At 41.9% G+C, this 71,331-nt stretch overlaps 5 protein-coding genes and 1 pseudogene across 6 annotated transcripts in view; 2 read left to right on the forward strand and 4 right to left on the reverse strand.

The window, feature by feature from the left end:
- Positions 1 to 5,787: 5,787 nt before the first annotated feature.
- SLC39A2 (solute carrier family 39 member 2) lies at positions 5,788 to 14,732 on the forward strand. 2 transcript variants are annotated; one of them, XM_033169635.1, is made up of 4 exons: positions 5,788 to 6,955; positions 7,588 to 7,715; positions 8,931 to 8,987; positions 13,577 to 14,732. In XM_033169635.1, exons 1-4 carry the CDS (start codon positions 6,841 to 6,843, stop codon positions 14,171 to 14,173), a joined length of 897 nt encoding a protein of 298 aa, XP_033025526.1. In that variant the 5' UTR covers positions 5,788 to 6,840; the 3' UTR covers positions 14,174 to 14,732. The 2 variants fall into 2 exon arrangements, with proteins under 2 accessions (XP_033025526.1, XP_033025527.1); XM_033169636.1 differs by having other exon boundaries at positions 8,934 to 8,987.
- A 3,405-nt stretch (positions 14,733 to 18,137) lies between these two features.
- LOC117057483 (vomeronasal type-2 receptor 26-like) lies at positions 18,138 to 19,364 on the reverse strand. The gene is made up of 2 exons (XM_033168332.1): positions 19,346 to 19,364; positions 18,138 to 19,042 (listed from the first exon to the last, which is right to left on the reverse strand). Exons 1-2 carry the CDS (start codon positions 19,362 to 19,364, stop codon positions 18,138 to 18,140), a joined length of 924 nt encoding a protein of 307 aa, XP_033024223.1.
- A 9,565-nt stretch (positions 19,365 to 28,929) lies between these two features.
- LOC117057484 (vomeronasal type-2 receptor 26-like) lies at positions 28,930 to 37,170 on the reverse strand. Its single transcript, XM_033168333.1, has 4 exons — positions 36,925 to 37,170; positions 32,901 to 33,128; positions 30,378 to 30,504; positions 28,930 to 29,840 (listed from the first exon to the last, which is right to left on the reverse strand). The coding sequence occupies exons 1-4, from the start codon at positions 37,168 to 37,170 to the stop codon at positions 28,930 to 28,932; spliced, it is 1,512 nt and encodes a 503-aa protein (XP_033024224.1).
- Positions 37,171 to 41,111: 3,941 nt separating this feature from the next.
- LOC117057485 (vomeronasal type-2 receptor 26-like) lies at positions 41,112 to 47,873 on the reverse strand. The gene is made up of 4 exons (XM_033168334.1): positions 47,730 to 47,873; positions 43,823 to 44,056; positions 43,160 to 43,286; positions 41,112 to 42,022 (listed from the first exon to the last, which is right to left on the reverse strand). Exons 1-4 carry the CDS (start codon positions 47,871 to 47,873, stop codon positions 41,112 to 41,114), a joined length of 1,416 nt encoding a protein of 471 aa, XP_033024225.1.
- A 3,681-nt stretch (positions 47,874 to 51,554) lies between these two features.
- LOC117057486 lies at positions 51,555 to 57,361 on the reverse strand (annotated as a pseudogene).
- Positions 57,362 to 64,017: 6,656 nt separating this feature from the next.
- The window catches only part of LOC117057488 (vomeronasal type-2 receptor 26-like), a 9,093-nt gene continuing 1,779 nt past the window's right edge, over positions 64,018 to 71,331 (forward strand). The window contains exons 1-2 of the mRNA XM_033168335.1: positions 64,018 to 64,263; positions 70,689 to 70,815. Of these exons, the coding sequence (XP_033024226.1) occupies positions 64,018 to 64,263; positions 70,689 to 70,815 (373 nt within the window). The remainder of the gene's footprint in view (positions 64,264 to 70,688; positions 70,816 to 71,331) is intronic.

Genomic DNA, 71,331 nt, shown 5'->3' on the forward strand with positions numbered 1-71,331 from the left:
CCCATGCCATATATACACACACACACACACACACACACATATATATGTGTGTGTGTGTGTGTGTGTGTGTGTGTGTATGTGTATTGCAAGGGACTGAATAAGCCTGTTGGTGCAGTTACTCTCATATGAACCCAGTAGGAGGCTTAATGTAGCTGGACTGCATGGGAAACCTTGCCTATGCCTGGGGAGATTGGACTCTTCCATCAGCCTCTCATGGTCAGGGATGGTGGGAGTGGTTGTCCAGCACTATCTGGACCACCCTAGACAAGCCACCTTTAGGCTGGGAGGAGCTGCCTCTGGGGCTTAGTGCAGATGAATTTCTCCTTTAGAATGTGGACAGTCATGTTGGATAAAGAATGTCAAAGGAGCAGAGATCCTTTCCCTTTCTTTCAAGGCAGGCTCATGGGTGGAAGAATGATTCTAAATGGAATTTGTGGGGGTGAGCCTGAAACAAGGAGCTGGTAGATCTTTAGTTTTGGTCCTGGGCTGAAGGGTGTGATCTTGACTCTTGGTTTCATTCTCAACTCTGGAAATAAATTAGAGGTTTAAAATAGGGCTAGGAGGTATCCTTGTTTTGGAATTGGGGCAGAGAGTGGAGAAGAGCCAAGTGTGTGGGAGCTGGGATTCCTGAGGTGTGCAAACAACTCTAGGATGAGTGATGGAATTATTGTATTTATTTAAAAAAAATAAATCCTGTTTTCTATGGTGTTCACACTCCCAAAGTGGCTTAGCCACTTTAGATAAGAAAATATAATAAAGTTTATATAGAGCAACAACATTAAAGTAAGAGCAGCAGGCTGCACGGATATTACTGGCCCAGAGATGGAAAGAAGACAAAGTTCCCACCAGAGAAGAGTGGCAGATGGAAGTTAATGGACTATGCTGAAATGGCTAAAATGACTGGAAGAGTCAGAAATCAGGAAGACCAAAACTTTAACAAAGAATGGGGGAAAATTTATAACTTTCCACAAGGACCATTGTAAACAATTAAAATTGTTAGTGGGATTGGAATATCACTTGTAGTTTAAGGTTGAATTCTGGACATAATGGAAGAGGTTTTGGATTATAAAAAGTGGCAGGAAAGGATTAATAATAGGGCCCATAAAGAGGAGGATGGAACTCCTTGGAATCTTGTTTTTATGATATATTTCTGTAAGATTTTAATTTGAAAAACCAAATAAATTTTATAATAAATAAATAAAGTAAGAGCAGCAGATGTAGTGTGATAAAATTAAAAGGATACAGGCACAGTGCCATAAAATTATTACAAACCAAACTAGAATTGAACTCAGTTTTTAAGGCTCTTGTAAAGTCAGGAAATAGGTTTCCATTTTTATCTCCCTCAGGTGGAGTGTGTGTGTGTGTGTGTGAACACAGTGAAGTCCCTGTCCATGGTACTTAATGGCATTAAAGGTTTCAGCAGTAGACCAGAGAAGAGCGCCAGGGTTAAGGTTCATGCAGGTACAGATGATTGTGGGTGGTCCTTCAGGTGGATGAACTTGGTTCTTTGCTCAAGGTTCACAGCCCATGTGTCTGAGTTTCTTCAGGAAGCATCCCGAGACTCTGCAATGTGCAAGTGGCCCCACTGACTCAGGTTGCAGTCCTGGGCATCCTTTATAAAACCTGCTAACTCTCATCACTAGGGCATACTGTTGAGTTCCAATCTTCTGAGCCAAGCAGATGGAATAGTCCTTCCTGGCAGCTATGCTTCAATGCGCCACCAGGGGGAAGTCTGATCCGCTTCTGAATTCTATCAGAAGAGCTTGGCTACAAGGCCAGGCTCATATTTTAAGGCCCATTAAAATAAGGGTTCATTCTCATTGCGGAGTGAGTGGTCTGAGAAAAAGGTGCATGGACCAGAGAGCTTCATTCAGCTGCCGTTGCGGAGTGCAGAACAGTTTGCAATACCTGTACCGGGCCCTGCCAGGTGGTAGGATCCCAACTGCTAAGGCAGCCTGGAATTGCATTGTGAGAAAATGACACCCACCCAGCATCACTGGTCCCTGGTGCGCCAGGATGAAGGGAGGCCTCTGGATCTTGTGACTGGCTCTTGGCCAGAGTGAGCGAATGTAGCTCAGCAGTCATGCATGTGCTTTGCATGCAAATCTCTAGTTCACCTGCATTTAGAGCTGGGAATGCACATTTCAAAAACCCTGCAGAGCCCCTGCCAACCATTGTAAACCCCAAATCATTACATTTTATATCCCATCTTTCTTATATGGAGTTGCCACACAAAGGATTTCTTGCTGGTCTCTTCTCTGGGTACCAACTAGTCTCAAACCTACTTGGCATCACTGAGACTTTGGCATCCTGTGTTCTGCTTCATGTAGACCACAGATGTGTTACAAAAGAAGGGACAACTCAGAATACATCTGCTTGCAAATTCTATAATGTGAACAGAGTTCCAGAGCGCCCCCTACATCCCATCCAGACTTCCCTGGTTCAGCTCATGATTTGAGCATGGAAAAAGAATCCACTACCCACTGCCATTTCCCACTCTGGAACACAGGTAGATTCCTCATACTAAACCAAGGGGGGGGGGGGTCAATCTAGCTCAGTACTTGAGTATAGTTATCTCCCGCTTGGACTACTGCAATGCACTCTATGTGGGGCTACCTTTGAAGGTGACCCTACAACTAATCCAGAAGGCAGCAGCTAGACTGGTGACAGGGAGTGGCAGCCGAGACCATGTAACACAGGTCCTGAAAGACCTACATTGGCTCCCAGTATGTTTCAGAGCACAATTGAAAGTGTTAATGTTGACCTTTAAAGCCCTAAACAGGCTCGGCCCAGTATACCTGAAGAAGCATCTCCACCTCCATCATTCAGCCCAGACACTGAGGTCCAGCTCCGAGGTTCCTTCACTGCAAGAAGTGATGTTATAGGGAACTAGGCAGAGGACCTTCTTGGTGGTGGCGCCCGCCCTGTGGAATACCCATCAGATGTCAAAGAAATAAACAACTATCTGACTTTTAGAAGACATCTGAAGGCAGCCCTGTTTAGGGAAGTTTTTAATAATTACTACTACTACTCTATTGGGAGCTGCCCAGAGTGCCTGGGGAAATGAGAGGCCTCCCTCCATCTGGCACACCAAGGACCAGTGATGATGGCAGGGTGTAATTTCTTCCATGGATGTTGACCTTCCACTTTACCAAACAGGTTTACTGGGTCTATATATTTGAAATGCCATTTTCTGGAATTTAGAACGATGCCCAGAAGTAGCAATTTTGATCACAAAAAAACCCTTACATGTTTTTGTTTCATCACCACTTCAGTTCACTTCCTTGTCTTTAGAATGTCTTTTCCGGCTATTGCAAAGTTGTGCAATAGCAGGAAAATTTGTTTCCCCAAAACCCATGCATTGTTATGCTACTCCTTGTTGTTGTGCAGTTTGCAGAATAGGAAGAATTTTTGAAAAACTGAAAATCCTGGGGGCGGGGAAGACAGAACGGTGACTTAATACAAGGGTGGAGGAAACCTTCAGTCCTCCAGATGTTGCATAACAACTCCCATCATCCCTGACCTTTTGCAGTGGTGTCTGGAGCTGATGGGAGTTGGTAGCCCAGTAAGATCAGGAAGCCCAGTGGTTTGTTTTCTTTCTTTCTCTCTCTCTCTCTCTCTCTCTCTCTCCCTCACGTCAAAGGAAATCACTACTTTTCAAGTGCAATGTTAAAATAGGCAAAGGGTGCCCCTATTTCAAGTCCTGAAACCAATAATTGTGTATTTTAAAAAATAATAATATACCGGTAAATAAATCTTAATTCCAGATACAATTGCTTTTCTGCTATAAGGCTTTTAGAGGGGCAATATTAGCTTTAAGCAGATGGCTCGTGGCTATGTTTTATTTTGTGCTAGGTCAGTGCACATGCCTGCAGTCCGTTCTGACATTCACAGTTCCTGCCCAAAGAAAAATAGAGCAGTGCTTGCAGAACCCCGTTTATCTCTCCTACTCTCAAGCATGTCTCATTCCAGCCTTAATCTCACCTGCTGGTGCTGTTGTGAGCCAAAGGACTTGGGTGCAAAACCGTGAGCCTCTGGTCTCCACTTGAAAGTCCTTTTGTAGATTTGTTTCCTTGGCTTCAGACAGTGGAGGAAAAGGTCCTGTGTTTTTCTTAGCTGTGGTGGAGTAATGAGGAAGCTAATGTAGCAATCCAAACTTGTTGGTTTGCTCTCAATGAAACCAAGTTTGAAAAGCGAAGGCTCTTGGGTGCGGCTCCAGCCAGCCTGTCAAACCAGTCTTGGAGTTGGCAGGCGAAATGAAGGCAGGTGGGATAGCCTAGTTAGCTCCAGTCAGAATTAGTACGAAGGGTCTTTATCTTGAACTGTGTCAGTATCTTGAATAGCTCAGGCTCCTTAACTAAAGTTGCCTCATTTGGTTGATGATTGCATAACCTCAACAAAATAGATCTTACCGATTTAGTACAAGGGTGAGGGTTCTGTAGCCCAACTGTTGCTTGACTCCCGGCTCCCAGCAGCCCCAACATGCATGTTCCACATTTACAGAGCCACCAAAAGGCAGGGTAGAAGAAGGGGGAAATCCAAGATGGGCCAGATACCAAATTCACAGCCCTGCCAGTCTTACACCATTCTTGCAGAAGAGGGATACACCGTCCATTTCTGTCCTGTGGGTCCTTAGGGGAAGAACATTTCCTATATTGGCTCCAGGACAGGTGTAGTTAGTCTCCGGTTTCTTCTCAGAGAGGGAGTTTTGTAAGCCTCCCTCAGTACATGCCAAGGTTTGCCCCTTTCTTCCTCTCCTTTGTGCCATCAGAGCAGAGGGGGAGGAGAAGGGGTGGTCTTGGAGCCATAATAAGGGGGCCTCTGAGGGTGGGTCTCTTTGAGTGGGCAGAAGTGGGCCCTTGCTTGTTTCTACCCCCTGCCCCCAGTGCAAGTGCTCAACACCATAGGAGACAGGTGCCCAGCAGCGGCGGAGGATCATAAAACCAAGGGCCCAGAACTTACCCCCCTACTGATCAGTATTCAGAAGGGCCCAAGAGCATCTGTCCAGCACAATCTACATGAGTAAAGCTGATCAAAAGTCCAGAGGTGGCATTATTATCAATTTACGATGGGGTGGAAGGTTCGCAGGCTATGAAGGACTTGCTCACAAATTTATTGACACCAGCACGAATTATTATAGCTAGGAAGGGGCAAGCAGAATACAAAACGGAAGAATGGTATAAAGGGGTGTGGGATATAGCTATTAATGATAAATTAACATGTGCCATTGGGACGCGGGTGGTGCTGTGGGTTAAACCACAGAGCCTAGGGCTTGCTGATCAGAAGGTCGGTGGTTCGAATCCCCGCGACGGGGTGAGCTCCCGTTGCCCGGTCCCAGCTCCTGCCCACCTAGCAGTTCGAAAGCACGTCAAAGTGCAAGTAGATAAATAGGTACCGCTCCAGTGGGAAGGTAAACGGCATTTCCGTATGCTGCTCTGGTTCACCAGAAGCGGCTTAGTCATGCTGGCCACATGACCCGGAATCTGTACGCCGGCTCCCTCTGCCAGTAACACGAGATGAGCGCCGCAACCCCAGAGTCGGACACGACTGGACCTAATGGTCAGGGGTCCCTTTACCTTTACCTTTAACATGTCCCATTAAGGTAAGATGGGGAGTATGCAGGAGAAATGATTTTGAGGAGATATGGAGGGTGTTTGTAGACTTTGTACTGTTAAAACGGAAAGGGGCCGTTTTAAAACGAAAATTTTGGAAGGGTTGATAGTGAACAATGGAATGGTCTCGGTGGTGAGGTGCACATTTTTATTCTTATTTATTTATGATTATTACTTTGTCAAAATAAAATAATAAATAAAAATAAAAATAAACAACCTACATGAGTTCATTGGCAGAGGCAGATGGTGAAGTGTCTTGCTTAGCAGAGAGGGAGATCTGCTGTATCCTGTGGCCCCTGGGCTACCCTGCCAAGGCTCATTAGATTGTGCCTTGAGGTTTTTTGCAATGTTCTGTACTTGTTCCCCCCCCCTTTCCCCCTTATCCACATTTGAAGCAAAACGTGAAAGGTGCAGCTATTGAGACCCGCACGCTTGTTAGCCTTGACCTGCCAGCTGCAAAGCAATCTTCAGCTAGATCAATAGACTCCCGTTTTTTAATGAGCATTTCTTATCGAGAATTCGAGGTGGAGCCCTCGACTGTGGCTGCTATGGCCCAGTGACCATAAAATTAATGACGAAACGATCGCTTGTAGACTGTTTATTGTAAATGAAATTACGCGTTTGCATAATGAAGGGGAGGGAATGGGATGGGACAACACCAAAGTGGGCGGGCGGCTTTCTGGAGAGTATCGGGGTGATTACTCACTCCCTAGAAGGTGGTTAGGATTAGTCCGAGGTTGGAGAAGCAGGAATCTGATGAGGGAGGTAGAAAAGAGAAGGAAGGAAGGTGGAATGGAAGAGAGAACATCTGCAGGACAGGAGGCCAGAAGGCTAGATCAATGAAGGAAATAGCAGAGGGTAAGGAACAAGGTGGGGAGTAGAAGGCTCCATGAAATATATCTAGAAGGCAGAGGTTGAAGACAGCACCATACACCCAACTGCTGCTGGAACATCTAGTTGCTTTTGATCTTGCTATATATGGATGCTCAGTTCATGAAGACTCCATAGCGTGAGGCCCTCTTCCTTCTCTTTCCCTCACTCATACTTCCAAAGGGAGAGCTTTATTGCACCAGAAGAGTGAAGAGAGGTGGACTTCTCTGTTTGGGACTAGTTACTAACGCTCATAAAACGTTTTGGAATCAGACTGGCCCGAAAAGTGTCCAGAGATACAACGGAAAAGCCTTTGCCTCTCCTCCCGGTGTGATTTTCCCTACCCTACGCTGCAGAGATGGATCAATTGTTGGAGGTCAAGATCGGCTGCCTGGCAGGTCTGCTGGTGGTCACACTCATTTGTGGCCTCATCCCAGCACAGGTTAGATGGTTCCAGAGCAACATGGCCAGAGGTGAGCAGTTGATGGAAGGGATTGGGGTGGGTATGGCCTGATCTTCAGAGGGGCTTGATGCAATGTGACTATCAGAACTTGTGCAGGAGTGCAGATACTGTGCTGTGCAACACCAGGAAGTCTTGAGACCTCAGCTTTGTTGTTAACTCTCTAGGTGGCCATATATTGAGGTGGGTCCCTCTTTACCACTCTTGATCTTTCTGGTGAATCAATGCTCACATGTTCCTTTTACAGATTAGCATTCCTTTTACTTCCACACCCAGAATAAGTAAACAGGGCTTAAGCAAGCTGAACAAGCAAATTGGCTCTGTTAAAAAACACTACATTTCATTGGGCAAAAAAGCTCTATCCATGGTGCTGGAACTGAAAGGGTGCTTTATACCTCCAGATTATCTCTTGATGTGGTGGACCTTGAACTCTTGAGCATGCACTGAATTCTCAGCATGCAGGTGTTACTCTCCTTTATTAGTGGTATTCGTATTGATTAGTATCCTGACTTTCAGGAACCAAATCTATGCAAGGTGGCTTACATTAAGATATATTTTTTAAGACATGGATTGGCAGCCTCGTCTCTGTTTGACAGACTGTACATCTGACATAATCCTCCATATTCCATCCTGCATCTCTTCTAGGGAAGCATCGGCGCATCCTCAGTTTCATAGGCTGTTTTGCCGCCGGAGTGTTCCTTGGGGCCTGCATTATGCACATGGTGGCCGACGCACTGGGAGACATCCAGGAGGAACTAAGAAAGAGACGGCAGGTGAGCGCCATCGCAGCAGTCTCTTAAATCTGAATTTCACTGCAATTAATTTGGATGGGCCACAGCTTGGTGCAACAACGTCTGCTTTATATGCTGAAAGTCTGAGCTTCAGTCCATAGCATCTTCAGTTAAAACAAGACCATGGGAGGTACCACTGTCTGAGACCCTGGAGGGTCACTGCCAGTCAGAGCAGACCAGTGTTCTTCAACCTTGATTCCCTATATGTTGTTGGGGGAGACAATAATAGACAAGCTTAAAGCAGTATCTTGGCTCTGACCTTGGCTGAATTGTACAACCGGACTTCTTTAGTAAATAAATGTTTGGACCAATGTAACCCACTGTACATGGGGCAGTCTTTGAAGATGGTATGGAAATGTTGGCCCAGAACAAGGTACCAAAAATCTGAATGGAACTGGCCATTATAAACATACAGGTATTGCACAGGTTTTGTTTGGGTTGGGTTTTTTTGCTTTCACCGCTTCATCTGACTTGTCCAATTCAAAATACTGGGTTTTTCCTAACCTATAAAGCTGGCTTAAGACCTAAAAGATCACGTCTTCCTAGATGTACCTCCTTTTATCATAAGGTCATGAATAGAGTCCCTTCTTCTAAAAGTGCCTGCACACTATGAAGTGAACTACTGTCCGTGAACGCTTATGCCAGGGGTTCCTAAACTGTGATCCAAGGACCACGAGCTTCATTCAGGTGCTCCATGGTGTATTTGTAAAAATGCAATCAGAAATCATTCAGCATCTATCACAGCACACCGTAACTGCTACAACAGGCAGAAAAATCAGTAAGTAGTCCATCAAGACCACCAGCAATTTTCAAGTGGTCCAAGGAGGGGAAAGTTTGAGAACCATGAGCTTATGCCAGAATAAATTTAAGACTCACTCATTTTGCTACAAGAGATTAACACAGCCAGCCCTTTGGAAATTGCTCTAATAATTAGGGGTACTGTTGCACTGGGATTGGGAAAGCAACAAGAAGAGGCGAAAGAAAGAAAGAAAGAAAGAAAGAAAGAAAGAAAGAAAGAAAGATTGTGATATGCAAAAGAAGTTCATGGTTCCAAAATTTGACAGATCTTCAAGATCTGAGCTCCCACTTCTTGAATAGGGAGGAAACTTGATTCCACCACCATGATAGCCAATGACTGTGAACCATTCTTATCCCCAAAATGTTTCCAACTCAGCTGTTTGTTTCTTTCTTTTCCCCCAGGGAGCTTCTATGCATAAGCAGAACAGCACCTCTGAAGGTGATGATGATTCTGAGGTATGTTTCCCCTTGTTTGAACACTGTTCTCCTACCTTTGAGATTGCTGATCAGGTTAGGCACGAAATGCCATTGTGATCATAGAATCATAGAATCATAGAGTTGGAAGAGACCCCAAGGGCCATCCAGTCCAACCCCCTGCCAAGCAGGAAACACCATCAAAGCATTCCTGACAGGTGGCTGTCAAGCCTCTGCTTAAAGACCTCCAAAGAAGGAGACTCCACCACACTCCTTGGTAGCAAATTCCACTGTCGGACAGCTCTTACTGTCAGGAAGTTCTTCCTTATGTTTAGTTGGAATCTTCTTTCTTGTAGTTTGAATCCATTGCCCCATGTCCGCTTCTCTGGAGCAGCAGAAAACAACCTTTTATGGATTGTTTGTTTTGGTACCTTGGGTATTGGCAGGGGAGTTGAAAAAGCTTTTTATCCATCTTCTGACTCTCCTCCAGGGAATGGGGCTGTGAATTTGGATGCAGGATCCAACCAGTCAAGGATTTTGTTTTCTAGTCAGCTGCAAAAGGCTCTCAAATTTTGCAAGAGTGTATGGGGGTGAGATGGTTGATTAAGATCTCAAGCTTGGCCTCTGCATATTTCACAATCTTTTAATGACTGTTCTAATCTTGTTTGGCTCAAGTCTTGGTTTTGGTTACTTATTTAAGGATCTGTGGACAGAACCATAACAAACCTTTTAAAACACCTACCTTGAGTTGTACACTCTCTTGTAAAATTTTGTTATGGTTGTAGTTGTGTTTGCATTTTTGAAATTAATTGCTTCCTGCTGTGAGGAGTTTCTTAAAGCTGGAGAGCAAGATACAAAGGCATATCTGTCTGTCTGTCAATCCATCTATGAAGAAAATAGACTGGGGATGCAGGTGGCGCTGTGGTCTAAACCGCGGAGCATCTTGGGCTTGCTGATCAGAAGGTCGGCGGTTCGAATCCATGCGATGGGATGAACTCCCATCACTCTGTCCCAGCTCCTGCCAACCTAGCAGTTCGGAAGCACGCCAGTGCAAGTAGATAAATAGGTACCGCTGCAGTGGGAAGGTAAATGGCGTTTCCATGCGCTCTGGTTTTTGTCATGGTATTCCTTTGCACCAGAAGCCACTTAGTCATGCTGGCCACATGGCCAGGAAAGCTGTGTGTGGACAAATGCTGGCTCCCTCAGCCTAAAAGTGAGATGAGCGGCGTAGACCCATAGTCGCTTTTGACCGGACTTAACCATCCTGGGGTCCTTTACCTTTACCTTACACTTGCTAGGCACAGGTCTGAGCCATTTTCCTTTTGCCTCACTTCTTTCCCAGGGAAAACCTACTTTTTGTTTTGCTCCAGTTGAGTGCAAAGGAAGGGTTTCACCCCGGGGAAAGCAGCAGAACAGCAGCGGGACAAGAAGAAGTGTGGAAAATCACTTTGTCACTCTAATGTCATACTCAACTAGCTCCTTCTTACTAAGGAGGGGGATATAGAGTCAACGGAATAAAATATTTCCCGTCTTGCAGATACAGTTACGAACTTAATTCGTTCTGGAGGTCCATTCTTAACCTGAAACTGTTCTTAACGTTCTTAACCTGAAACTGTTCCCTCGGTCTGAAAGTGAGTTGAGCACCACACCCCATAGTCACCTTTGCCTGGACTTAACCGTCCAGGGGTCATTTACCTTTTTTTTAAAGACCTGCCAGCTTACTGGGCAAGTCACTAGCTCTCAGTCCAGCCTGACTCACAGGGTTGTTGCATGTGTGTGTGTGTGTGTAATTTGTATATCACCCTTCATTCATTCATCCAAAGATCACAAGGTGGTTCACAACATATTATTAGGGTGATATGGAAAGGGGGAAGAGCCATGTATGCTACCTTGAGCTCTTTGAGGGAAGGAATGGATACAAATGTGAAAAACAAATTTAAAAAGAGGGGTGCCGTTGTGTACCTGATGGTGGGAACACAGCCAGTTCCGATACATTACCAAATGGTGAGCTGAAACGCATTGTATTGTATTGTATTGTATTTTACTTTACTATTTATTTATATTTTTATTGCATTTATATCCCACTTTTCTTCCAAAGAGTGGTGGTGGTGTACGTAATTTTCTCTCCCCACCCCACAGCTCTCCATTTTATCTTTGTAAGAACTCTGTGAAGGTTGGTTAGGCTGAAAGACTGTGACTAGACTTTTTGCCTGAGTCTCCCAGGTCCCAAACCCTGCACCGCCCTGCTTCTATTTCCCACACCCCTCTTTCCAAACCCAAGTTTTGTGAGCACCCCTTTTCCTCCCTTCAGGGAGGTGGTGTTGTAATCTAAGACTAAGAAGCCTGCCAAGACAACCTCCTTCCAGTCGAGAAATCCTACGGTGGCCCTTGATTGCCACCTGGTGGTGCAACTTTAATTAAAAACAAACAAACCCAGGAACCACGGATAGCTCTTTGAAGACTTGAGCACCTCTTAGGTTTAGATAAAGTCCCTGGGTAAATGAATACAAGACCAACCCCCCCCCCAACACCTGGTTTTATAAAACACACATGTGCAGAAACTGCACCATAAATGGAATACGTAGCTTCCAATACTATTTGCCCTGGGGTATGTAAGGATGCTGTTTGAGAAAGAACATGTTCAAAACCTCACTGAGTTTGCAAAGCTATTTGTGCAGTTTGCTGAATTGTAGCAGGAGAGCAATAGGTGGGGTGAAGAGTATTTTCATCTACTGGGCTCCAGCCAAAAGAGGGTGGAAAGAGAACATTGATGCAACACTAGCCCTTCAATACTGAAATTTGCTATTTTGTATACAATTCATTTTTTGTGGATTTAATTATTTTATTTGTGTACTTACGTGCATTTTTGAGATTTATTGTTGCTTATGTTACTTAAAACATGGCTTTTAAAGTATTAGCAGTTGCAGCAATGTTTTTATACTGATTTTTGGGGGGGAGGGGGGTATGTGAGTCACTTTAAGATCTCTGTTGAAATAAAAAGCTGTAAGCAATATAAATATGCAAGCAAGCAGACCTGGGCCCCATCTGCACTACGCATATAAAGCGCTATCGGGAGTTCCCTGGAAATGTGTTTGATTGTTAAACCCAGGGTTTGGTCACTTGTGAGGTGAGATGAGGCAGTTGTCTTGGGCTGTGGAAGCCCAAAAGAAGGCACCCCCACCCCCCAGGGGTCCCACCAACCCGGCCACCTCTTCTTGCCAAAATATTGTAAGATCTTGCTGAAATTGCATGAGAACCCATCGGAATCTCACAAGATCTTGCCAGAACTTGCCAACCACACAACAGCAGGTAAAGGAAGCAAAGTTGTGGTGGCGCAGTGGTTCAGCACATTCCCATTTTGCCTCAGGCAGTGAAACAGTGGCATGCCCTCTGGTTCATACCACTCTGGGAATTTTTATTTTATATTTTATTTTATTTTATTTTATTTTATTTTATTTTATTTTATTTTATTTTATTTTATTTTATTTTATTTTATTTTATTTTATTTTATTTTATTTTATTTTATTTTATTTTATTTTATTTTATTTTATTTTATTTTATTTTATTTTATTTTATTTTATTTTATTTTATTTTATTTTATTTTATTTTATTTTATTTTATTTTATTTTATTTTATTTTATTTTATTTTATTTTATTTTATTTTATTTTATTCATACCGCCCTATACACGGGAGTCTCAGGGCAGTTTACGGAATAAAAGCAAGATATAGAACCACAAAATACATAATAAAAATAAAAACAACAACCCAATAGCACCCCCCCCAAAAAAAACCCATTTTAAAAGGGCATAGGAGGCCAATCAGATCAGCCGAAGGCCTGGTTAAAAAGGAATGTATTTGCCTGGTGCCTAAAGGTGTATAATGAAGATGGGAAGAGGTTTTTACACCATATCTCATCTGGTCCATCCAGTGAAGCTGAATGTTGGAAGATGCAGAATAGGCAAAAAAAAAAAAAAAAAGTATTCACATAGTATTTATTTGATTTCATTTATTCATATATTGAATTTATATACCGCCCTATACCCAGGGGTCTCACGGCAGTTCACAGAATAAAATCAAGATATAAAACCACAAAATACATAATGAAAATAAAAAAACCCAATAGCCCTCCCCTCCCCCGCCACAGAAACACACACACATTTTAAAAGGTCTTAGGATGTAAATCAGATCAGCCAAAGGCCTGCTTTAAAAGGAACATTTTTGCCTGGTGCCTAAAGGTGTATAATGAAGGCGCCAGGCCAACTTCCCTGGAGAGAGCATTCCACAGATGGGGAGCCACTTCAGAAAAGGCCTGTCCCTGTGTTTCCACCCTCCGGACCTCTCGAGGAGGAGGCACACGAAGGAGGGCCTCAGAAGGTGATCTCAGGGTCCATGTAGGTTCATATGGAAAGAGGCTGTCCTTGAGGTATTGCAGTACTGAGCCGTTTACTGTAGCTCTGTGGCAGCAGGGAATGGGGGTCTCCTAACAACTCTCAGCACCCATAGTAAACTACACTTCCTAGGATTATTTGAGGGAAGCCATGGTTATTTAAAGTGGTATGATACTGCTTGAAATGGACATTGCAGATGGGGCCTTGACTCACGTCCAACTCTTTCTCTCCTCCCATGGCAGATGTACCCATTTGGGGAGCTCGTCATCTCAGCTGGCTTCTTCCTGGTGTTCCTCATTGAGAGCGTGGTGCTCCATTGTTGCCCCAGGGCTGTGCACTCCCACGGCGACCACAACACCGAAGAGGATAACAAGGACCCGCCGGAATCCCACAGCTCTTTCCGGGCGTTCGTGCTCTTCCTGTCGCTCTCCTTCCACTCGGTCTTTGAGGGCCTCGCCATTGGTGTCCAAAAGCAGGAGACGGCCGCCATTCAGCTTTGCCTGGCGGTGCTGATCCACAAGGCCATTGTGGTCTTCAGCCTGGCTTTGAAGTTGGTGCAGAGCGGCACGCCGGCCCGGTGGAGGTTGCTGTACTTGGTGGTGTTTGCTCTGATGTCTCCCGCTGGCATCGGCGTGGGCATCGGTGTCTCCCTTTACAACAGTGATGGGACCAGCTTGGCTCAGGCTTTGTTGGAAGGGGTGGCAGCAGGGACCTTTCTCTATGTCACCTTCCTGGAGATCCTCCCCTACGAGCTGCGCTCACACGAAAGCCCCCTCACCAAGTTCTTCTTCATTGGACTGGGCTTCTCCATCATGGCCATCATTGCCATTTGGGCATGAAAAGAGTGGCTCTTCTATGTTCTCCATGAAAGCCCTTCACAACTCCTCTCTTTCCAGAACCTCCTCTTATCAGCCATGTGGTCCGTCACCTCGGGTGGTGCTATATATACACATATGTCCTAAGTGAAGGGAAATATCCAGCAACCCACATGGACAAAAATGCAAGATACAGGTATATGAAGCAATGGAGCTTGAGCGACATATACATCTTTTTTAGCTTTGCTCCCTGAACTATTGGAAATCCACAACCATCAGCACAATATCCTAGCAGCAGTGATAATTAACGCAGCCAAGAGACCTAACACAAGCAATGGCATCGCTTCTTTCAATCGTTGTGAAAGACTAAATGTACAATATGTACGGTCATCCTGCAAGGAACTCCGGAACAAGTAGGATATTGGCTAAGGGGTAAATGGGACATGTTAAAAGAGGTTGTTGGGTTTTGTGTATGTGGATGGAAATATACACTCAGATTTTGTTTTGTTTTGTTTTGTTTTGTTACCCTTTTGTCTGTCTTTGGGGAAGGTATGTGTGCGAAGGATGTTCCTACATGTGTGTGAGGAAGGGGTTGTGTGTGAGAGAGAGAGTGAGGGGGGGAAGTATCCCATGTGGTGTGTGTGTGTGTGTGTGTGTGTGTGTGTGTGTGTTTTATGGTGTCCTGGCTCTCACTGCTAGATGAAGAACTCACACTTCCAGCTTAGTTTCTACCAAAGTCTTAAATGTTTAGATCAGAATGTTATGTAGGTCAGTTTTCGAGTCATAGAAACCAGTGGTAGAAATAAGAGGTAGAAATAATGGCTAAGCACAAGTGATATGCCCTCTGTGCTCTACTTTTGAAGGTGCTGTTGGTGTGGCAGTTGTCCCAAATCTTGGAAATTGGCTTTCAAATGAGCGCTCATCCAAGTGATTATGCAAGGCATGCTTTTGAGATGGGGGTGGACTCAGGAGTCTGCTTGGCATCCAACTTATTCCCAGAAGGGAATTTAAACTTGGCTTTAAAGGCTTTAAACTTGGGATAGCCAATGTTTTTGGGGGGCAGGATGCTCTTCTAACAGCCTGACAGCCCCCTACCCCACCTGCCTATGAGGCGCAGTAAGGCAGTCAGCTGGGAAGGGTACTGCCACTGCAGCACACACACCCATCCCCTACCGCCTGCTCCTCTCCAGCCTCCTTTTGCTCCCCGTGCAGCCTCCAAGCAGCGGGTGTAGAGGAGGTGATGTGTGTGTCGCATTTTCAATTTTGCCTGGAGTGGCAAAATGTCCTGGGCCAGCTCTGGCCAGGCCCTTCCACAGAATCCAGGTCTCCATCTTCCAGCCCACTGCATCTCTCTTCTGGATCAGACTCCTCTTGGTGTCCTGATTTCAACTGTTCCAGCTTCCTAGCAGCTTCCATGGGATCATCCAACTCTTCACTAATTCCTCCTCAGCACCCAACTGCCCTCTCCATGTCTCATGACAGACAGGGTATCCCCATGTGTGTGTGTGTATGTGAAAGAAAGATGGAGAGAAAACCCAGAAGGAAACCAGTGTCTATTTCTTCCTTACTTCCTTCAAATCACTACACCACTCTAAAGTAGATAAGGCCCTTAACTGGGTAGTGAGCTATATGCAGGATAGATCCAGGCCCTGTGCTGTTGAGGGTGGGGGTGAGGCAAAAGCAACAGACAGAAGGTCTTCTAATTGCTCATGCCAGTCAGCGATGTAGCTCAGCAATTGTATACTTTGGCCTTAATGATCTACCAGGGGCACCCTTCTTAAGATTGTCATGTGCATTATTTGAAAGAGCAGGGGGATGGACTAGGCATTTGTGGTTCCTCCCAGTGATACAATCCCACTTGAAAATGTCTTAATCCAGCCCTGCAGTGATTGGGGGCTCTCCTGCTCATTCTGCTGAGTGAACTTTTAAAAGTTGTGAGGCAAGAAATCTGTTGATCTACAGCAGGAGTGGCCGACTCCCGAGAGACTGCAATCTACTTTCAGAATTAAAATCTGGCAATGATCTACCCCCCTTAATATCACTTTGAATGAAAACAGCCACAGAGAGAAAGATCCCTCTTCCCTTCCACTGATCACACAACAATGCAGGGCGGGCCGAGGGGGCAGGGCAGGAATCAGTTTCAATGACGCTGAGGAAAGGGAGCCAGAGATCGACCCACGGTCTACCAAAACCGCATGGGGATCTACCAGTAGATCCCCACTGACCTGTTGGACATCCATGATCTACAACAGACCATTAATAGAGCTACCAGTGGATCCCAACCTACTTCTACTGTAGGCAATGTGAAGATGTTGTCATACCACAATGTAAAAGTACGCAAAGCCAAGTCAGAGTGAGGGCAGGAAATATTTCCTTCACTGAAAAGAAAGAGTTCCCAGACAGCACCAAGCAAATGATCTGATTTGGTTACGTGGAAGTTTGGATGCCCCACTTTTACATATTCAAAGAATGCATGAGAGGGTGGTGAGGGGTTAGCGCAGGCTAGCGCTTGCTTTGATTTGCATTAACTTGCTGTAACCTGCCCAGTGATGTGTTAGTGAAGTTAGTTAGGTAGTAATAGCAAGAATGATGACAATGAAGAAAAAGAAGATGCTTATCAATACAGCTTAATCAAGAAAATAAATGGCTTAAGAATAAAACCTCTGATCATTGACTTGCAAAGCCCTAAATGGCCTTGGCCCTGTATACCTGAAGGAGTGTCTCCACCCGCATCATTCATCCCAGACCCTGAGATCCAGCACTGAGAACCTTCTGGCGGTTCCCTCACTGCAAGAAGTGAAGCTACAGGGAACCAGGCAGAGGGTCTTCTCGGTAGTGGTGCCCGCCCTGTGGAACACCCTCCCACCAGCTGCCAAGGAGATGAGTAGCTATATAAACTTTAGATTACATCTGAAGGCAGCCCTTATTAGCCTTGTAAGATTTATATCACACATCCTGCATAGGTGCCTACCAGGAGAAACATTCAGGCTGGTGGGCATTCATAACAGGGTCTTCTAAATTGTAGCTTTGCAGCTATAGAACTCAATTCTGAAAGCTATACAACTCAATTCTGGAAAGGCTCCACCTCTCATGTCAATTAAGCAGAACTTTTACAATTTCAAAAGCACAGCTCTCTGGCTTGTAATAGCTAATATAAACTGGGGTTATAAAGGGGGCTTTTATACTGAGGTCTGGTTGACTGATAGTTAATTATGTGCTGATACTTAGACATTAGTATTATTATGGGTACTTTGGCCAGCTCATGAGAAGAGAAGACTCCCTAGAAAAGACCCTGATGTTGGGAAAAATGGAGGGCACAAGGAGAAGGGGACGACAGAGGATGAGATGGTTGGACAGTGTTCTCGAAGCTACTAACATGAGTTTGGCCAAACTGCGGGAGGCAGTGAAAGATAGCCGTGCCTGGCGTGCTCTCTGGTCCATGGGGTCACGAAGAGTCGGACACGACTGAACAACTGAAGAACAACATTATTATGGGTACATGTGACAGAGCCTTTAGTGTTATCATCCCAAACTTGTGAAAAGCTCTGGTGATTCATATCCAGCAGGCACCTTCTGTTTCAACCTTCAAATGCCTGCTGAGAACTTTTTATGCCACTAGGCTCATGCATGCAATTAAGAAAATATATTTCCATAATGATTAGTTGATCATCTCAGATCTTAAATTTGTACATAGTTTTATTGCATTGTTGTTGTAAGCAACCTAGCTATTTATTTATGACACAGTGGAATATAAATAATTTTATAAATAAATAAGCACATTTTCAAAAAGTGGCTTATAAGCAAACTACTAGATGAGAAAACTGAGTAAAAGCCAAACTGGCTGGGATTTTACATCATCGGAAGTATTTTCCCAATATAATAGAAGGCATTGCATGTATTTTGGTTAAGGTTGTTTTAAAAAGACAAAAGAACTAGAAAAGTGAGTGGGAAAGAAGCTACAGAAAGCAAGGAGGAAACCTATCAGATTTCACAATTCTTTTTTTCTCACAAGCTGATCCCTGGTGTTCAGCTCAGGCCTCAGAACAATAATATAGAATTTGGGGAGGAAGATGCAACCCAGCAACCCAGCGCTAGAAGTCAAGATAGAGAAGATCTCCACAGCCACCATGTATTTTCCTTTGGTGCTCAGGTAGGTGGGGACAAAGGACAGCCAAACACTGCAGAAGACCAGCATGCTGAAGGTGATGAGCTTGGCTTCATTGAAAGTATCAGGCAGCTTCCTGGCCAAGAAAGCCACAGTGAAGCTGATGATGGCCAGAAGCCCCATGTAGCCCAGGACAGTATAAAACATGGGGGCTGATCCTTCATTGCACTGCACAATGATTTGGGTAGTCTGTGAATGCATGTCAAACTCTGGGAAGGGAGGAGAGGTTGCCAACCACAGTGCACAGATGCCAGTTTGAATAAGAGTGCAAAGGATGATGACAGACACTGCCAGTCTCTTTCCCACCCATTTCCTCATCCTGTTTCCTGGCTTGGTGGCCATGAAGGCCAGAACCACAGTGATGGTTTTTGCCAACACGCAAGAAACAGCCAGGGAGAAGACAATCCCAAATATGGTTTGACGGAGAAGGCAGGTCACCTTCCCAGGCTTTCCAATGAATAGGAAGGAGCAGAGAAAGCAAAGCAATAGGGAAATGAGGAGTGTGCATGTGATGTTCCAGTTGTTGGCCTTGACAATGGGAGTCTCCTGGTGTTGAATGAAGATCCACATTACCACAAGTGTGATCAGAAAAAGGGAAAGTGCAAATGAAGTCAGAATTATTCCCAAGGTCTCTCCATATGATAGATAACTTATAGTTTTAGCAATACAGCCATCCTGATTTCTGTTTGGATGTTGATCCTCAGGGCACTTGTTACAGTGGTCTGCATCTGAAAGTTATAAATCTCAATCATTGAAAATGTGCATGGATCTTATTCAGCATCAACTGTTTCATGGTGTGGCATGAAATATGGCTTCAGCAACATTTCTCTTGGACAAGAAGAATGGAATCCCTTCCCCTTTTTTATGATCATGTGATAAAACAAAGGAATCCCCTTTCTAAGGAAAACCCTTTCTAAAGACTTCTATGTGCAATGGCCCATTCACACATCAGAGTCATAGGCCTTTGAGAACATTTATTTTACAGACACCTGGATTAGCATTCCCCATGTAACTGTGCAGTCTCAACTTACCCGTCAAGGCTGAAACCATGCCTTCAGAGCACTGAGGACAATCATAACAACAAATCTGTTCCCCCTGTCGTGCCATCTTGCTTTGTCCAGGGTGGCAACTCTCAACACATGTGGATTGTGGTGTGATCTAAGAATATCCAGAAAGAAACAATTTAAAGTATAAACAATTGGTATTGAACTGCCAGCCCACAGGGCTACTGAAGGCCCAACATGAATGTATAAAGATTACCCAGTCCTTACACCTCCTCATTCCCTCCCCTGGATTTCTGCAGATTCCTCCTGAAATACCTGCATGGAACCAGAAGAGGTTGGACTTTACACCATTCTGTGTGGAACCAGGGGCAGGTGGGATTTGTTCAGAATCTATTGTTCTGGAGAATATCTGTGTTTCCCACCTGGTTAAACTTGTGATTCCACACAACAGCACTTCCATTGATGGTGAACTTCTTTCCTTCAGGAGCTTTTGGGTCAAGTCTTCCAACGCGAACTCTGTGTATGGAGAAATTGGGGAATGTGACTGTATTGACGATATCATATCCCGTTGCCCAGTCTCCATTTTCATCAAAAACAAATTCTTCTCCAGCACTGTTGTTGAAACGGATGTGTTTCAGAAAGGAGTGAAGCTACATAGATTGGACAAGAAAAGGACATGAACAGAAGCCAATGGCAGAAATAGTTACTGTGATGCAGCTGGAATTTACTTTCTTGTTTGGGGGCTTATAGTCACTTCCACTTGTCCCATTCCTCGAAAGTGTGGGTCTGTGTGTTTCCACTTGACCTACACTTTCTAGGCAAGGGACGTGGGTGGCACTGTGGCCTAAACCACGGAGTCTCTTGGGCTTGCCGATCAGAAAGTCTGCGGTTTGAATCCCCGTGACAGAGTGAGCTCCCGTTGCTCTGTCCCAGCTTCTGCCAACCTAGCAGTTTGAAAGCATGCCAGTGCAAGTAGATAAATAGGTACCACTGTGGCAGGAAGGTAAATGGCGTTTCCATGCGCTCTGGTTTTTGTCATGGTATTCCTTTGCACCAGAAGCAGTTTAGTCATGCTGGCTACCTGGCCCAGAAAGTTGTCTGTGGACAAACGCCGGCTCCCTCGGCCTGAAAGCGAGATGAGCACCATAGACCACTAGTCACTTTTGACCGGACTTAACCATCCTGGGGTCCTTTACGCTTCCCAGGCACGGGTCTGAGCCATTTTCCTTTTGCCTCACTTCTTTCCCAGGGAAAACCTACTTTTTGTTTTGCTCCAGGTGAATGCAAAGGAAGGGTTTCACCCCGGGGAAAGCAGCAGAACAGCAGCAGGACAAGAAGAAGTGTGGAAAATCACTTTGTCACTCTAATATCATACTCAACTAGCTACTTCTTACTAATGTGTGTGGGATATAGAGTCAATGGAATAAAATATTTTCTTAATTTTCATGGTTGCCATAACAAGATATGAGGCGGATGTTGAATATGTTTCGTTCACAACCTTTACAACCTCCCTGAACTTTGTCAGTTCCAGATGCCTTGGACTTCAGGTCACATCATTACTGACCGTTGGTCATTTTGGCTGGTGCAAAAGGAAACTGTAGTCAACAACATTTGGGGGATACCAGGTTGGGGAAAGCTAGCAGAGAACATTTCAAATTTTTGTGAAGAAACACAGCATCTTAAATCAATACGATTCATCAGGGCAAGCTCAGCATTTGTATATGTATGTGTGTTGTTACTGAATCAAATTCAGTAAACTGCTAAGTAATAAACCTGAATCCAGCATTCATGGTCATATATTAAGTAGAGGTGGGCATGCATTTCCTACCTGCCATGGGTAAACCTCTGAACCATTTCTTGTGGCACCATTGAATGTTGCCTTCTGCCTAGATCTTGATGAAAACATGGCGTGGAGAGCATGTGCAACAGCATAAACTGCATTGTAAATACTGTAGCTCTGACCAGGCATTCCCCTTTCAAAAACCAATCCAGAGAGGCTCTTCAAGTTCTCTTTTCCAGTACAGTTTTTTGTGTCTCCTGCAACAATGCCCAGTGAGGGAAGTGCACACATAAATGAGACAGTCCAGAAATGATGGATGTAATAAAGTGTAGATTGATTAGGATGTACAGTCTCAAGGAACTCTTCATATTTTGCCATATAATTTGTGTGGAGTGTGAAGGACAAGGTGCCATTGAAGGTTTTTGGTGTGAATGCTGAGTTATCCAACACAGTTGTGAAATCCCACTGAGCTGTTATGATCCAAACCCTCTCTTCTGGCTTACTTAAATGAACTTCATGCAGGAATAGAACTATTCGTAAGCTCTCCATAGTCCGTGACTCCCCGTGAACGAGAATCACATTGGTTACAGACGAGAAGAGAACTGTGCTTATTCTTGCCAAGTTCTTATTTTTTAGCAGTGCTACATCCCAGGCCTCCTTTGGCGTTGGAATAATTTCCTTAAAAGCAACACAAATATTGTTCTGGTGCAGCCAAGGCATGAGAGTCCTCGACAGTATTTCTCCAATGTCGTCATCTGAAATAATAAGGCCAATCCAAGTCCATCCAAAATGCTGAAGCAGCTGAACAATCCCAAAATACTGTGGACGTTCATTTGGCATCATCCGGTAGACAGAAGGGAACTGCGTTTTATCGCTCAGTGCAGGGTCAAAGGATTTATAGCTGAGCTAAAAACAGGAATAACACAATTTTTTAGACCTAACCAAAAATTCAGATTTTTCCTTTGGTGATCTGGCAGGAGAGAACGTCGAGGTCATTTTATATTTGATACAAAATACTGCAGAGACTATAAACTCTCCAATACCACAAACTACACATGATTACTGAGGTGATTAAAGATGAGGGAGAAACACAAATTAGGTGGGCTAGGGAGAGAGGGAGAGCATATATACATGCCAACACCTTTATACAGGGCATATTTTAAAAAGAAAAGTTAACAAAAGGCTTCCAGTTCTATTTCTTATTATTTATTAAATTTTCATACTACACTTCATCCGAAGAGGACAGGGTGGTTTACAAGATAAAAACACAAAAATACATACCATAATGACAAACAAAAACAATACTCACCCCAGTGTTAAAGGCCGTAGGTTGTTTAATTAGCTAAATGCCTGGGAGAAGAGGAATGTTTTCGCCTGGTGCCTAAAGATATGTAGTGATGGCATCAGGCAAGACTCCTTGGGGAGAACATTTCACAAGAAGGGAGCCACCACAGAAAAGGCCCGTTCTCGTGTTGCCACCTGTCATACATCTCCCAGGGGAGGCACATTACGAAGGCCCTCAGATGATGAACGCAAAGTTTGTGTCAGTTCAAAGAGGCAGTCCTTGAGGTATTGCGGTTCTGAGCCATTTAAGGCTTTATAGGTCAAAACCAGCACTTTTGAGTTGGGCCTGGAGACTAATTTGCAGCCACTGCAGTTGGGCCAGAATTGGTGTTATATGCTCAAACTGTCTTGCCCCATATGTGAGAAGAGCATTGTGAACCTGACTTCTTTTACATAAAAATTCAGAATATTTCTTATTACAACTCACCAGTCCTTATTATAACTTAGGGAGAAAATGTTAAACTGGAGGAGGAATGGAGAAGGAAGAAAATGAGTGCAGATTAACTGTATTGATTAAATCCAGCGTTGTTCTGGCCTTTAACGAGATGGTGCTGGCCAAACCACTCAAAACGGCTTCTGATGTGACAGTGTACATTTCTTCCTGTTCATTCACGTGGGTTGATAGTGAGGCCTTCTGGAACCCAGCTTCTATTGCATGCATTTCCCCCATAGGGTCAAGTTAGCCCCTGTGTTAAACACGAGGAAGGTCATGGGTACACAAATGTGTTTGTTCCACTAACTACTCCTACTGGTTGCACCTATGTATACAGTACACACCTGCGGCATCTTATAGATATTTAAGATGTGGGGCATCTGCTTAGAGTTCTGAGAGGTGAGCCCTCCAATGATGGCCATTAGTTTGTATGTCTTGTCACAGATGTAGTTAAGGGGGTTCCTTAGGAAAAGGAGTTCCATAGTCCCAGAGCAGGATCCCACTTCATTGAGAGCAGTATGAGTGATGATGGAGGATAATGTTGTGTTAGGCAAGAGGTGGTTGTTATTGTTGATCTCATTCATGGCCAAAATAAAGGCAAGGACTTGATGGTAGTAATTCGGCATTATACTGCAATGATATTTCAATGTAGACTTAGGGCTGTCACATATCCAATGATTTAATGTACAGAGCGGACCATTGGAAGCTACCAGGCACAGAGTTGTTCTGTGGGAATTATCTATAAGTTAGGGTTGCCATATTTCAGAGAGTGGAAATCCAGACACAAAAGTTGTTGTGCCCTAGATGTATGGCAGCCCTAAAGGTAAAGGGACCCCTGACCGTTAGGTCCAGTGGTGGACGACTCTGGGGTTGCAGCGCCCATCTCACTTTACTGGCTGAGGGAGCCGGCGTACAGCTTCCGGGTCATGTGGCCAGCATGACTAAGCCACTTCTGGCAACGCACAGAAACGTCGTTTACCTTCCCACCGGAGCGGTACCTTTGTACCTACTTGCACTTTGATGTGCTTTCGAACTGCTAGCTTGGCAGGAGCAGGGACCGAGCAATGGGAGCTAACCCCATTGCGGGGATTCGAACCACCGACCTTCTGATCGGCAAGCCCCAGGCTCTGTGGTTTAGACCACAGCGCCACCCGCGTCCCTCATGGCAGCCCTACTAAAAGTCATAGGAATGCAGAGTTCCTGTAATGCAGGAATATGCAGTTGTCCCACACGGGGATCGAACCTGCAACTTTGATGTTATCAGCACTATGCTCTCTAACCAACTGAGCTATCCAGTCTTACATATCATTAGCCTTGTAAGGGCTTTTGCTACTTTACTATCTTGCATTCTAATACCTGCGAGGACTGTAATTTATTAGCTGTTTTCTCTGAGAGTGGTGCAATCTTCTTCAAGGTGGCGCTCTCTCTCCTTGCGTCACTTGATCCATCTCAGCTATCTAGTCTATGACTAAGTGAATGAATAAAGGCACATATACTTCCTCACACTTCCTGAATGTGTGATTTGCTGTCATTTTTAGCTTTAAAAAAAGAATATAAAAAGAACCTGATAAGTCAGGCCAATGACCCATCTAGTCCGGCATCCTGTTCTCACAGTCCGTGTATGGGAAGTCGCAAAGGACGACCTGAGCACAGCAGCACTCTCCCCACCTGTGGTTCCTAGAAACTTGTATTCAGAGATATGCTACCTGCAACAGTAGAGGTGGGGGTAGCCCCAATATATGCTTTGTGTGACAAACCTATAAAAAAGCCCCAACTGAATGAGATATTGGAGTTCTGTTAAAATTCTCGGTTCATAATAGTTCATAAAAGACACATAGCTCGGATGCTGGAAATACCAAAGATAAGGCATTTGGGGAGTGAACTTCTGAAGAGTAAAATTATGGGGGTCTGGCCGTGCCAGCTTACCAAGGATGACTCCGGCTTGTTACCTATGTAAACATAAATCAGACTACAATTCTCCCTTTTAGTATGTAGGCTTCAGAACTTTAGTAAGAAGAAGAAGAAGCAAGGTGAGGGGCCTTCGAAGAGCTGCCACGTCAAGGTGCGGACTGGACCTCTCAGAGAGTTGTATCCAATGAGAGTTCTGCCAGCTACCCTCTGCAGATTTCTGCAGCGTTTTGATTGGATTTTATATGAATTATTTGTCTGTAAACCATGTGAAAGGTTCAGGGGGGTAGACCTCCTTGTTCAACCTTTGGGGAAGTGACCGCGCCGAACCTATTTACTGCAGTAAATAAATTTTGGACTCTTTCTTCAACCCGACTCATGAGTAGTTAATGGCACTGGTGAGACAGCAGAGTTGCCCTACAACAGAGGTAGAATATAGGCTTCATATCTAGTAGCCATCAATAATCTTATCCTCCACAAATTTTGTCAACAAGGCCTAGAATTCCTTCTTTCACTTGCCTTGGCTTCCCAGACTCTCTGCAAAAGTTAGTTCAGGAATAGATACCTGCCCTATCAGAGGCACCAGCTTGCAAAGGCAGTTGAGGCAGGGCCAATGCAATGTTTGTGATGTGAGGACATCAGGAGGATCCAGGGACAGACCCCAAATGCGGTGGCCATGTGGCTCACTTCTCCTCTGGGTGGGGCCACTGGCGGGAATCTGCTTCAATCTTCCCTCACTTCTGTGGCAGGAGGAGGAGCTGGCTGCTGGAAGCACACCGTGCTTGGCTCCAATGTTTACACTAAAAAGAATCCAAATAAGAACTCTGGCCAAAAGTTTTAACCAAACAACATACGTTTACTCGTAAGTAAATCCAAATGTAATATCAATTCTGTAAAGAATAACAGTCTTAAATCAAAAGTAGTTTCATATTGGAAATTTTCCTTAAGAGTCTTTTAGAAATTGATGTCAGAGCTTCTCCGATGCGTGTCAGATGTAAACCAGGGATACCAGGACAGGGCCCCGTTTCGGCATGGATGCCTTCTTCAGCTGGCAGTATCAAATAATATCAAATAATATTACATAGTTCAGAGTACATCAGGTTTCAGTATTTTAAGTTTCAGTATTTAAGATTTTACCAAATCATTATTAAGCAGCATCAAGCGGGTCATTTGGATTTACTTATGAGTAAACGTATGTTGTTTGGTTAAAACTTTTGGCCAGAGTTCTTATTTGGATTCTTTTTAGTGTATTTGGCAATAAGAACTCCAACTTCTTTTACTATGGCTCCAATGTTTAGCACACTGTGCTTTTGGGGCATAGCAGGGCCTTGGCCCTTACCCCCAAAATAAATATATGGGGATGCAAAAGGGCTCAGCCCTTAGGAGCCGGTGCCCCTGTGCCCTATATATTTTACTTGGAAGAAAGATGCAAATAATTCATTCAGCTCCTTATGCTGCTTTTGCATGCCATTGACTAACTTGTTATCCAATGCATCATTCACCCACTCTAACCAGTCTCTTCCAAATAATGTATTTAATGAAACGCCCTCTTCAAATTCTTTCGCAGAATCCTTTATTGACTTATTGCAGTACTTTTGTCAAAAATTGTGTTCTTGTTCATTCTCAATTTGACAAGATTTTTATTTTCTACACTTGATCTTAGCCAAAAGGCCAAGAAATGATATCCTATTTTAATGAAAGACTGGGAAAAATTATGGAAAATAGAGTTAAAATTCACGGCGTGTTATTTGATAAAGGAAAATTTTATAAAAATGATTTATAGGTGGTACTTGACTTCTAGTAAATTGGCTAAAATATATAGAAACAACAAGAACACATTTTGGACGTGTAAGCAGGGGAAAGGGAATCCTATTTCATATGTGGTGGACCTGTTCCCAAATTAAAAAAATTCTGGGACATGGTCTATGAAGAATTAAAGAAAATGCTCAGACAAACATTCTCTAAGAGCTCAGAGACCTTGTTACTGGGCATTATGACAATAAACATCCCAAGAGAAAGTAAGAGTATTTCTATACGCAACAACTGTGACTGGAGTATTAAGTGCCAAATGCTGGAAAGGGGATTTGATGCCAACTAAGGAAGAGTGGCAAATGAAATTGTGTGAATATGTTGAGCTAGCCAAAATGACAGAAGCAATAAGAAATCACTCGAACTTAAGGGTTAAAAAAGAATGGGATTGTTTTAAAAATTATATGTGTAAACATGGTTCCCAAACCAAAACTTGGATGTGCCTAGAGGAAATTTCACAAAATAAAAATACAATTAGAGGAGATATCCTATATAAATAGAAGGTCGAAAGTATACTAGAACACAGTACAAAAGAAAATGAAATAGAGATTATGAAGCTGTTAAGAGGAAGGCAGAAGTCAATTATTATACAGAGGATATGAACATGTATAGAATAAGTAGACTATGTACATAAATGTAAAGGAAAAAAGAGCGATAGCATGTTCATAGTACTAAATTACATTTGGGGCCCAATATCACTGTTCCCAAAAATTCTGTGAAGGAGTCTGCCACTTTTGGGACTTCTAGATTGTTGTGCTTTGTCCTCTTTCACACAGTGTGACAATACCTCTAGGAGGTCCTACCCTGTCCTTTCTATAGAGTTTGTTTCTATCTATCTATCTATCATCACACATCCTTTCTGGATAAAGAATTGTATTAAGGGTTTGGATTTCCACAAGAACATTTAGAACCATTTTTAACGGTGGAGAGCAATAGTTCTTTCACAATAAGGACTTCTCTTCATCGATCCTCTTCTGTTTCCATGTTCACACTATGCTATTTAGTTGAATATCTTACTTACTTGGAATATACTTTCTCATCTGGAGTCGTATTATATGGAATCTCCACATGGCTATGAATCAGAAATGAGGCAAATTCACCAATGACAATATTTTCCGGGATGGTGAACCCATTTTGAACCTTTGGCTGCTGCCCCATTGCATTGTGCACACTCTTGTTGACAACCTGAGGCAGGTGCATCAGCAAAATGAGCAGCAGGAATGATGTCCACCTGGCTACCAGAAAATCTTGCCCCCAGCTGGTCATATTCCTTGTGACAGAAAAGCAGAACATGAGTATTTGGTGGGCGGCAAGGGAGAAGAATGCTTCAAAGCCTCATCAGAGTTAATTTTCCAACACATTTGACAGAATGCTTCAAAGAGCTGTGTGTGAAAAGTTGCTTTTAGACTCACCTTTATAGATGTGGAGTAGCATTCCACCAATATTTAAGGTGGATACATCTGTTGTTCTCTTTCTGATTGTTTTGGGATCCCACTACAATTACATGAGGACTGTGATTATGATAATTATAGGGTAGGGAAGTACCTTTCCCAAGATTCTCACCTCTCAACAAAGTTAAGAAAAACATCTTTAGCTTCCTCATATTCATGTCTGCTAATGAAATGTTCAGTGCTGAAACTGAGGGCAGGCTAGGTTTTAGTAGGGTAGGAATGCTCATATAGCTAAGTAGAGTAATAAAACCCAGATTCTGTAATAAGAAGCATAACATTTCTATAACTTAAAAAAAAATCTATTGCTCTAATACTGTGAAATGTGGAATAAATCTTCTATGTGATTTGGTCTATGAAAGAAACATGTTATTTTGCTACTTTCTCTTATTCATTGACAGGTTCATTTAGCTGAATCCAGCTGTTAATCAAGCTCAGGGAAGTTTGCATATTATTAATATGGATGTCCTAGGATGTATAAGAAAGGCGAAGGTAAATGCAGTCGAAACAAAATAAAAAAATAAAAAATTCCTTCCAGTGGCACCTTAGAGACCAACTAAGTTTGTTATTGGTCTCTAAGGTGCTACTGGAAGGATTTTTTTTAAAAAAAAAATTATTTTGTTTCAACTACAGCAGGCCAACATAATTATTATTAGAAACAGTAGTTCTCAAATAGCATGATCGAATTTGTCTTCCTCAACCCCCACACTTTAGATGCTAAGAGTGGAAGCAGATGAGGCAACAAAGTAAAAGAAAAAAAAGTGGAAATTTAACACGTCACAAAGTGCTTCAAAAACAAAAAAAAGTAGACACAACCTGGTCTGTAAGTTAACATTCTCAAAATAAAAAAAAACCATCACAAGAAAATGAAGAAAACTGGAATTATCAGTCAGGCAGCATAATATTTTTTCCTCACAAGCTGATCCCTGGTGTTCAGCTCAGGCCTCAGAACAATAATATAGAATTTGGGGAGGAAGATGCAACCCAGCAACCCAGCGCTAGAAGTCAAGATAGAGAAGATCTCCACAGCCACCATGTATTTCCCCTTGGTGCTCAGGTAGGTGGGGACAAAGGACAGCCAAACACTGCAGAAGACCAGCATGCTGAAGGTGATGAGCTTGGCTTCATTGAAAGTATCAGGCAACTTCCTGGCCAAGAAAGCCACAGTGAAGCTGATGATGGCCAGAAGCCCCATATAGCCCAAGACAGTATAAAACATGAAGTCTGATCCTTCATTACATTGCACAATGATTTGGCCAATCTGGGAGTGCATGTCAAACTCTGGGAAGGGAGGAGAGGTTGCCAGCCACCCTGCACAGATGCCAATTTGAATAAGAGTAAATAGGATGATGACTGAGACTGCTAGTCTCTTTCCCACCCATTTCCTCATCCTGTTTCCTGGTTTGGTGGCCATGAAGGCCAGAACCACGGTGATGGTTTTCGCCAACACACAAGAAACAGCTAGAGAGAAGATGATTCCAAACACCGTTTGACGGAGAAGGCAGGTCACCTTCCCAGGCTTTCCAATGAATAGGAAGGAGCAGAGAAAGCAAAGCAACAGGGAAGTGAGGAGCGTGCAGGTGATGTTCCAGTTGTTGGCCTTGACGATGGGAGTCTCCTGGTGTTGAATGAAGATCCACATTACCACAAGCGTTATCAGAGAAAGGAAAAGTGCAAATGAAGCCAGAATTATTCCCAAGGATTCTCCATAAGCTAAATAGACAATGTGCTTAGGAATGCAGTGGTCATGGTTCTTGTTTGGATGTTGGTCCTCAGGGCACTTGTTGCAATGGTCTGCATCTGAAAGTTATAAGGTTTAATAGTAAAAAGAAGTACATGTACTTTCTTAACTAAGATTTTATATTTGTTAATTCAATTCTTGATTCTTAAAAGGAAAAAGAACCATAAAACATTTTTAAAATTCCCAATTTTGATCATTCTGACTTAACTTTTGACCTTACAACTGTTTGATTCCCCCCCCAAAAAAAAACAGTTGCACATCTTTATTGCAAATATTTTGACTGTTAAATTCACGAGGTTTCATGAGAAGTTACCTCATGAAATAAATAGTTAAATATAAATAGCGCTTAATGTGTGAACAGAAGCAGTGAAAAGAGTTACAAATGAAGAGATACAAAAGCACGTTATTATCTAATAATAATAATAATAATAATAATAATAGTAAGTTCTTATATCTTAAATGGTCCATTTACAGAGTCTTAGCATTATGTTCACATATTAAGTGATGAACATGCTCAAGCAAACTGGCATTTTGAGCAATTTGTTTTGCCCACATCTGGACTGTCATCTGCATGCAATTCTGAAATCTTTACTTACTCTCCAGGTTTGAAACCATTCCTTCTGAGCACTGAGCACAGTCATAACAACAAATCTGTTCTCCCTGCCTCATGATCTTGCTGTGTCCAGGACGGCAACTTTCAACACATCTGGACTGGGGTTGGATCTAAGAATACCCAGAAACAAAGAATTTTGAGTTAAGACCACTAGTTGGGAACTTCAGGCCTGTGGGCCTAATTTTCACAGGTAGATTTGATTTTTTGATTTTTCACAGTATCATTATCATATATTTACACCCTATCTTTTCCCCAATGGGACGTAAGGTGGCTTACCTATAAAAAGCAGAACACCTAAAAACATAGGAAAACCATTAAAAAGCAAATAAACTTTGAAAGAAGTAAAACTCCAAGTCCCATCCCAGGAAGATGACTTTGAAGGATACCAAAGTTGGTGGCATGGAAAGCCACCGAGAGGTCCCACAAAACCAACAGGGACACACTCCCCCTGTCCAAATTCCAGCATAAATCATCCACCAAGGTAACCAAAGCCATCTCTGTCCCATAACCAGGCCTGAAACCAGATTGAAATGGATCTAGATAATCTGTCTCCTCCAGAAACCCCTGAAGCTGGGATGATGCCACATGCTCCATAATGAGATTTGAAATGGGTTGATACCACCTACCGGTAATTCAGGGAAATTCAGGGAGAGCTTTTTCAGTAGAGGTCTTATAACTTCTACTTTTAAGCATGCGGGAACCCTGCCTTGTTGTAAGGAGGTATTGGTCACTCAGCCAGTCCCCCGCTGGCCTTTTTGATAAGCCAAGTAGGGCAAGAATGTGGTGGCTCTCACATCTCCAAGTTGAAAACTTGGACAACTTAATACTGGACAAGCAGAAGCCAGCTACATCCACTGAATCTGTGTCAACTATAGTGTCCAAGTCAGAATCTATCTGAGTGAGTTTGTCAGCACAGTGCTGGGGAAATTGTTCACAGTGGGCCACCGAGTGGTCAAAATTCTCCACACATGGAACAGAGTGTTAAAGACCCCCGACAACTAGAAACATCTCTGTTGGGCGGTTCCTTACCGACACAAAAAAGATTACAAGAAATATATTTTGCTGCCTGCACTGCCACAAAATAGATCACCTAGAAATGTGAGCTGAATTGATTTTCTCCCCCATCCCTAGGTGGGGGGCAGGTGGCAAGAAAGGAATAGTTGGGAATCGTAAAATGTGCTCAAAGTTGTTCATTGGATAAATTTGGTGCCCAATGAACATTTGGTTGCACACAGAAGCTCCAAGGAGCTGATCCATGCTGAAATGGGGGCTTGAAATCACTGATGGGCTTTGATTTCAAGCCCAACTGATCTTGCTAAACTCTGGAGTATCAGGAACTGCAGGCAGTAGTTAGTCCACATGGGGCTTCAATCTTTTTGGTTCTTTGCTTGCAGCATGGCTCCAGTTTAAGAAGTGCTGCAAAGGAAAAATGGTCCACCTGTTGTCATCATGGTATCAGTGATTGACAGATGGGCAACCTGGCCAACTGCACACAGTGGCCTGCAAAAGAAAGGAGACTGGCCCATGAGCTTGCTCCTGTTGCCAACCTTTGGTGCAGACCACCTGGTTTCTGTAATGAATTCCATCCATACACAATAATCACTAGCCCCTGACTCATTTCCTAGAATCTCCAGGTACACTCAATAACATTCTAATTTCTATCTTACTTTATTGATTTGTTAACAACAACAAAATGCAAAGTTAACAAAAAAGAAAGAAAACAAACTAAAAATAACCAAAAGCATCACAGCCTGGAAGGACAGAAGCGCAAAGATGAAAAGGGATTACAAAGTACTCACTCATACAAAGATTCCCTTTAGAAACAAGATTTTTTTTTTTATTCTTTACCTGTGAATTCCATCACTATTTAGAATAAAGGTTCTGTATAGTCTTAAATGAGCCAGACATTTGCATATACTGATGAGTGACCATGTGCCTCAAATCAAATCAAATATCTTTATTACGGTCAAAGACCAGAAAACAGATAATGACAATCCGTAATCGGATATAGCATTGAAGGATGAAACCATGTGCCTCAATATTTGTATAAGAAAGAAAACCATGCCGGATATAAAAAAGGTCATTTGAACTCTGCTCTTTAGATACTTTTAGTTTATGAGAGCTTCTTGCTTTGTTTTCACAGTCCGTGGCAGCAGAAGCCCAGTGTGCTACCTGGTAACTTATAAACATCTTTTCAAAATCAAATAACAGAAGGCCCTTATAATACCTCATATTTCTGAGGTGTATATGTGTATATATATATATATATATATATATATATATATATATATATATATATATATATATATATATGGGGTATATTTAAATACCTCTTAACAAAATTCTGTGCATTCATTAGGACCCAGGCAGATTTCCCCTAAAATATCTGAATGGAATCAGAACAGGGCATGTTTTGTTCCACACATATGTGAAACCTGAACCAGAGAGAATTTGCACTTCAGCCCATCCCTAAACCTATACTGAGGAAAGTAATAGCTCTTCCCACCTGGTTAAACTTGTGATGCCACACAACAGCACTTCCATTGATGGTAAATTGTTTTCCTTCAGTAGCCTGTGGGTTCAGCCTTCCCACACGGACTTTATGGATGGACTCATTGGGGAACGTGATGGTGTTAATGACATCATATCCAGTTGCCAATTCTCCATTTCCATCAAAAAATATTTCTTCCCCAGCATTATTGTTAAAATGGATGTGTTTTAGGAAGGAGTGAAGCTAGATCGGAGAATGAAAGGACATGAATTGAGGCACATGGTGGGAAATTCAGGGTGGGTCTTCCCTGAAATTTGTTCTCTTGTGCCATTGAAGTGCAACTCTTTTCTCCTCTCTCATACAGTGGTACATCAGAAATTGAACGGAATCCATTCCGGAAGTCCGTTCGACTTCTAAAACGTTTGGAAACCAAGGCGCAGCTTCCGATTGGCTGCAGGAAGCTCCTGCAGCCAATCAGAAGCCGTGGAAGCCACATTGGACATTTGGCTTCCAAAGAACATTTGCAAACCAGAACACTCACTTCCGGTGTTTGATTGTTCGGGAGCCAAAACGTTCAACTCGCAAGGCATTCAGGATCCAGGATTCGGGATCCTGCCCATGACCAAACCACAGAGGTATTTACTTGTCAGTAAAGAAATGACAAGTAAAGTATTTACTTGTCAGTAAAGACCCTGATGTTGGGAAAGATGGAGGGCACAAGGAGAAGGGGACGACAGAGGATGAGATGGTTGGACAGCGTTCTTGAAGCTACTAACATGAGTTTGGCCAAACTGCGAGAGGCAGTGAAGGATAGGCGTGCCTGGCGTACTCTGGTCCATGGGGTCACGAAGAGTCGGACACGACTGAACGACTGAACAACAACAACAAAGAAATGAACTTTTTTATAGCATTCTAAAGATACAAACTCAGCGGCTAGTCCAGGTGTTCTTATAAGGCAGAGGAATAAGAACAACAAACAGTAGGAAGAGTATGAGAGCAAAGGCAATGGTTCATGGTTTTAAACAGTGGTGGAAAAGCTCAGTTACTTACAAGATTCATTCCTCAGAGATAGCCCTGAGACTGCTAATCTCAGAGTTGTGGGTTCAAGCCCCATGTTAGGCAACGTTCAAAGCTCTTGCAAGAAAAAGTCCACCCTAATGCAAAATGGGTGGGACACGGGTGGTGCTGTGGGTTAAACCACAGAGCCTAGGGCTTGCCGATTTGAAGGTCGGTGGTTCGAATCCCTGCAATGGGGTGAGCTCATGTTGCTCGGTCCCTGCTCCTGCCAAGCTAGCAGTTTGAAAGCATGTCAAAGTGCAAGTAGATAAATAGGTACTGCTCCGGTGGGAAGGTAAACAGCGTTTCCGTGCGCTGCTCTGGTTCGCCAGAAGTGGCTTAGTCATGCTGGCCACATGACCCAGAAGCTGTACGCCGGCTCCCTCGGCCAGTAACGCGAGATGAGCGCTGCAACCCCAGAGTCATCCACGAGTGGACCTAATGGTTAGGGGGTCCCTTTACCTTTACCTTTTAATGTAAAATGGTAATTCAAGGTGAGCTGTATAAACAAAATCTGACCCCTAACAAATTCAATAAATTGCTGCACAGAAATAAAGAACTGGAACTGGAATCCAGCCAATGAAAGGCATTTATGTCCAAGGATTACAGTAAAGATGGTCATGAGAATGCTACCTGCCACGGATAAATATTCAAAAGGTTCCATGTGGCACCAACTCCCTTTGCCTTCTTCTTAGCTCTTGATGAAAACATGGCATGGAGAGCGTGTGCTACAGCATAAACAGCATTGTAGATACTGTAGCTCTGACCAGACATTCCCATTTCAAACACAGCTCCAGGGAGGCTCCTCAAATTCTCCTTCCCTGTACAGTTTGCAGTTTGTGCATAAAGTTTATATATGGGGAAGGAGCACCGAAATGTAAAGGCCCAGAACCAATATATGTAATAAAGTGTGGATTCATTAGGATTTAAAGTCTCAACGAAATCTTCATATTCTGGCACATCATTAGTATGGAGTGAAAAGGATAAGGTGCCATTGAAGGATTTTAGTGGGAATACTTCTCTACGATACACAGATACAAAATCCCACTGTGCCATTATAATCCAAACCTTCTCTTTTGGTTTCATTTCAACTTTTTCATATGAATAGAGTGTCCCTCGTAAGAACTCCATAGATCGTGAATCCCCATGAACAACAATCACATTGGCGTCCATTGATTCTAGAATATTGCCTGTTCTTTCCAGCATTTCCAGCAACTGCATTCTTCCGCCCCAGAGCATCTTCAGCGTTGGAATAATTCCCTTATAAGCAATACAAATATTGTTCAGCAGCAGTTGAGGAGTCAGAGTCCTCAACAGCGATTCTCCGCTGTCATCATCTGAAACAATAAGGCCAATCCAGGTCCATCCAAAATGCTGAAGGAGCAGAACAATCCCAGCATACTGAGGACTTTCATTTGGCATCATCCGATAGACAGAAGGGAACTGTGTTTTGTCGCTCAGTGCAGGGTCAAAGGAGCCATAACTAAGCTAAGAACAAGGACAATAATCTCTTTAGGCCTAACAGCAATGGCAGGATAGAAGATTAAGTTCATTTCAAATACTGCAAAGGTTATAAACATTCCACTACAAAGCTCTGAGGAGGATTACTGGTAGGTAAAAAAGCAACAATATGCATCAGAGGCATGCACTCCTTTAAAAAGGGTGGGGACTGTGGGGGGATTTGGGGGGGGGGGGATGTAAGAATTAGTGGAGGAAAAGGATGAGCTTCCTTATTTTGTGCCCATAATACTACTCTTGCTTTGGAGTGGAGATGCAGAAATGAGTTAATAATGTGTGAGAGAACGAAGGACTGCAGGGTCGAGTAAGAAAACAATTGCACACAATTTTACATATACAGTGGTACCTTGGTTTTCAAACATAATCCGTTCTGGAAAACCGTTCAGCTTCTGAAACATTTGAAAACCAAAGCGCAAAGGGCGGTCTGCAATTTCAGTTGAGAATTTTTTTTAAAAAAAAATGCAGCGGAAGCCGTTCGACTTCCGAGGCGCGTCTGAAAACAGAAGCAATTACTTCCGAGTTTTAGGTGTTCGAAAACTGAAACATTCGGCTTCCAAGACGCTCAAAAACTGAGGTACTACTGCACACTTTTATACTGGGCATCTTTCAAGGACAAATTTTCTATCTTTGGGGGCGGCGGGGAAGTCCCCAGTAAGGCATAAGCAAAAATAGCTTCATGATCTTGACTTCTTGAAAAAAATGAAACAAACCTGACTATTTATTGCCCACATTCCCCAAATGAAGACTCAAGAGACCATACGCTGGCATAGGTTACATCTATTCAATGAAACTTGACGATGCACATGAAACGGTGCAAAAATGTTATAGTTTGGGCAGAGAAGCTGAGGAAAAACCCAGCCTAACACAGCTCCATCACAATCAAGAATGTGATGGGAGGCAAATCTCCATAGGTAATTGGTGGGTATCAAGCTCCATAAGAGTCTTAATTTGCACACCCATATACCCACAACCGGCACTCAACAGGGAGCACAAGCCAGCCCCCAAAACACCAAACCAAAAATCCTCCCCAACTTGTCAGCAATAGAAGGTAGCTCTATTGCCCTTCCTTCACCCAAGAGTGCCCTTTGGTGCCTCACTAGTATCCATCCCATCCTAATATACTTAACTCTCTTGGCTTAATGGTGAGGCCTTCTAGTCTTTTCTAGAATCACACACCACACCCAGGTTCCAGTACATGCATCTGCCCTTAAAGTTTAGTGAGCTGAATTGAACAAGATCTGTGCAGAGCTAAAAGCAGTGCATTTTAGCCAGACCAATTCTGAAGAGAGGAAGGGTATAAGAAAGAAGAGAAATGGGTTTGCTCCCCTTAACCCCCATTAGCTTGTGTGTGTGTGTGTGTGTGTGTGTGTGTGTGTGTGAATATATATGAGAGAGAGGGAGGGAGGGAGGGAGAGAGAGAGAGAGAGAGAGAGAGAGAGAGAGAGAGAGAGAGAGAGAGACCCACCTGTGGCATCTTGTAGATATTTAAGATGTGGGGCATCTCCTTGGAGTTAGGAGAGGCAAGCCCACCAATGATGGCCATTAGCCTGTATGCCTTGACACAGATGTAGTTAAGGGGGCTTCTCCATCTTGTGAAAAGGAGGTCCATAGTCCCAGGACAGGATCCTATTTCATTGTCAGCATTGTTAGCGAAGGTGGGAGACAGTGTTGTGTTGGGTAAGAGGTGGGCATTCTTGTCGATCTCATTCATGGCAAATGTAAAGGCAAGGACTTGGTGGTAGTGATTTGGCATTGCACTGCAATGACATTTAAATGCCGGTATACAGTAGTCAAAAGTACACTGATTTAATGTACATGCAGTAGACCTATTGACCGTTATAAGCTATTCTTGAAACACCAGGCATGGAGTTAAGTAGAAGGAAACATCTATATAGCTTTTTAAAGATTATTGGCTCATTATGTTTCTTTGTCATATTTCATTTCCTACAATGCTTTCGTTATCTAACTAAATCAATTTGCTCTTTGTTTGACCATTTTATTACTTGTGCTTCTCTGATACCAGCTCGATTTTTCCCTAAATATATACTTATGAATCTGCCTATTTTTAAACAAGTGAATGGATAAAGACTCACATACTTTCCTCCACTTTCTGCTGCTAAAGAAGTTCAGGCTATTCATTCTTGGGTTTCTTCCATTCTAAACAGAGATGGTAAACCATTGTCTGGGCTTTATAGTTTCAGATTACAAATGAATCTTTACCTGAATAAGGAAAATCCCTCAGTCAGCACATCGATCAGAAGAACTGTGGTCTAGCTGTCTCCTTAACATTCTTTTAAATAATAATAATAATAATAATAATAATAATAATAATAATAATAAAGCATTTCCCATCAGCTAGTCGTCTTCCCCCAGGTTGTACTTTTGAATTGAGACACCCTGAAAGCTATGCCTTATTTTCAAGGATGTTGATATTGGAATTCCTTTCAGGGAATAACAACAGCAACAACAAAGGAAAGCACTATGTTGTAGAAACTAGGCTTTTATTAAATTGGACTACTTTGAAATCATAAAAGCTTCACGTACTAGGAAGACTTTTCCAGAGCTGGAGATGTATTGTATGAGATTCCATCAAAAGAATGAATTAAAAAAGAAACAAATTCACCAATGACAATACTGTCTGGAATTACAAAGTCATTTTTAAACTTTGGCTGCCAACCAGATCTGTTGTTCGCGTTCTTGCTGACAATCTGAGGCAGCTCCAGCAACAAAAGGAGAAGAAGAAGCAATGACGTCCATCTGGCTACCGACAGGTCTCTTCCCCAGTTCAACACATTCATTTTAACAGATACATAGAACTTCTAAACCACACTCAACCCTCCCAGGAGTTAAATTAACATTGCTGTTTCACTGATTACAATCTGGACTGTCAAAAATCTGTTTAGCAGGACCCTTCCAAAGGACTGTGTGTAAAATATTTTTCCCCCTCAATCTCCTCTTTATAGATGGAGAGGACAATTTCAGCACATGGATTCATCTGTTTCTGTTTTTCTGATAGCTGCGAAATAGCACTACAATTACATGAGGGTAGTGATTACGGTGATTATAGGATAATCACTAGGATAATCACCACTTTCTCCAATATAATCAACTCTCAGCAAAGTTAAGAAAAACTTTGCAGCCCCAGTCGCAGCTCCCTGTGTGGAAGCTATAGCTAAGGTGTATATGAACAAACTTGGCAACGATCATTATATATCTAAAATTTACACAGCTTATAAAAGTATACGCTGAAAATTGGCATATATTATGTACCTGAAGAGTATATTATGTACCTGAAGATACCTGCCAAATTCTAAACAAATCTAATAATAATTGCCAAAGCAAGTTAAATAGTGCTTTTGCCTGTCCTAGGAGAGTAGCATATTGAATGCTTCATTATTCATGGGATGGAGGAAATATTCTCAAACCTGAACCCCAATCAACCACAGGAATGCACTCATTCTGTTGAAGCATTGGCCCTGGGTTACAGCCTCATACTACCTTCCCCAGATAGTAAAGATCCAAATCCACACACGACATAAAAATGACCTGTCCTTTTGAATGACTTCTATCTTGCCTTCCTCAGTGCAAGATATAGAGTTTAGTCTGGTCACAATGCACTTGTAGGTCTCTCGAAGGCCTAAACCCCGTGTCACCCTCTTACCCCTTTTCCAAGGCTATGGGGCTTGAGACATAACAAGTTTAGTCTTTCTCACCCCTTATGGTCACATCCAGTGAGTCAGCCCCATCACTACCTCTCTCCAGAAGGTTGAGGCACTAAGGGAAGCCTCTTGGTAGGGCTTCTTCTCTACTACTGCTGGAAAAGAAATAAACTTTAGATGAGGCAAGAGTTGGTTGTCCCTAAAACCTCTGCGCTTTCCCCTAAGAGCCAATCTCCCTTGAATGCTGCCTCTGAACTATTTAAGCTCAGTAGCTCCAGGAATTCTTCATTACTCTCAGGTGATATCAGCTGTTCCCTGCCCCAACCATTTCTTGGCTGGGATTACTAAATTGCAGCCCTGGCTCCTGAAGAGGCAGATTGTAGCCTTCTTAAATGGGCAGACATGGCCACTCTTCCTGAGGCAATCCCATGAGAGTCTTCATAGCATTGAAAACCATCTCTTTATTCCAGTTTTTAAGAAAGCACATCCCATATTTTGCTCAAATTTTGGTCAAAAACTGTTGATGTACTGTATCTGGGCTTGTTGCAGAGCACACACCTTCACTGATTGATGTTGTTGAAAGGCTACTGTTTCCTGTCCCATTAAGTCTACAGAAAACAAGTTCTAGAAGGAGCCACCTCCTGGGTGATATGTGCAGTGGCTAGATCTTATGAAAGATCACTCTGTAGGGCATGGTTACATGAAGGCTCGCAAATATTTTGGGCCCATGGGTACATTTGGAAACCAGGGAAACTGCAATGGGGAAACACACATTTTACAGTCATGCCCAGCCCACTGCATTCTTCTTGTATCTCAACTCACACTGCAACCCCACAAACACTCCACTCTACCACACACACCCCACACACAAACACTAAAATCTATTCCAGTTTTTAATCTTTTGTGTGTGTGTGTTTAATTTTAATCATCATTTAATTGTAATGTTTTTCTTCATTTATTTTCACATGTCATTGAATTATATGTTCTTCATTAAATAAATATGTAAAAATAAGCCATTCATATTTTATTTATATTTAGGATATATACTTTACAGAGCATATCTCAAAAACTGGGGTATAAATAAACTATGAGGTAAGAGAAGAGAATACACAGACAAACTATTGTGCTAAGTACTTTACAAATATAAATGTTGACATAGCAATATATGTAGCATTTGATTCTAAAAGAGGCAGTGCATCATGGGAAACAGGTAAGGAAGAATATACAAGAACAAAGAAGGAAGTCACTCAGATATCACACTCTTTTTCCTGGTTTTCAGCTCAGGTCTCAGCACCATTAATGTAGAATTTGGGAAGGAAGATGCAACTCAGCAACCCAGCACCAGAGGCCATGTGGATGTAAGAAATACATATCCACATTCACCATATACTGTATTTCCCTATGGTGGTTGGGTTCCTATTGAGAGTGTTTGGCGAGCCAACATGACAGTGTTGAGGGATTGAGGATTGGAGTGATGGCAGTGGACAAAGTTGTGTTGCAACTTTGGAATAAATGTGTTTTAATAAAATCCTTTAAAAAGAGAAATGGACCGTTTTGCTCCTTTCATTTTCAAATCCAAACTTCATGCACATTTTTCTGTGCATTTCTTGTAACATAAAACATTTCTGCAAGCTATTCTCCCATATAAAAACATTTTTGTGTTATTTCCACTAATATGTTGCTGCATAGTTTATTTCTGTGTTTGTATTTAAGTTTTACTATTATGATGATGAGAATGTTTAAAAAATATTTTTCTTTTTTATTATTTGAAAATAATTCTACTTTCCGCAGCATGTTCTCTAAAAATTATAAACAAGCTACTGGGAAACCGGAGTACTACAAAGCCAAACTACTTGGACATTTTGCATCTTGCTTTGTACTTGGCAAACATAAAAGTAGAAAAGGCAATGTTTGTGGCTTAGATTCATAAACAGGAAAAGATTGTCAGGGGAATGGTTAAGAAACAATTTACAGGAAGGAAGGAAGAAATCACTCAGAAATGACGATTCTTTTTCCTTACTAACTGATCCCTGGTGTTCAGTTCAGGTTTCAGTACAATAATGTAGAATTTGGGGAGGAAGATGCAAACCAATAATCCAGCACTAGAGGCCAGGATAGAGAAAATCTCCACAGCCACCATGTATTTCCCTTTGGTGCTCAGGTAGGTGGGGACAAAGGATAACCAAACACTGCAGAAGACCAGCATGCTGAAGGTGATGAGCTTGGCTTCATTGAAAGTATCAGGCAGTTTCCGGGCAAAGAAAGCCACAGTGAAGCTGATGATGGCCAGAAGCCCCATGTAGCTCAGGACAGTATAAAACATGGGGGCTGATCCTTCATTGCATTGAGCAATGATCTGTTCAGTCTGTGAATGCATGTCAAACTCTGGGAAGGGAGGAGAGGTTACCAACCACAGTGCACAAATGCCAGTTTGAATAAGAGTGCAAAGGATGATGACTGACCCTGCCAGTCTCTTCCCCACCCATTTCCTCACCCTGTTTCCTGGCTTGGTGGCCATGAAGGCCAGAACCACGGTGATGGTTTTGGCCAACACACAAGAAACAGCCAGGGAGAAGACAATCCCAAATATGGTTTGACGGAGAAGGCAGGTCACCTTCCCAGGCTGCCCAATGAAAAAAAAGGAGCACAGGAAGCAAAGCAATAGGGAAATGAGGAGTGTGCATGTGATGTTCCAGTTGTTGGCCTTGACAATGGGAGTCTCCTTATGATGAATGAAGATCCATATTATCAAGAGGGCGATCAGACAAATTAAAACAGCAAATGAAGTTAGAAGTATTCCCAAGGACTCTCTGTATGTTAGAAAGACTAGATATTTAGGGATGCACGCATTGTGGTTTTCATTTGGATACTGGTCCTCAGGGCACTTGTTGCAATGGTCTGCATCTGAAAGTTATAAGTCTCATATTTTTTACCAAAAAATGTACATTAACTCTCTTAAACCAGATTACTTGATACTGTGGCAACAACTACAGAGGAAGAATATAGTTCTTTTATCTTGGAAGAACAGATACGGTAATCATTATTTAGAACCATTCAGTAAAATTGATGTGTGAGAAGAACAGTGAACAACTCAATTCATTTGGGGTTTATAGTTAACGGCACTGTACATTCTACTCAAATACTGATGTAATGCATTGTAACGTATCCAAATCATGAAATTTGGATAAATTCAAGGTACTGATACTGATGTAGAAACCCCTGGTGTACAGTTTGGGACCTAAAACATATTCTCACCTGTCCTGTGCACAAAAGTCATTCTGCTCCACAAGAGAGGACGTCCTGGAGTTACCATCTCGTCCCTATATCTTTTCTATACAATGTTAGAATCAATCTATTAGTGTGGCAGCACCTATCCATTGGAACTCCCAATACATTTCAGATTGGCATCATCTCTGTTATCACTTCAGCACCTTTCCCAAGCCTTCTAAGAGGAGATTTTTGCCCAAGTCAGTATCTGCATTGAATTTTTAAAAATGGTGTGTGTGTATAGATATAGATATATAAATATTTGGCAATTAAACCTCTTTGAGATGCTTAATGAGATAATTTCCTTTCTGGTTTGCTAGAGAATAATTACATATATCTGATAACTACATAACTAAATACAAATACATTTGTACCTCGGATGTTGAACAGAATCTGTTCCGGAAGTCTGTTCGACTTCTGAAACGTTGAATTGCCAAAAAAATTTGACTTTCGGAAGCCGCAGAAGCCCTGTTGGACGTTCAGCTTCTTAAAGAACGTTTGAAAACCGGAACACACACTTCCGGTTTTCGATCATTCAGGAGGCAAAACGTTCGACTCCCAAGGCATTTGGGAGCCGAGTTACAACTGTAGTTATGTTTGTGAACAGACTGAAAATAATTATAACTGAAGTAATGTGTAAACTATCTCCAAATTGTTATATCTAGAATGGCTCGATCACACATCAATATCATAATTTGAACAAGCTTTTTGTGTGAATTTGTTTTTGAAATATCTGGAATACCACCACCATTCAATGGTGCAATTTCTACTTACCTGTCAGGTTTGAAATCATTCCTTCAGAGCACTTAGGACAATCATAGCAACAAATCTGTTCCCCCTGTCGCGCAATCCTACTGTGTCCAGAATAGCAACTCTCAACACATACGGATTTTGGGATGACCTATTAATATCCAGATATAAAAGATTTGGGGTGTAGATCAGCATTGGTGAACCTCTGCCCCTCAAGCCTAATTAGAATCATCAAGGGTTCTACTTTAGCTGCCAGGGCCATTTGTCTTCAGCCTGCTCACATCTGATTTCATAAATCACACCAGGAATGGTGCAGATAAAGGCAGGTTGCAAAGAAAAGGACAACTGGGAGCCTCAAAATGCGTTCCTGGTTGTTTCCTTGGCTAGCACACTATTTCCTCCAAGAGTGATGGCAGATCAGGAAGACCTGTCATTCACACAGGGGCATTCTTCATTTTAAAACTCTAGCCACTTTCAGGTAGCTGTACTTACTTTGCAAAATAAAGCAATTGGGCTAAAAGAAATTCTATGTTTTTGTTTTGTTGGATGTGCACAGGTAACTCCTAAAATACCTGCATGGGACAAGAATCAGGCAGGTTTTTCTGCACTCCCCTGTGGATCCAGAACCAGGTTTTGTTTGATATTGGAGCCATCCCTAAACCTACAGTTCTGGAAAATGATACTTACCCCCACCTGGTCAAACTTGTGATTCCACATTATAGCACTTCCATTGATGGTGAACTGTTTGCTTTCAGGAGCCTGTGGGCTCACTCTTCCAACACGGACTCTATGGACAGACTGATTAGGGAATGTGATTGCGTTGATGATATCATATCCAGCTGCCAATTCTCCATTTGCATCAAAAGCTATTTCTTCCCCAGCACTATTGTTGAAGTGGATGTGTTTCAGGTAGGAGTGAAGCTAGATTGGAGAAGAAAAGAATATGAACTGAGCCTGGAATGGTGGGAATGGAATGGAAGCTGCTGTTTCCTTCTCAAATATCATCCTTGAATTGCTACCTCTTACTCATTTGTGTATGATGATTATAGGACAGATGGTATAAATGCTCCCCACCTTTCAGATGCAATAGGAAGATGAAATTCAATAGAGTTGCTATTTCCAGAATGAAACTAATACTTTTTTAAAAATTAGAATATTCACACCGCAATTTAAATCATATCTATTATAAAGCAGATTTTACTTCCTCCAAAAGTCAAGAGAGAGAGAGAAGTTTGAGTTTTGCTTACATGGCATGTATCTGGCAAACTTACATGGTGGTCATGAAATTAAATACTGGGAGAGAAATCACCACTGTCCTCCTGGAAAATCTCCTGTTTGGGGAGGGGATATCCATTGTGGGGTACTCGCGTGGGAGGGTTCAATGTTGGTTATTGTAAGATAGGTGTTCACAGGGAAGCAGAAAGTCAGTGGAGTTTGCAGTGTTGAGGTATGTAGAAATATGCGTTTCAAAAGATTTCCAAATGTACCTTGTGCCTAAAGAGTTTCACAAAATCTCATCTAAATTAGAACTATAAACACCTGACAGGCTCTTTCATTGTACTTCTTTTGGCACCTGTTTTAAACATTTTCTGCATCCAGACATGTAGAAATCACTGTGGATTTTTATCCTCTTTTGAATCTCTTAATAGCGGTTCTTAGCTGTTTTAATAAATTTATATTTTTGTAAACTGCTTAGAAGTGTTTTCAGTTTATTTTTATTTTTTACATTAAGCAGTATATACATTTTGTTAAATAAATAAACCTAACCAGTGGGGGGCGCTGTGGGTTAAACCACAGAGCCTAGGGCTTGCCGATCAGAAGGTCGGCAGTTCGAATCCCCATGACAGGGTGAGCTCCCGTTGTTCGGTCCCTGCTCCTGCCAACCTAGCAGTTGCACGTCAAAGTGAAAGTAGATAAATAGGTACCGCTCCGGCGGAAAGCTAAACAGCATTTCTGTGCGCTGCTCTGGTTCACCAGAAGCAGCTTAGTCATGTTGGCCACATGACCCAGAAGCTGTACGCCGGCTCCCTCGGCCAGTAAAGCGAGATGAGCGCAGCAACCCCAGAGTCGTCCATGACTGGACCTAATAGTCAAGGGTCCTTTTACCTTTACCTTTAACCATTGCACCATACCATAAAATTTCATAACTGAAGGTCATAAGGTTATGTCAAGGTATTAGACCCAAAGCTGCAATTTTCAGAAGCTATGAAATGGATGGTGAAGAGTTGTTTTCAAAGAATCATAGAATATAAGAGCTGGAAAGGAACCAAGGGTCATCTAGTCCAACCCCCTGCAATGAAGGAATCCCCGCTAAAGCATCCATGACAGGAGCACAACTGTTCTGCAATTTTGTATTGTTTCACACAGACAAAGCCAGAGTTTGGAGTAGAGTTTTGCAGCGATGTGAGGTAGAAGTAAAGCAGCAAGTTGGAGAGAGAGTCAGAGCAAGGATTGACAGCAATGTTAGATTTCTGTTGGAATCCGAGGGAGAAACAAGATTCTTTGAGTGTGAGTTTGCTGTGAACCCTTCCATTGTAGGCTGTGTAAATAAACCATGCTTTTATATAAACCATATATCATAAAGACACGACACTCTCATTTCTAAAAGGAAACACAAACCCTGGACAAATGCCTGGAACCCATGGAATCTCACAGCACTCAAGGATTGGGGTGGCATGCAAGACACACACACACACACACACACACACAATTCAGAGTTCCTCAACTTCTTAATTAAATTTTAAATGCTTTTTTAAAAATTAAACAATCATTTACTATTAAAATATGTTTCGAGATATCCATTCATTTAAATAAATGTGTGTTTATTTCAAATGAATATTATAAATACCCTTTCACGTGATTTTTAAAGTGCCCTTTTGTGTGCATTCCCACCCAGTGAAAATTCACTTTAAAAAGTCCTTGGTGAAATGCACTTATGCCCATTCTTTACAGTAGAGATGGGCATGGTTATCCTACCTGCCATGGGTAAATATTTGAAAGGTTCCACGTGTCTCCATTTCTCATTGCCTTCCGTTTAGATCTTGATGAAAACATGTCATGGAGAGCATGCGCAATGCCATAAACAGCATTGTAGATGCTGTAGCTTTGACCAGACATCTGCATTTCAAACACAGCTCCAGGGAGGTTCTTTAACTTCTCTTTCCCTGTACATATTCCTGGGGATTGTGATTGAATGTAATGTAACTTGGGGAACGAACATTTAAATGCAGTGGTCCAGAAATAATGGATCAAATACAGCCTAGATCGATAGAGATTTAAAGTCTCAAGAAACTCTTCATATTCTGCCAATTTCTTACTGTGGAGTGCAAAGGACAAGGTGCCATTGAAGGATTTGGGTGTGAATAAGTCGCTATTGGACACAGATGCAAAATCCCACTCAGCTGTTATGACCCAAACCTTCTCTATTGGTTTCATTTTAATAATTTCATTTAGCCAAAGAACCCTTCGTAAACCCTCCATAGACCGTGAATCACCATGAACAAGAATCACATTGATTTCAGTTGATGAGAGAACAGAACTTATTCTTTCCAAATTCTTGTCCATCTGTATTCCTTGATTCCAATAATTCTTCAGTGTTGGAGCAATTTCCTTAAAAGCAACACAAATCTTATTCTGGTGCAGCCAAGGAATGAGAGTCCTCAATAGTGTTTCTCCACTGTCGTTATCAGAGACAACAAGGCCAATCCAAGTCCATCCGAAATGCTGAAGCAACTGGACAATCCCAGCATACTGAGCACGCTCATTAGGGATCATCTGATAGACAGAAGGGAACTGTGTTCTATCCCTCAAGGCAGGGTCAAAGGAGCCATAATTGAGCTAAGAACAATGATGTTGGTCTTTTTAGATCTAACAACCAATTGAAAATACGTTCTTCAATTTTTTTTAAAAAAAAGGATAGAAAGTTGAATTCATTTTGTATTTCTCCCTCCTAAAAAAAACAAAACCCTTCACAATCAGGCCAGAATTACTACTGGGCTAACTATATATTAAGCAAGTAAGCAAAGACTCTTGGAGAGGAAAGAGTTTGGATTTGAGAATTTGTAGAGAAATATAATGAGTCTCACAAGTTTTGTGATTTGATTAATATTCAGCTCCAAATTTCTCATTCATAGCTCCTGTGTAGATTTCAGCATGAGCATAAATGCTATGATCCCTGTGAGGGGATGATTTGGAGTGAAGTAGGAAGCAGTTTAAATGTGAGCTCACACCCACTCACAAACTATTACACACCTTACTGTCAATAATAATCTGTCTATTGTTACAACTCACTGAGGAGGCTCAGGCAGAAAGATTAGAATGGAAGAGGAAGACAAGTGTAACCTAACTTCTCCAATTAAATCCAGAATTATTCTGGCCTCTGATGATTTTAGCTGGTCTAACTACTCAAATAGACCTTTGCTGTAAAGGTGTGGTTTTCTTCTTGTTCTCTTGCATGGCTCAATGGTGAGGGCTTCTGGGCTTGCCTCTAAAATAATCAGTTCACAACTCTCTATCTACAGAGATAAACCATATCAAAAGTTCAGATTCACACAATCTCTTCACAGCACCAATCTATAAAGGCAGACAAACACACCTGTGGCATCTTGTACATATTTAAGATCTGAGGCATCTGCTTGGAATTATGAAAGGTGAGGCCACCTATGATAGCCATTAGTTTATCCGTCTTGCCGCAGAGGTAGTTAAGGGGACTCCCCTGACTTTTGAAAAGGACATCCATAGTCCCAGAACATTTCCCCATTTCATTATTAGCATTTTGAGCGAAGATGTACGAAAGTGTGGTGTTAGGTAAGAGGTGTGGATTCTTGTTGATCTCGTTCAGAGCAAACGTAAAGGCGAGGGCTTGGTGGTAGTAATTTGGCAATAGGCTGCAATTGCATTTCAGAGCACAATTAGGGCTACCACACAACAATTGGTTTAATCTACATACTATGGACATATTAGCCATCAATAGCGATTCCTGATATACCAGACATGGAGTTGTGAAGTATGGAATACCTTTTTAACTCCCATGTATCTTTAATAATACCTTTATTGTCAATGTACAACCTATGTACAATGAAATTAAACGAGCCTCCCTCCCCCCAAGCCCTTAATCTCATTGCACTCTGTGTGCTTATCACACAACACACCACCTCGCAAGTCAATTGTGCTATGCTATTTTCCGATCAACAGCCTAACAGCCCACGGATAGAAGCTATTTTTTAGCCTGTTGGTACGGCTGATTATACTTCTATATCTCCTGCCTGAGGGTAGAAGATTAAAGAGGTGGTGGCCGGGGTGTGAGTCATCCCTGAGACTCTTTTAAAGAGTATTTTTTTTAAGAGTATTCTCATCTCCTTAGATTTCTTTGTCATATTCCATTCCCAGTCACAGAGCTGTGCAGTAGAAAATGCACTTACAGCTCAGTGAAAAAGCATTTGCTTGGCCTGGATAAGGTCCAAAGTTACAACCCCAACATTGCAAGGTAGACTTGGGGGTGTCCTCTTTTGGAAACCCTACACTCACTTCCAGTCAGTGTAGACAAAACTAAGGTAGATGACTCAGTATATGTTCTCTTCCTATGTTCTCTTAGATAAAGGTAAAGGGACCCCTGACCGTTAAGTCCAGTCACAGATGACTCTGGGGTTGCAGCGCTCATCTTGCTTTACAGGCCGAGGGAGCCGGCTTATGTTTCTATAAATTGCTCTACAAGACAATTGCTTCATTTGTAAGCAAAGAAGGAAGAAAACTGAGCAAATAAAACACACCCACCCCTTCCTGTGTGGCAGAATAATGGTATGGATGGTTTTGATCTCCTAAAACACATTTAGAATCATTTAAATCAATGGACTACAGTAGTAGCCTCACTTCAAGGACTAATCTTTATTTTTCCTCTTATGACTCCCATTTTCTCAAAATGTGGGAACTAGAACAATGAATAATCTTGAAATTTTCACTCAGAGCTAGCCAATTGGAATTTTAATTTCACCTTTATTTCATTTCATTTGATTCAAGATTTACTTACAAGGCACTCCTGTATGGATTTGGATTTGCAGTATACAATATCTCATTAAAATTATGAACGATGAAAGATACAAATTCACCAATGACAATATTATCTAGAATCCCAGAGGCTCCTTGAAACTTTGGCTGCCTACAACATCTGCTCTTCATATTCTTGCTGACAATCTGAGGTAGATGAAGCAGCAAAATGAGTAGCAGCAGTGATGCCGCTACCAGCAAATCTTGCCACCACCTGAACATATTCACTGTGGCAGATACAAAGAACAGGAATATCTCCAAAGGCAGTGTGCAATCCTTACAAAAGTTGATCGAACTTTGGTGTTTCACTAATTCCAATCTGGACTATCAAACATATTTGATATAACTTTTCCAAATAGCTGTTTTTAAAAGGCTGCTTTGAACCTCATATTTAAAGCTGGAGAGCAGCATTTCATCAACTCCTGGTATGAATTCATCTGTGTTTCTGTCTTTCTAATTGCATTGTGCCCACACTACAATTACACAGGAATGTGTAGTTATAATAATTACAGGATCGAAAATTACTTTTTCCAAGATTCTCAGTAAAGTTAATGAAAACTTCCTTAGCTTCTTTTTATTCATTATCTGCTAATGAAATGATCAATGCTGGAATTCATGGCATGTTGGGAGAAAAGTTTCCTCCATAAGAATAAAATTAATGCAGCTTATAAAAATGGAATCTATTAAGCTAATTAATTCCCATGGACTGCAAAAAGATCAAACTTATCCATCCTTAAAGAAAGCAGCCCTGAGCGCTCACTGGAAGGGCAGATCCTGAAGTTGAGACTCCAGTACTTTGGCCACCTCATGAGAAGAGAAGACTCCCTGGAAAAGACCCTGATGTTGGGAAAGATGGAGGGCACTAGGAGAAGGGGACGACAGAGGATGAGATGGTTGGACAGTGTTCTCGAGGTGACTGGCATGGGTTTGGCCAAACTGCAGGAGGCAGTGGAGGATAGGGGTGCCTGGCGTGCTCTGGTCCATGGGGTCACGAAGAGTCGGACATGACTGAATGACAATTAAGTTAATTACCTTAAATGTGGTACACATGTTCTACCTGATCAGATCTATGAAAGTGCCAAATTTTAAACCTATCTGATAATAATTTTCACCAATACAATGGACATCTCTCATTATAGTGTAGCCCAGTTTGGCATGATAGCTCCTAAGGTGGAGAAGTAGGGTTTCCGTATGTTTTGAAACATAAACAACTGCTGCTTTGCCTAAGCCTGATTGGTGGTGGTGGTGGGGGAGCCTTTAAAATAAGTATTTTATGCTGTGATGCCTGGCCATATGGTTGAGCCAAATGAGCTTAGGATCCAGCCTAAACACAACCCCCCAAGATTGAATCATGCCCCCCTGGAGCACCCCTTTTTGAAATCTGAGCCCCAGCTGAGCCAAGATGATCAAGTTAAACCAGTTTATCTTTGGCTAAACCAGGGTGGGGAGCTTAAAATTGGCTAAGCCCAGCTGAGTTGCGAGTCAGCTGGCTAAGCCAGAGATCCACTTCATCTTTAAACTGCTCATTCAAGCAATAGGGTTGGTGCCTTTCTCTGTTATTGTTAAATTGGCAAATAAAGCCATATGTTTAAAGTTAGTTCTGAAACGTATAATCCCACATAATATAGTAAAGCACCAACAGGAACAACTCCCCCCCCCCCATGTTTTTCATTGTTTCTCTTCAGCACCATGAATGGAATTCAGTTGTATAAAGACTGCAAATAGCTAACAACCTGTCGTTACAAGCTATGGACCTCTGCCTAAATAATTATTTTGTGGACACCCATGACCACCGACTAATATCTTCATAGCTCTTAAAATTATTGTCACCTCACTCTGCTGCTTTGACATTTCTCATATCCCACAGCTCTACAATTTTGTAACTAAAGCCACGTGTTCCTTGAGGACCGTCACTTCATTAGTGTGTTTCTGAAACCGGTGCAATCTTCTTTGATCCACTGAAGAATAAATAAACTTATGAAGCATCATTGCCCCTCCTTCCATATTTTGCCACTGGGAAATGCTTCATTAACCTTTTGTAGCTCTCTTCCTTCATGCATCTTATGCTAAACCCATATCTGGGCTGTACCAATTCAGACTGTAGGTGGAGACTTACATAACAGTAGAGGCATAGTGGAGGGGGGTGGGGCAGAAGGGATGACAAAGCCAAATGCATTGGAATTGTACAGCCTGCTATATATTTTGTGGAACATAACTTCCCACCGTTTCTGTCCAAATGGCATGCTACGCTTGGGGTGATCAGAGATGGGCTACAACATGGGGGAGCACCACATTTGCTATCTGTTGTTTAGAAGTGCTAAAAGGACTAGATAACAAAGGAATGCAGATGGGACAGAATTTATAAGAAGGGAATAAGTCATTCAGACACCACAATTCTTTTTCTTACAAGCTGATCCCGGGTGTTCATCTCAGGCCTCAGTACAATAATGTACAATTTGGGGAAGAAGATGCAGCCCAGCAATCCCACACTAGAGGCTAAGATGGAGAAGATCTCCACGGCCACCATGTATTTTCCTTTGGTGCTCAAGTAGGTGGGGACAAAGGATAGCCAAACACTGCAGAAAACCAACATGCTGAAGGTGATGAGCTTGGCTTCATTGAAAGTATCAGGCAGCTTCCTGGCCAAGAAAGCCACAGTGAAGCTGATGATGGCCAGAATCCCCATGTAGCCCAGGACAGTATAAAACATGGGGGCTGATCCTTCATTGCACTGCACAATGATTTGGGTAGTCTGTGAATGCATGTCAAACTCTGGGAAGGGAGGAGAGGTTGCCAACCACAGTGCACAGATGCCAGTTTGAATAAGAGTGCAAAGGATGATGACTGACCCTGCCAGCCTCTTCCCCACCCATTTCCTCATCCTGTTTCCTGGCTTGGTGGCCATGAAGGCCAGAACCACAGTGATGGTTTTTGCCAACACGCAAGAAACAGCCAGGGAGAAGACAACCCCAAACACTGTTTGACGCAGAAGGCAGGTCACCTTCCCAGGCTTTCCAATGAATAGGAAGGAGCACAGAAAGCAAAGTAATAGGGAAATGAGGAGGGTGCATGTGATGTTCCAGTTGTTGGCCTTGACGATGGGAGTCTCCTGGTGTTGAATGAAGACCCACATTACCACAAGCGTTATCAAAGAAAGGAAAAGAACAAATGAAGCCAGAATTATTCCCAAGGGTTCTCCGTATGATAGATAGATTACACATTTAGGAATGCAGTGATCCTGGTTCTTGCTTGGATACTGATCATCAGGACAGTTGTTGCAATGGTCTGCATCTGAAAATTGTAAGTCTCAGTTGTTAAAATTGTACGTGTACCCTCTGAGCCGATATAGTTTAATATTGCGGCATAAGCTATGACTTTGAACATATTCATTTTGAATAAGAGGAATGGAATTCCTTGTTTTTATTTTGAAAGAAATGATTTTGTGAAACAGAGGTGAAAATGGCACTGGATGAGGAGGCCAAGGAATAAGAGGAAACATAATTAGGAATATTGAAAGAATCTGGAAATGAGAAATGGATTGGTTATTGCTCTGTCAATATGTGAAATAGATGGTATTTAATATTATGCATACTAAAGAGAAAATACATTCAGGTATTGTTCACACATTTTTGCTCATAATTTTTGTACACTTGGTCATCATCATTATCAGTGTTTTATTCAGGTGGCACTCAAGGGTGGTACACAAGGGTAAGAACTTCATGGTGAGAACCTATTTTTTAAGGAATAAAGCACTGATCATTATTATTAAATTGAGTGTGTTTTTCTGGGGGGATGCAGGGGGACGCATATCCCTAAACACTTTGTGAATAAAAGTTTGGCTTCGTTGAAGGGCAGTATTTCAATATGAGTAGGAAAATGAGAGTACCCCTAAACATTTGTTGTTGTTGTTTTGTTTTTTTTAAAAAATGAGCACTGATTAAATTTGTAACTCGGGTTAAGAACTTAATTTGTTCCGGAGGTCCGTTCTTAACCTGAAACTGTTCTTAACCTGAGGTACCACTTTAGCTAATGGGGCCTCCCGCTGCCGCCGCACCACCAGAGCACGATTTCTGTTCTCATCCTGAAGCAAAGTTCTTAACCCGAGGTACTATTTCTGGGTTAGCGGAGTCTGTAACCTGAAGCGTCTGTAACCTGAAGCGTCTGTAACTGCCTTTTGTCAGTAGATCTCAGGACAATTCACAACATAAAAAGACAAGATAAAAAAACACAAAATACATAATAAAAACAAGAACAAAATGAAACCACCCTCCACCGCATCCCTCAACACATTTGAAAGGATTTCAATGATCCCAAGGCCTTGTTGAAGAGGAACATTTTCGCCTGGTGCCTAAAGGTGTATAATGAAGGTACTAGCGACTGCAGAAAAGGCCCGTTCTTGTGTTGCCACCCTCCGGACCTCTCGTGTACAACTGGATACCAACTGCTGAAATGTGTGAGCATACTCCCTTTAAAAAGTTAAATCTGAGCTTACAGTGGTGCCCCGCTAGACGAAAATAATTCGTCCCGCGAAAATTTTCGTCTAGCGGGGTTTTCGTCTTGCGGAGCGGCAATGGGAGCCGCGCTCCGCAAAACGAAAAAAAAAAAAGACGAAATTTTTTCGTCTTGCGAGGCAGCCCCATAGACTTTTTCGTCTAGCGGGGCAGCCTCCCGCTAGACGAATGCTTTCGTCTAGCGAGTTTTTCGTCTAGCGAAGCATTCGTCTAGCGGGGTACCACTGTATTGCTGATTATATATATATATATATATATATATCCATTCACACATTCAAGTCATGTTTATTGTACAAACATTCTGAAGTACCTTCCCTATGTAGTAGCTGAGGAATCTTTGCTTACCCATCTGTTTTGATATCATTCCTTCAGGACAGTTAGGACAATTGTATCAACAAATCTGTTCCCCCTGTCGAATGATCTTGCTGTGTCCAGGATGGCAACTCTCAACACATGTGGAATGGGGCAGCTTCTATCAATAATCACAAATTAATAGATTTAAGATGAAGATTTCTCCTTTTTTCTGATTTCTCCTTATGTCTATGCTGTTGAATTTCACCTTTTGCATAATTGCACAGTAACAATTACATAGTAACAAAGTCATTTTCTAGAATCCTTCAACAGTCCCTCATATACCTCTGTAGTTTTCTATCCTATATTCTCCTCATGTTCCTTTTAGCCTCACCACACAAATTAAACATACACATCACAGACCGAATCAATCCCTTGGTCACTTTAGCCCAGTATGCCCACCATGATAAACAGCAGCTCAGAAAGGTAGCAAGCAATGTTATGTAATAATTTATTTGAGTATTTGTAAACCACCTTTCATAAAGTATTTCAGCAGCGTGCAACAGAAAATATATAACAATGCATTAAACAAAATTAAAAATCAAAACATCAAAATCCTCGACAAAATAAAATATAACAGGTGAAATTAACATGCTACCACCTCTGAAAGTAACCACCAACAAAATCCTGGAACATAAATATATCTCTATTATGTAGGACTAAACTTGACCAACAGCATTCCCTTGTCTTTTTGTATTGAGGAATATAAAGTCTTTCCCACCTGGTTAAACTTCTGATTCCACAAAATGGCAGTTCCATTAATGGTGAACTTCTTTGCTTCAGGAGCCCGTGGGTTCATCCTTCCAACAATGGCTTTATGGATGGACTGATTGTGGAATGTGATAGTATTGATGATATCATATCCAGTAGCCAACTCTCCATTTGCATCAAAAAATATTTCTTCTCCAGCACTGTTGTTGAAGTGGATGTATTTCAGGAAGGCATGAAGCTACGTAGATTGAGGAGGAAACAACATGAAGCAAGAGCAATGGTAGCAAAGTGGTTAGTATGATTCCCCAGTTATTTCAGTCTTATCCTGCTGACATTCTTATTCTTGGCTAGATTTGCAGTTGGAAGCTAATTGAGTCAGGCAATGGATCAGAATGACTAGCAAGGGCAATGCTTTCATCTAAGGAGATGGCTTCTTAAAGAAATGCCCCTTCATTAGCAAAGGAGGCCAATTCAACACAAGCTAAATATTTTTCTTACTTCAGTCAGCAACCTCCTACACTACAGCAAAAACAACACAAAAACTGGCCATTGAAAGGCTTCTGGGTGTATATATTACAAAATATATAGCAGCCTGTACAATTCTAATGAATTTGGCATATATTATAATTGTGACCGACAGGAAAACCGTACTTGCCACGGGTGAACATCAAGAAGGTTCCATGTCCCTCCATCTCCTATTGCCTTCTGCATAGATCTTGAAGAAAACATGGCATGGAGAGCATGTGCTACAGCATAAACAGCATTGTAGATGCTGTAGCTCTGACCAGACATTCCCATTTCAAACACAGCTCCAGGGAGGCTTCTCAACTTCTCCTCCCCAGTGCAGTTTTTTGCACCTGGTATGTAAATGTTATAGGCAGGAAACGAGCACACAAATGCATTGGACCCAAACCCATGGATGTAGTAAAGCATAGAGTGATTGGGATTTAAAGTCTCAAGAAACTCTTCAAATTCTGCTACATCATTTGTGTGGAGTGAAAAGGACAAGGTGCCATTGAAGGATTTTGGTGTGAAGACTCCATTGAAGTATACAGAAGAAAAATCCCACTGAGCTGTTATGATCCAAACCCTCTCTATTGGTTTCATTTTATCAAATTCATGTGATGATAGAACCATCCGAAAGCCCTCCAGAGATCGTGACTCTCCATGAACAAGTGTCACATTAGTATTAATTGATGAGATAATAGAGCTTACTCTTTCCAATTTAGTATTATCTGTGTCTTCCCAGTACTTCTCCAGTGTTGGAATAATTTCCTTAAAAGCCAAGCAAATATTGCTGTGGTATAGCAGAGGAATGAGAGTCCTAAGTAACATTTCTCCACTTTCATCATCTGAAACAATAAGACCAACCCAGGTCCACCCAAAATGCCGAAGCAGCTGAACAATCCCAAAATACTGTGGGGTTTCACTGGGGATCATCCGATAGACAGAAGGGAACTGTGCTTTATCATTCAGTGCAGGGTCAAAGGAGCCATAGCTGAGCTAAGGAGTATTAAAACAATCAGTTTAAGAGCTCTCTCTCATTATTCCTCTATTCATCTTGGTTCCTCCAAAGGTCCAGAAGAACCTTAGGCTTCTGTATTTCATCTTTCAAAAAAAAAAAAAATGCAGAGGCTAAAATCCAATAAGGCAACTTCAGCAGGGTTACTATGAAATAACTACATATTCGACACAAACATCTATGTGATGTTTTATTTTAAGAAGAAATTTTCAGAGAGGTGAATTTGGCTCTGAGAATTCAGGGATTCAAACAGTGTCTTTCAGTTTTTTTGTTTTTTAAAAAGGTGTGTGTGGGGGGGGGAGAAAATCCTGATTTCTTTCTTGTCTGATATTCACTCCTGTGAGAATTAAAGGTGAGCTCGTGAACTTGGAAGAAGTAACCAACAACAATTGTGTGTGTGTGTGTGTGTGTGTGTGTGTGTAGGATAGATCTCAAGTTCAAATTTCACCTTCTGGAAACAGCTTTTCCAAATCTATATAATAATAATCACAAGATGGCTAAATATGCCACTACATCTTCAGTAAACTCAGCTCCTTGTGATTACAACTCACTGGAAAGTTTACAATGGAGGAGGGAACTTGACTAGTCCAGTTAGGTCCAGGATTGTTTTGGCCCCAAATGAGAGTATGTAGGCCTGCCCACTCAAACAGGTTTCTTCCATAAAAGTGAAATTTTATTCATTTTCATTTACATGGTGTGATGATGAAGCCTTCTGGACTTGTCTCCTAAGTAAACAGTACTCAACTCCCAGCCTTCAAGACAAGTATTTTCCCATGTAGTGTTGCTACCCCTGAGTTGAATGAGATCATTACAGAGCTAAGAGTCGAACCTTTTGGTCTGACCAATTCTGAGGAGGTGAATAGCAACGCAAATGACTCTTCCCCACTAAGTCGACTCCTGGTTTCACCTACAGGTATGCATATAAAAATTTTTTGAAAGGCATACCTGTGGGATCTTGTAGGTATTTAAGATGTGGGGCATCTGCTTGGAGTTATGAGAAGTGAGTCCACCAATGATGGCCATTAGCTTGTATTTCCTAACACAGATGTAGTTAAGGGGGTTCCCCGAGTTTAGGAAAAGTACTTGCATAGTGGCAAGACAGGTTCCCATTGAATTGAAAGCATTTTGTGCGAAGATGTAAGATAGCGTTCTGTTGGGTAAGAGGTGGAAATTCTCGTTGATCTTGTCCATGGCAAACATAAAGACAAGTGCTTGATGGTAGTTATTCGGTAGCACACTGCAATGATATTTCAGTGTAGACTTAGGGATGTTATATATTCATTGATTTCACGTACATACAGTAGATTTACTTATCTGCCCTGGAGGGCAGAACTCAAACAAATGGCTTTAAGTTACAAGAAAGGAGATTCCGACTAAACACACAGAAAAACTTTCTGACAGTGGAATAGTCTCCCTCAGGAGGTTGTGGATTCTCCTACCTTGGAGGTTTTTAAGGCAGAGGTTGGATGGCCATCTGTCATGGATGCTTTAGCTGAGATTCCTGCATTGCAGGGGGTTGGACCAGATGGCCCTTGGAGTCCCTTCCATCGCTACAATTCTGTGATCATTTGAAGCTATTATTTAAATACCAGACAGTAGAAAATATCTTCATAACTTTGTGCAGTAGAAAGTGTGGTGTGGTGGTTATAGTGTCAGACTTGGATCTGAGTGACTAGAATTGAAATCCCCACTAGCCATGAAGCTCACTGAGTGATCTTGAAGCAGTCACTGCGTCTCAGCCTAACCTACCTCACAAGGTTTTTGTGAGGATTAAATGAATAGAGAATTAAATGAGTAGGGGGAGATCTACTCATTGGAAATTGAGTAGGAAACGGAAATTGCAGAATGTACAAAAACATTTCCTACAAAAGAGACACAAAACGTTTGATTCCTGAGTATGCTAAAGCTATCCAATATTAGAAGCACTGGTTTCTATGGGCATTTCTTTTCTAAATGTTCTGCACCTATGAATACTGCCTTGGAGACAAAAAAAATGGGATACAAATTCAATAAATAAATCTCCACAGGCCATATATCTTTAGAATTCTTTGCTGTTCCCTCATTATCCTTCTATCCTGCATTCTAACTAAAGGCATGTCCTCTTTGATGACTGTGATTCATGGCTGTATTTGTTTGAAATTGATTTGCTTTGTCCTGGTCCAATCAATCTGTGTATCAATAAACTGTATGCATCCATCTCTAGCTAGGCAGCTCCCTCTCATCCACTTTCAGTCACTACAAAAGGCCTGACTAGGTGTTATTAGCTCTCTTCCTTCATGCCTCTCCTGCTAAGTAAGGTAGTTTGCCTGTGACTTTGCTCTATGCAAAGAAAGATCTTTATTTAAGGTATAGTCTAGCATGTGAGCCTCTAACTCAATGCACCTTACTTGTAAGAATTTGTCTCATGCAGGAATCAAAACACTTGATGAAGGAGAAAAGCAATGGACGGCTTGTGTTATAGAATAGCTAGGCTGTTGACTTCAGGTGTGGACAGAATTGGCTTCAAACTTTCTCAGTATCAAGTGAGAACTGGGAAACCACACCGGCCATACCTTTGCTTTGTTACACAATAGTTTTTCTTGGAAGCAAACTCAAATGAAAATAGAGCACAAACTGAAATGGAACACATTACCTGGATTATTCTGAAAAATAATTGTATGGATGGTTTGCTATCTTCAAGCAAATATATATATACATATACGTGTGTGTGTGTGTGTGTGTGTGTGTATGGAAAATAGCAACCTAGCAGTCTTCTCAGGTTATCTCATTTCCTTAAATTCTGACTAAAATAAGACTATGAATAATGAAGTATTTGGGCTATTTTCATTAGGCTATTCAAACAGAATTATAAATTGCCCCAACCTTCTATTTTAATATAATAAAATATTGACTTACTAGCCACGGATATCCACATATGGAGTTTTATTAAATGAGACATCATTCAAGAAAGGAATAAAGAAAGAAAGGAATTCCCCAATGACAATACCCTTTAGAATACTAAAGTCATTTTGAACCTTTTGTTGCCAACCACATCCATTCTTCCCATTTTTGCTGACAATGTGAGGCAGCTGCAGCAGCAGCAGGAACAGCAGCAATGACATTTGGTTACCAGAGAATTGCAGCAGTCACTGTCAGACACATTAATTTAGGCAAACACACCGAACAGTAGTCATGTGATAATTATCAGTCCTGAAAACAACTCCAAAACAACCTTGGAAAAACACTAAGGGATAAGTAATCTTTGCTTCTTTCACTGATTCTAATTTGGACTCTCAAACATATGTCTGACATATTCCTTACCAAGAGCTATGTGTAAAAGGTTGTTTTGAAATCCACCTTTATAAATGGAGAGACGTATTTCCTTAGCCCTTGAGGTGGATTCATCCATGTTTCTATTTCCCCTTGCTCAATTGTCTTTGATCCCAGTGCAACAGTCTGATGAGTGATTACCGGTAAGATAATTGCAGAGTAGACAATAATGGCCCTCTTTAATATTCTCAACTATACAGTGTTTCTGCTCCTTCCTCCTGGGCCGTTTTCGGGGATGAGTGTTCAGACCCCTGGGCTCTCACTTGTGGGGTGCCTCAGGGTTCCATCCTCTCCCCCATGCTTTTTAACATCTACATGAAGCCGCTGAGAGAGATCATCAGGGGGTTTGGGTTGGGTGTTCATCAATATGCGGATGATGGGGAGATGGGATTAACGGGAAAGGTATGAGAACAATGATATTGTATGTTACTATGGAAATGTATGAGATGTAATGTGTGTTTTTCTTTTTTAATTAATAAAGTCTAAATTTGGGGGGGGGGGGAAACAATATGCGGATGATACCCAGCTCCACCTGTCTTTTAAATCAGAACCAGTTAAGGCAGTTAAGGTCCTGTCTGAGTGTCTGGAGATGGTTGGAGGATGGATAGTGGCTAACGGGTTGATGTTGAATCCTGACAAGACAGAAGTACTGTTCTTGGGGGACAGGGGATGGGCTGGTGTGGAGGACTCCCTGGTCCTCAATGGGGTAACTGTGCCCTTGAAGGACCAGGTGCACAGCCTGGGAGTCATTTTGGACTCACAGCTGTCCATGGAGGCACAGGACAATTCTGTGTCCAGGGCAGCTGTCTACCAGCTCCATCTGGTACGCAGGCTGAGACCCTACCTACCCGCAGACTGTCTTGCCAGAGTGGTTATCTCCTGCTTAGACTACTGCAATGCACTCTACGTGGGGCTATCTTTGAAGGTGACCCGGAAACTACAACTAATATAGAATGCGGCAGCTAGACTGGGAGTGGCCGCTGAGACCATATAACACCGGTCCTGAAAGATCTTCATTGGCTCCCATGCTTCTGAGCACAATTCAAAGTGTTGGTGCTGACCTTAAACCTTAGATTCCTGGTAATTTGTAGTTAGAGTCATAATATGCATATCTTACATGCTCCTTTATGGAATGTTCTGGAGAAATATTGAAGTAAAGCAGTGTTACTTGCTAATACCAGATATAAAAATTCTAATAGACAATTAGGATTAAATTTTATATTCTCATTTAAATTTCCTATTTTGCATGAATGATACAACGTACCAAATAATATTCTGGGCAGAATGTGTGCTGTTCCTTATTATTAACACCAAATAAATTGAATAATTCAGTGCCACTATCATCCCTGTATTATACCCCCCCCCAAAAAAAAACTAAATTGGGATTATCATGCCAGTTCTTCTATAATGGAATGAAGCATTACATTCCTCTTTTCCTGGAGAAATATATTCAAAGGTGTATTAAGAAGTTGATGCCCTCTCGTTTTATGGAGATTCATTTGCACTTTTACATTCTTGAGACTTATAACTTTCAGATGCGGACCATTGCAACAAGTGCCCTGAGGACCAACATCCAAACAAGAACCATAACCACTGCATTCCTAAGCATATTGTCCATTTAGGTTATGGAGAATCCTTGGGAATAATTCTGGCTTCATTTGCTCTGTTCCTTTCTCAGATCACACAAATGGTAATGTGGATCTTCATTCAACACCAGGAGACTCCCATCATCAAGGCCAACAACTGGAACATCACCTGCACCCTCCTCACTTCCCTATTGTTTTGCTTTCTCTGCTCCTTCCTATTCATTGGAAAGCCTGGGAAGGTGACCTGCCTTCTCCGTCAAACAGTTTTTGGGGTTGTCTTCTCCCTGGCTGTTTCTTGTATGTTGGCGAAAACCATCACTGTGGTTCTGGCCTTCATGGCCACCAAGCCAGGAAACAGGATGAGGAAATGGGTGGGGGAGGAAGAGAAAATAATGGGCATACAGATAGGACAGAGAACATATAAACTTAAAGCCTTTGAGCAGGTATGGAATGCTGAGACTGGAAAGGAGTTTGTGTGTATTAGAACCATTCAGATGTTTCTCCATGAAAAAATAGTGGGAGGGATGGGTTGTAGATATGAAATATTGATTTATAACTAAAGATTTACATAAGCTCACAAAGTGAAGAGTAACGCTCCTTGATATTTGGAAAGATGCTATGCTTCTGTAATAGTTTAGCGGGAATTAAAAAAGAGCAGCCAATGGAAAATGAAGAAGAGGGAAATAGAAAAATTAAGGATAAAATGCTAAAATATGTTTAGTTTTCTGAAATGTGTGTAATATTGAGTGAAGTTATCAGCAAATCAAGTTGCTGATTATCAATACTGATTGGTAGTGGCTGTCCAAGGTTTCAGACAGGGGGTATTCCCAGCTTTTCTCGGAGATGCCAGGAACGAAAGGTGGGACCTTCTGCATGCAAACCAGGTGCTCTACCATGGAGCTACAGCCATTCCCCAACAGTCAGCGCAATTTATCAATTTTGACTTAATAACTGATGACTTTTGAAGCCAGCCTTTCCACAGTACAATCCAGCAGCCTTGCTGCAACATCACAAGGCTTCCAATTACATTTCCCATTCAACAAATAATGATGATTGTGCATGAGCTTAATTTGGACTAAAGTACAGGCGTGTGCTAGAACAGATGAGATCACAAACTGCGGAACAGAACCAGCTGCAAGGTAATTAAGGTAGGAATCTGAGAGAAGACTTGAGTCGCCTGCCATGGCCTGAGCTTTTGGAATTAATCCTTGATAGTCATGGTAACATTTCAACCTTTTAGTACAAAATATGTCATTTTTTTAAATAATCTATAAATTTCTAAGCTACCAATGGTTGGAACATATTTGCTACTTTTCTTAACTAGAAAAGCACTCCTGTCCTCACATTATGCTACAAATCCCAGCACTGACCTGTTCATTAGCAGGCATTGGAAATGAAAAAGTTAATAAGCTTTCCTTAACTTTGCTGACAGATGAGGATATTGGAAAAGGTAATTATCTGCTCTGTAATTATCATGATCACTGTCCTCATGTAATTGTAGAGAGATCCCATTGCTCTCAGGAAGGCAGAAACAGATTAATTTGCTTCAGGAGTTGATGAAATGCTCCCTTCCACACATAAACACAAGTTTCAAAGCAAGCTTTCATAAGCAGCTCCTTGGAAGCATTCGATCAAACTGATGTTTGACAACCTGGATGGCAATGTGTGAAACAACAACGTTTGTTTAAACTTTATGGGGTTTTCCAGGGTAGTCTTGGAGCCACTCCTGCTCTGAGTATCTGCACAATGAATGTGTCCAGCTGTGGTAATGAATTGTTGGTAGCGAGATGGATTTCATTATTGCTACTCCTTCTGCTCCTGCAGTTGCCTGAGATTGTCAGCACAAATGCAGAGAGCAGACTGGGTCAGCAGCCCAAACCTCAAAATGACTTTAGCATTCTGGAGAAACTTTTCATTGCTGAATTTGCCTCCTTTGACATTCCCGAGTTTGAAGAGTTCCCATATAAGACATATCCTGATCCAAAAATGAAACTACAGTAAGTCAATTTATTGACATTATCAGTGGTATCTATATGGCAGAATTTGTATTTCAATTGAGTACATTAGTTTGATTATGGCAAAAACTATTCAATATTATAAGTGTGTGTGTGTTAGCACAATTTGTACAAATGGAAGTTAAAAGAAGATTGATTACTGCTGTTCTCTATTAATAGTAACACCTAAACTATTGTTACCACTCTTTCTTCAGAAAGGGTGAGCTATATGTTTTATGTATGTACATACCCATTAACTGCCCTAGAAAAACTGGGACATTCTGTTTTATCCTATGAGAGCACAGTGGCCATTTTGGGTGCCTTGCTCTCATGCAATTTAGGGGCAAAGATCTTGCCTTGGGAAAGTGGTTTTTTGGGGGTGGGGTTTAATAATAATAATAATGTATGAAGTAACGCAGGGGTCAGTCAACTTTTTCAGCAGGGGGCCGGTCCACTGTCCCTCAGACCTTGGGGTGGGGGCAGACTATATTTTGAAGAAGAAAAAGAACGAATTCCTATGCCCCACTTCTAACCCAGAGATGCATTTTTAATAAAGGCACACATTCTACTCATGTAAAAACACACTGATTCCTGGACCGTACGCATGCCAGATTTAGAAGGCGATTGGGTCGGATCCGGTCCCAGGGCCTTAGTTTGCCTACCCATGAAGTAATGTTTTCAAAAGAATAACATTGAATTGCTAATGATTTATAATAGCAATAACTGTGAAACTCAACTTACATTGCATTTACATTAAACTAACTCAACGGCCCTGTGAAATCCCTCATCTACACTGAAATATCTTTGCAGCGTTTTGCCAAATTACTACCATCATGTCCTTGTTTTTGCATTTGCCATGGTTGAGATCAAGAGGAATTCCCGACTCTTACCAAACAGCACAGTATTTGCCACCATCACTAAAAATGCTTACAATGAAATGGGCTCCTGTAAAGGGACTATGGATATCCTTTTCCTCAGACAGGGGAACCCCCTTAACTACATCTGCAACAAGACATACAAGCTAATGGCCATCATTGGAGGACTCACCTCTCATAACTCCAAGCAAATGCCCCACATCTTAAATATCTACAAGATACCACAGGTGTGTCTATCTGTCAGTATGCATAGTTTGTGAGAGCTTACCCCCACCCCCACCCCCTGCACAATGAAAGATGGAAATTTGTATTTGATATACAGTGGTACCTTGGTTTACTAACTTTATCCGTTCCAGAAGTCCGTTCTTAAACCAAAGTATTTTTAAACCAAGGCATGCTTTCTCATAGCAGTGGGGGACTCAATTTACAAACAGAACACACTCAACAGGAAGTGGAACATGTTCTGATTCCAAGGCAAAGTTCACAAACCAAAAAACCTATTCCGGGTTTGCAGCATTCTTAATCGAGATTGTTCATAAACTAAGCTGGTCTTAAACCAAGGTACCACTGTATGTGCTTTATATGTACATGTGTGTCCTTTTTCTTTTTTCTTTGCCTCAGTACATTCCCCACGAAAGCCCACTCTTTATTGTAGAAACGGAGCAAACAGCAAACTGTGGAAAACTTGAATTGCTGTTTGTTCCAAATCAGCAGTACAAAGCAGGTTTTTGCAGGGAAAGCACTGGGGCAAAAGAAAAAAAGGACTTGGACACGGCACTTTAACCGTGGACCTAGAAAATGTAAGGCAATGGTAAGTGTGGCTGAGACCTCACACACACTTTGCACACTGCTTATTCCTCCAACCCTGCTCCAAATTATCCCCTTATATGATCCATAACCAGTGCTATTTTTCTAGAAAAAGAGGTGTCGGAACTCACCATAAATGCTTCCCTTGTTCTCTTATAACTGCAGTGGTGCCTACCTGAGAGGTGCACTGGAACTGAGTTCCAATAAGTTCCGGCTGAAGAAAAGCCCTGTTCATACCACATGTGCTCATGTTCGACTTCTTACCTGAGTCGGAAAACAGAAACAAGTTTGGAGTTTTCAGGGGAAAAGTTTAATATGTGACATGAAAAGGGTGAAACCTGTCCTTTTTTTCTTCATTCATTTTTGGCTCCAAACTCTCCCCTCCTCAAAAATTTCCTTTGTTTTTTTCAAAGTGATCCTGGATCTGATTCATGTTTTTGCAATTGTTTGTTTGTTTGTTTGCTTGCTTGCTTGCTTGCTTGTTGTTACTACTTAGCCTGTTGGTAATCTTCTCTAGATTGCTGTACTGCAGGATTTATGTGTGTATCTGAAGAAGTGTGCATGCAGACAAAAGCTCATACCAAGAATAAACTTAGTTGGTCACTAAGGTGCTACTGGAAGCACCTTTTTATTTTTTATTTTGTTTTGGAGAATTTAGCCTCTCCTGTATTAGAGGATGAAAAGCAATATTAGTACAACCTTCCAGCCTACCATACATTTGTAGAAGTTATTGAAATTCAGCAAACATAAGAGATTGTTTTTGGTTATAAAAAGATTATTGTCCTTGTTCTTAGCTTAATTATGGCTCCTTTGAGCCTGCCTTGAGTGATAAAACACAATTCCCTTCTGTCTATCGGATGATCCCAAATGCAAGTCCTCAGTATGCTGGGATTGTTCTGCTCCTTCAGCATTTTGGATGGACCTGGATTGGGCTCATTGTTTCAGATGACGACAGTGGAGAAAAGTTATTGAGGACTCTCATTCCTTGGTTACTCCAGAATAATATTTGCATTGCTTTTAAGGAAATTATTCCAACACTGGAAGGCATCCGCAGAGCAACATCTACGAATTTAGTGAACAAAGTAATATCTATTCTTTTATCATCTAAAACCAATGTTATTCTTGTCCATGGGAATTCGCAGTCTATGGAGGTCTTACGAATGGTTCTGTATTTCCATGAAAGTGGACATAAACCAATAGAGAGGGTTTGGGTCATAACGGCTCTGTGGGATTTTACATCTGTGTTGCATAATTGGGCATTCACACCAAAATCTTTCAATGGAACCTTGTCCTTCTCACTCCATAGTAATGATGTTGCAGGATATAAAGAGTTCATTGAGTCTTTAAATCCTACTAAATCTGTACTTTATGATATTCATCGTTTCTGGTCAAGTGCATTTTTTTGCTCATTCCCCACATATAACATTTATGCACAAACGTCAAGAATCTGTACTGGGAAAGAGAAGTTGAGGAGCCTTCCACAGATTGTGTTTGAAATGGGAATGTCTGGACAAGCTTACAGTATCTACAATGCTGTGTATGTTGTAGCACATGCTCTCCATGCCATGTTTTCATCAAGATTTAAGCAGAAGGTTATGGGAGAGGTTGCCAGATGGAATCTTAATGTCCATCCATGGCAGGTAAGATTCTCCTTTCTGTCACAACTGTAATGTGTGTACTCAAATGCACTTCAATGTCCGGATCAATGTGCTTTGTTGTAGTAGATTTTTGAAATTGAATGGAGTCAGGCCTCTTTTCTCTCTCTCAATCCTTGGTTTATGACAAGCTGTTTCTTTGAAAATTATGAATTTTTCTACAGCAATTTTTCTAACCTGGTGGTGTTTGGCCTACAACTTTGATCACCACAAGCCCTTATGACAAATGATGAGAAATTGTGAAAATTGTAATTGAAAACATTTGGAAGATTGGAGGTAGAGGAAGGAAGCCGGTACACTTTCAACTTAAACATCAGAATCAGCCACATGTTCTGACATCAAGATATGAGATATCTACACCATAGCCTTCATTTTTCCAGGCTCAGTCAATGGGAGATTTACCAGTCCTATCATTGCCAGTCACTTCCGAGTGATGGGTGGTAGCAAAAAGCAACTCTTTAGATTTGTTTTTTAAAATATGTTATTTGATTTCGATTGATTGGCTGGCTAAGTTAGCTGAACGCAACTTTAAGCAAAAGGTTTCCTCATTACTATTATGATGTTCTGTTCTAGATTGCCAGGGAAAGGATCAGACCAATGAGCAATGGTTCACAATCAGATTTTGTCTTCCTCTTGTGTGAACATGAGGAGAGTCAAGGGGAGGTGACGGTGGTATAGCAGAAAAAAGCTGGACAGCATCTCACTCAGAGAATTGCAGAAAATGAAAGGGACCAATAGCACACAAATCATTTGAAAGTGGTTTGGTGCCTAAAAGACCTTCCTTAGCCTCCCCCCCCCTTTATGAATCTTGTTCCATTCTATGAACCAACTCCATTGGTTTTAAAATAAACATCAAGAAGAAAATATCTGTCTGAGGGTGCACTCGACTAAATGTGAAACAATAGAGAATTATAGGAGCAAAAGTATATTTGTCGAACAGCGGAACAGTCACCTTTGGGAGGTGGTAGATTCTCCTTCCTTGGAGGCTTTTAAGCAGAACTTGGGTTGCCACCTGTCATGGATGCTTTAGTTGAGATTCCTGAATTGCAGGGGATTGGGCTAGGGGAACCCTTGGGGACCCTTCTAATGCTACAATTCTCTGCTTCTATTATTCTACTTTTGTATCTAAGGGAGGAAGGAAAAATCTGTTAAGTATACTAATTTAATTCACTGAAATTGTAAATGCTAATTGTCATGAATGAGCCAGCTCCCAGGGAAGGGTTTCTGCCAAATGAAGAAAGCAGCCAGGAACAGAGGGGGTTAACTACCATGCTGGATGAACACCGGCTAGTACCAGCTCCCTTTCCCTGAGGAATGCCAGCTGATAAGGGAACGGCGGGGAGCCAGCTAGAACGCAGTCAAAGCTTGCCAGAAGCAGATATGGGTGGGAAAGAGTTAAGAGACAGCCTCTCAGAGAATGGGGAAGAGGAGGGAGCTGACCCCCTCAGTCCAAGGTCTTGACAAATGGGAGGGCTGCAAGATAGGAAGCAAAACAAAAGACATATGAAGCAAAAGTTCAGTTGCTTCTGGTCACGCCAGAAGCAGTCTTCAGAAGGGTCATCTTGATTGATGATGGCAGAGGCTATGTTAAAGCCGTCCAGAGTTATCTGTTTGTTTTGACAATAAATCATCCCTTTAAATTAACCATGCTCACTGTGTTATCAAGCTGGGGACTAGACTCCTGACACCAATATGCATTAAAAAGGTAAAGGACCCCTGATAGTCAAGTCCAGTTACAGACGACTCTGGATTGCAGCGCTCATCTCACTTTAGAGGCCGAGGGAGCTTACGTTTGTCCGCAGTTTTTCCGGGTTATGTGGCCAGCATGACTAAGCCGCTTCTGGTGCAACAGAACACCAAAACCAGAGCAGTGCACGGAAACACTGTTTACCTTCCCACCGGAGCAGTACCTATTTATCTATTTGCACTTTTTGGCGTGCTTTCGAACTGCAAGGTTGGCAGGAGCTGGGACCGAGCAACAGGAGCTCATCCTGTCGCGGGAATTCGAACCGCCGACCTGCTGATCAGCAAGCCCAAGAGGCTCAGTGGTTTAGATCACAGTGCCACACATGTTAGGGTGGTTCATAAAAAAAACTTTTTTTAAAAAAAAAATGCCCACTCCGAAGTCTTATCTTACTACACTGGGGATTTGTGACCCTCCTCCACAAAAATAGCTGTTTACTTGGCCGTTTTCCTATGTCGTGAAGGCTGAAATTTCAATTCAGTGGAGCAGGGTGAAGATATTAACTGATATGCATGAAATTTCAGATATAGCTGTATCATCCCTAGTGTAGTAAGATAAGACCTCTGGAGCAGGCATTTTCAAAATATGCATTGCTGTGTGTTTAAATTTGGTTGGTAAATGAATTCTAGAGAGTTCTCTAGTAGTTCTTATGTGATTGGCAAGCGTTGGTTACATGGGAGGTATCCATTGAAGGAGAGACTACATTTTATGTGAAGCAAGATGACTGCGCTTTAGAATCCACTCCACTGTGCACGTTGCTAAGTTGAATAAAGTGTTGGAATGCTTCTTTTTTGCTTGAAAGAAAGAGAGCAAAGCCTCAATTCATGTCTTTCCTTCTCCAATCAAGCTCCACTCCTTTCTGAAGCTCATCCACTTCAACAATAGTGCTGGGGAAGAAATATTTTTTGATGAAAATGGAGAGTTGGCAACTGGATATGATATTGTCAACACTGTCACCTTTTCCAATCTGTCCATCCATAGAGTCTGTGTTGGAAGGGTGGACCCACAGGCTCCTGAAGGGAAGAAATTCACCATCAATGGAAGTGCTGTTGTGTGGAACCACAAGTTTAACCAGGTGGAAATTACTATTATTTTTCAGAGCCTACTGATCTTTTTATGGGTCCAAGTCCAAATTTGGCTGTTTCTAATTCCACCAAGGAATGGTTTAAAGGTCATACTGGGCAAATATTTTAAGGATAAATATCAGAAATCCTTTTTTTAAAAACCTGCTTGGAACCTTTTTGAAGCGGAGATAGTCTGAGAAATATAAAAAATAATAAGCAAGGTAGAAGGATGTCAAGTGGCTAGCTAGACTATGAGGCTACTATTGTTGGGAATATACTCAATCTATACACAACCTGAAATAATTGTTTGATAACCTTATATGGGGAGAATTCAAAATGCAATATTTATTGAATGCAGCTGAGAAAACTAAGGTAGAGAACTCTCATTCATAGACACACACACTTATACAAGGGATGTGCCCTCTGACAGCTAGCCGGCCAATCTAGCAATTGGATTGATGTTACCAGTACAGTCATGCTATCCGGTAAGTCCACCCACAGAGTCCACGTTGGAAGGTTAGGCCCACTGGCTTCTGGAGGGAAAAACCCATCATCAATAGAAATGCGATTGAATGTAATCAAAAGTTTAACCAAGTGGGGAGGACTATCCTTTTCGTGTGCTTTAAGTTTGAGGATGGTCCATGGTTCCAAAGCCTAATTGTGGCTGGTCCTGGTTCCATAGCCTAACATGCAGAAATCCTAACGAAAGATAACAGATAGAATAGAAAATATGACTGGTGCATGGGGTTATTAAATTATACAACTAATGCAGGTGGGGAAAACATCTGCCATGTAGCCCAAATGTAGCTTTCTCATGGTGCCCAACTGGTATGCAAGAATCTTCTGCCCATTGGCCAAATTTGGTTTGCTAAGGGTTGAAATTTAGCCCACAATACTGTTTTCCCCAAAATGATGCTTTGTCTGCTTCACATCTGCAGAGATTGGGGACGGGGAGCTCTGACTGCAACCATTCTGAGCTGAAGCTCATCAGAGTTGCTATACTAAGCGAAGGAGTCCAAGGGTCTGACAGCATTGTATGTTTCATATGAGATTTGAAGCTGGCATAAAAATGGAGATGAAGGAAGCATTTGAGATAGAGAAAGCAATAAGCCAAGGAATGTGATAGAACATCCGAGGGGTGAAGAATTCTAAGAAATGAGTCAGGATTAGTTGTTACATTGTGACTGTGAAAAAAGGGATAAAATTCAATATGAAAGCTAAAAGAGAAAGTAGTTTATTTGCATCTTTTTGTATAGGCCTTGCCTTACTGCTTCTGCTCTTTGTCTCATGACATGCGGCAGGTCAAATTAAGAAACCTGCCATTTTAAAGTCAGCTCATCATTGGTCTACAATGTAAATCCATTCTTTCTGAATATTAATAGAACCTGCCACAATCCACGTGTGTTGAGAGTTGCCGTCCTGGACACAGTAGGATTTTGCGTCAGGGGAAACAGATTTGTTGCCACGATTGTTCTCAGTGCTCTGAAGGAACAGTTTCAAAACTGATGGGTAAGTAGAGATTTCACACCTCCATGAGTCCAGAGTCTAGTAATATTGAATGGGCTCAAAGGGCTGATTTAAACATGCATGTTCATCACTTACTGCTCACACCATTTATTTGATGTGGATAAGGTAATTTCATATCACTTCAGATGTTTCATAGAGTCTACGCACACATTGAGCTATTTGGACAGTGATCTGTGCTATAGATTTCTCTCTCACAAGCCGATATCCAAGTGAAGGCATTTATTTATTTATTTATTTAACAAAATGTGCTTTCAAAAATAATAACTTCAACTCCAGTTCAGAAACACACTTGGATTATTTCCTGATTTGTGAAAATTAGGATCTACTTCAGAGGCCCTGTGCACTTAATTAAGCACTGTCATTCAGCCAGGACACTGAGATCTCGCTCCAAGGGACTTTTGGTGGTTCCCTCACAGAGAGAATCATAGAATCATAGAGTTGGAAGAGACCACAAGGGCCATCCAGTCCAACCCCCTGCCAAGCAGGAAACACCATCAA

This window comes from Lacerta agilis, chromosome 14 (assembly GCF_009819535.1).
Source record: "Lacerta agilis isolate rLacAgi1 chromosome 14, rLacAgi1.pri, whole genome shotgun sequence".
NCBI lineage: Eukaryota > Metazoa > Chordata > Lepidosauria > Squamata > Lacertidae > Lacerta > Lacerta agilis.

Excerpts from the sequence above, each read along its gene's own strand:
- SLC39A2 (XM_033169635.1), top strand. The coding sequence starts at position 6,841 with ATGGATCAATTGTTGGAGGTCAAGATCGGCTGCCTGGCAGGTCTGCTG. Across the intron at positions 7,716-8,930 it reads AACTAAGAAAGAGACGGCAG|CAGGGAGCTTCTATGCATAA; the intron begins GTGAGCGCCATC and ends TTTCTTTTCCCC. Across the intron at positions 8,988-13,576 it reads AAGGTGATGATGATTCTGAG|ATGTACCCATTTGGGGAGCT; the intron begins GTATGTTTCCCC and ends CTCCCATGGCAG.
- LOC117057484 (XM_033168333.1), bottom strand. The coding sequence starts at position 37,170 with ATGAATGAGATCGACAAGAATGCCCACCTCTTACCCAACACAACACTG. Across the intron at positions 33,129-36,924 it reads ATATCTACAAGATGCCACAG|CTTCACTCCTTCCTAAAACA; the intron begins GTGGGTCTCTCT and ends TCTCCGATCTAG. Across the intron at positions 29,841-30,377 it reads AATGGTTTCAAACCTGGAGA|ATGCAGACCATTGCAACAAG; the intron begins GTAAGTAAAGAT and ends TATAACTTTCAG.
- LOC117057485 (XM_033168334.1), bottom strand. The coding sequence starts at position 47,873 with ATGGATGTCCTTTTCAAAAGTCAGGGGAGTCCCCTTAACTACCTCTGC. Across the intron at positions 43,287-43,822 it reads ACAAGTTTGACCAGGTGGGG|GTCATCCCAAAATCCGTATG; the intron begins GTAAGTATCATT and ends GGATATTAATAG. Across the intron at positions 42,023-43,159 it reads AATGATTTCAAACCTGACAG|ATGCAGACCATTGCAACAAG; the intron begins GTAAGTAGAAAT and ends TATAACTTTCAG.